General features: G+C 39.6%; 1 protein-coding gene across 1 annotated transcript; it reads right to left on the bottom strand.

Annotated features, from left to right (window-relative positions):
• Positions 1–12606: 12606 nt before the first annotated feature.
• On the bottom strand, positions 12607–33315 carry LOC126749262 (uncharacterized). Its single transcript, XM_050458958.1, has 3 exons — positions 33119–33315; positions 22986–23136; positions 12607–12930 (listed from the first exon to the last, which is right to left on the bottom strand). The coding sequence occupies exons 1-3, from the start codon at positions 33313–33315 to the stop codon at positions 12607–12609; spliced, it is 672 nt and encodes a 223-aa protein (XP_050314915.1).
• Positions 33316–64259: the final 30944 nt, after the last annotated feature.

The raw sequence follows: 64259 nt of genomic DNA, 5'->3' as shown, positions 1-64259 counted from the left end.
GTCTTCTAGAGAACTGTCTTAGAAGTTCCGCTTCATAGTCTTCTTGCTCTTTTAGTGAGTGACTACGTTCTGACCTGTTCAGGCGTATTTGCCGGTTTTCCTGGTCGGAAGGAAAGAAAGACCAGGCCTGGTGCTCCCTGCCTCGAGAGCTGAACAGTCGCTTGATGGCGGTCGGGCGGGGCCTGCTCGCTCACCCACGTCACCGACCGGTACTGAGGTATCCCTCCTCTGCACCGTAAACTTTTCTTTGCTTTTGTCGTCGCTCATTATAGTTTATTTTGATTTTTTTTTTCTGGAAACATCCCTAGCCCTCGAAAACCTAATAGCGTCGGGACCGGAAATATCAAGAGTTGACCAAGACTGGTCGAGACAGAAAGAAGAAAGAGCCTTACCCCAAGTTTAGAGAAAGGATGGTGAGGGTAAAGAAAGAACAGTGAGTATAGAAGGGTAAGTAGTTTGAGCTGTCCTTAGCAGGCAGACATCCAACGCAAGACGCTCGCAAAAATCGATTGTGATAGGATGGCTGTCTGAGCTCCCTCCACCAACGACAAGGTCCAGCAGCTCCCCGAGGGGGAAACCAACCCAACCCAACCCAACCCTTTTTTTTGTTTTTTTTTTTTATAGAGGTTTGGGAAAATCTGCAAGCAGACCCCCGGGACATTGGTGTTCCGGCGCCCCGGGGAGTGTGGGGATGAAGTACCAATCTTGGTTCTGCTTCCACCCACTAAAAACCCTTTCCATTGTAGTTGATCACCTCGTATGACCTTGGAACTATTCATCGCTAAATATACCTCAGGGAAATACTTTGTCACTTTTTCTTTTATTTTTTTTCTCCTTATATAATGGTTCTCTCCTCAGTCTCCCTAATTTCCACCATCTTCTTCATCATTTTGCTTATTGCTTGCCAGTTCTCCTTATTTTTTAACATGGTGTCAATTAGGTTTTCTTCGTTCAGATGTTCTCCAACTTCTAGTTCAGCTATTCTGCGGAATGTCTAGAAACGCTCGAAACTAAATAGCATATGGGCGGCTGTGTCGTTATCCGAATCTCCATACATACACGTTGTACTTTGGCGTCTTTTGTATTTATACAGGTAGGATGCAAAACATCCGTATCCAGACAAAAATTGTGTAATAGGATACGTAACCTCCCCAAAATCTCGCTTAAGCCATTTACTAATGTTCCTTATCAATTTCCTAGTCCAAATTGCTGCTTCTTGTCCTCCATTCCATTTTTCTTGTCATAAATCTAAAGTCTTTTCCCTCTTCTCTTCTCCTATCCTTTTCTTTTCTAATTCGGTAATTTCCACCCTCTCTGTTTCTATTAATGTTTTCTTTCGGTCCCATATTCGAGTTCGCTCGTTTATTAGCTCGGTAATAGGTATAAGGCCTGCTAGGAGTATTGCCGCATCGGCTGAGACCGTGTGATAAGCACTCACGCATCTAAGGGCAATTCTCCGTTAACAGGAGGTAAGTTTTTTCCTGTTCCTTTCTATGTCTATTCCCGTGCTCCAGATTGGTGCTGCATACAGGATTATCGATTGGAAAGACGCAGCGAAGACCTTCCTTTTAGCGCCGGATGGCCCTCCTATGTTTGGCAATATGCTGCTAAGTGCTTTAAAAACCTTGTCTGTCTTTTTTAGGACTTCGTTGATATGTGGTGAGTATCGCAGGGTATAATCTAATGTGACACCTAGGTACTTCAGCGTTTTCCCTGGTGTGATGACGCTTGAGCCAAATTGAAAAGATATCTGTCTTCGGTTTTTATAACTCCAGCCAAAAACTAAACAGTTTGTTTTTTCTGGTGCTACTTCCAACTTATTTTTGTCCATCCATGCCTTAATGGCATACAGAGCAAGATTGCCCTTTTGGTTGGTATGGTTTCCTCAATGGAACGGGCTTTAATGGTTACGGCGATATCGTCAGCATAACATATGATTTCGATTCCAGCAGGCAATTCTATGGACATTACGTCATCATACAGAATATTCCATAATACAGGTCCTAGTACGGAGCCCTGTGGAACTCCGGCCTCAACAGTGAATGCTATGTCCTTATTCACGTTAACCCTTCTGTTTGTGAAGTAGGAGACTATCACATTTATTAAATATGGTTGAATTCGTCTATTCTTTAATTTCTCGATTATGAGACTCCAATCCGCGGTATTGATCGCGTTTTTTACGTCAATGCAGATCAAGGAAACTATTTCTTCTTTTTTCTGCAGCACTGTATCCACAACTTTTTTAATTGCATCTACCGTTAATCTTTGCTTGCGAAAACCAAATTGGTTCTAGTTTAATCCCCCAGTTCTTTCCAGTTCCCTGCATAGTCTAGCTGTGAATATTTGTTCCAGGACTTTTCCCATCACGTCGAGTAATTACAGGTCTGTACTTTTTGCTAGTATCGCCCGGTTCGCTAGGTTTTTCCAGTAGTATTAGTTTTGAGATCTTCCATTGCCAAGGGAAATAGCATGTTTTTAGACATTCCGAAAACAAGTTTTTAAAAAATTCCGGCTCGCTCCGAAACATAAGTTTAGCCTTTAGTCCCGGGGCCTTCCCTGTTTTTATTTTTTCGATCGCTAATGTAAGCTCTTCTATACTGACTGATGTTCCTTCATCACTGTAGTCAAGTTTTCGAAGTTTACCTCTTGAGGTAGTGACAAAGAGTTCGTGAGAAATTTTTAGGTTGGCCTTCTTTTTCAGCCATAATCTTGGACCCGTGAACCTAAGCTGTGCCCTAATAATTTGATATGCCTGACCAAAAATGTCCTGTTCCAAAGCAGCGCAGAGCTCTCTCCATTTTTCTTTTTTAGCTTTTTTGATTTTTCGAGTCAGGGTCTTTCTGGATTCCTTATATATTTCTGTTAGTTCCTCCCTTCTGGATTGATTTTTTGTTTCTCTTTGTAATATTCTTCTTTGTTTTTTTAGGTTTATTATCTCTTCTAGGATGTCGTCGTTCCACCAGTAGGGCATCTGAAACTCCGAGTCAGCTCTGAAACTACGCCGGGATGTTTATTAAGTACTAATTAATTGACTGATTACATCATCTACATTTCCAGTTATTTCACTGTTGGCCAGGTGAGAGAGTTTTCTCTTACAATAGTCTGCGTCAAGTTTCTCTACCATTTTGCATTTGTTCTTTCTGCCTGATTTGTTTAGGGTTTATCTGAATAAATAAGCTGCGATGGTCACTTAAGCTTTCTTCTTCCTCGAGTACCTGCCAGCGATAGCCGTTTTTGATAACGTCTTCCGAAACGAAGGTAAGAATTGTATAAGAGACTCCGTTTAAGCGTGTTGGGCATTTACCATTATTTATGCAAGTTAAGTTTAGTGAGTTAGCTATTTCATGTAGTATTTCACCTTTGCGGTCGGTAACGTTTCCTCCCCACAGATTGTTTTTTACATTAAAGTCTCCACATATCGCCAACGTCCTTCTTGTGTTAAAGAGATTCTGCTGCACTTGGACGAATAGATCGTTCAGGTTGTCTTCAAACTCTTGTACGGCATAGCTGGGTGGTATGTAGACTGAGTAAAGTCCAATATTTGGCATTTCGATATATACAAAGTTTGTGGTTTTGACATAAGAATAAACAGGCACTGATTGAACTCCCTGCTTGTTCTTTTTTATGGCGCAATTCCTTTCGGTTCCCTTGGAGGCGAATGTGTTGTTTCCAATTTGAACTAGTTTTCTATTGGGTTCCTGTAGGCATGAAACGTCGCATCCTAGTTTTAGAGCTATAGCGTGGACTACGTTTTCGGAGGAAAGTTTTCGGTTTACGTTGGTCTGAAGAATTTTAAAATTTATGGTAGGCATTTTTGTAATTGTTAGTTGCTTTATCAATCTATTGGGTTAGAGAAGAGATGCTTCTACTGTGCTTTCTCTTAGAAGCTCTTTTCATTCTTTCCAGATGTAACGCTTTTTTGAAGCTGTCTCATTTTGATGTGCCCGCTTGGTGTCCCTCCTCGTTACAAGAGGGACAGAACTCCTTTTCTTCTCGACATTCTGCCTTTTTATGCCCTGATCCCCCACAGCGGAAGCATTTATTATCCATATTTTTCTCGGTTTCTTTACAGCTCCTGGCTTCATGTCCATACTTCCAACATCTGTAACACCTATCGACTTCTATTCTCCCCTGAATTCTACAGTCAGTAAGTCCAATTCTAACATGAGATCTTGCTTCAATATACACGGATTCAGATTCTATTATGTTCAGGGTGGCGGATTGCCCACCATACAGATTTTTATTTACTGAGAGTTTTATGTGGTCCCAGTTTCTTATCAATCTTTCTTTTGTCAACACATCCTTTACTTCTTCGGCTGTAGAGACCATGTCCAAATAGCGAATGAAGAAAGTTTTTGTTTTTTCTCCTTTGCCCGTAGCTCGAACCCTCATATCCCCCAGAGCTTTTGCTACTTCCTCTTTAGTATTCTCTAATTCGATATTGTCTCTCAGTTTGAGGAGTAGATTTCCGTTAGCAGTTTGGCGTACTTGTTTGATAGATGCCTCTATGTTCTTATTTGAACTGCTTCTTAATATTTGTAGCATTTCGGAATATGATTTTCCTTGGTTTGGTTCTATTATTAAAGCTTCTCCTCTTTGACGTCTATAGTTGGGAGTTTTTTGTAGGGTGCCTTTATTACACCATATCCTAACATTTTGAACTTCACCCTTTAGGGCCATTCTGCCAATTTTCTAAAAAGTTGTGGATCAAACTCTATAGTTGGTATTATGGTTATATCCGAAACATTGAGCTTTGCCACAATATTACCTATTTTTTGCAGCATTTTATACGTATCCTTTTCTTCCTGTGTTTCTGTAGTATACAGCGCCGTTACTGTTTTCGACATTTTCTTTTCCTGAACCTCTGTGCCTCCTGTTTCGTATCTTACTACTTCTTCCAGGGTTAGATATGATCCTCCTTCGCATTCTATAGGTTCTTCCTCCATCAGTTCTGGAAATCTGTTTGAAATTTCTTCCGCTAGTCCTACTGTATTTCTTATCGATGGGCGTCTTTTATTAAAAGCAAAGAGATGATCTGGCCTGCGACCAATTGTTGCTCTTTCTTCTAGTTCTGTCATTTTGTATGCCTCAGGTGACCACAGACTTTTTATAGTTTGCTCGCAATTTTCGTAGTTTTCTAGGCTCAAACCTTCTAGAGATGAGACGGTCTCCTTTATGGTTTTGAATACTGTTCCGTTTCTTTGTTCTTCTAACTGTTTTTTGAGTTTGGTATTTTTTGTCTCTAGTTTCTCCATCTTTTGTTTTAACTCTGCGATTTCAGTGTCATTTGTGCGCCTTTGACTTTCCAGATTTTCAATGTAGTTCCTATATTCTTTGTCCTTCGTGCTATTTTCCTTTTCTATCCTTATTACATCGATTTTAACTTTTTCAATCATGTGTTTAATCTCTGATGCTATGGCTTTGACGGTCTTATTACATATACACGGTACATTTTGATTTGCCACTCCAAATTGAACCAGGTCTCCTGCCTTCTTTGCTATTTAATCTACCTTGCCCAGCAAGGTGATAGGTTTAATACTTGGGATAGTTCGCTGTAGGTCACATTCTCTTTTAGATTCAGTTGTTTGCATATCGAAAGATTCCTCGCTTAGTTTCCTTTTTTTGTAATTTTCTCAAAGAAGCTTCCAATATCTGCAGCGTTCTACGTTCTGCGTTCTATCTAACGAAAAGGATTCCTTGCGCGAAGTAGGGGGAGATCTACCAATAGAGTCTCTCCTTTTAAATGCCTCATTTCTTTCTCTTTCAGAATCATTAGCTCTTGCAGTTTTGGTTTTCAGATTTTGACACTTCGACTTACTATTTTCTGAGATTAACGGTTGATTGCCCCCACCAGAATCCGTGGGGCAGCTCGCTCTCGAGAGGTGGGATTCTCCGGCTTGGGCGGTACCCACCTGGGGTAGTTTTCCTTCAGTTGAATCACCCATTTTTCTCTGTGCAGTTTATCCCTGCTGTCAAGTAATTTTTTTTTATTATTATTTTTTTTATTTTCAGGTAGGATTGTGGAAGAAATAAGGAGCCTCCTAGCCCTCGTTTCCTAATAGCGTCGGAGGGGAGAAGTGGTTGCTGCCAGGCAACGAAACCGTGGGAGAAAGGATGACGTTTAAAGGGTAAGTAGGGAAAGAATTTAAAAAAACATTTTTTAGTGACGCCTCGATAAGGCACCTGAGCCGTCCTTTGCAGACAGACGTCCAACCTTGCGCGTTTTGGTGTTCAGCACAATAGATACACTCGTCATCCTCTGTCTTTTTAATTTTCCTTGTGTATGATCTAAAGGATCCGTGCCCTGTCAATGCTTGCGTTAAGTAGTAATCTAAGGTTTTGTGTTTACAATTTATCCACGATTTTATATTAGGTATCAACTTTCTGGTCCATCCCACTTTAACAGTTTCATTTGTCCAAACTTCTTGCCATCTGGCTATTGTTATTTCTGCCGCTTCAGTTCTAGAGACTCCATCAGGCATTCTACATCCCTCCCTTACAAGTTCTGGCAGTGGCGGAACTCCGCAAATCACCTGCAGAGCCTGGCTCGATACTGTTCGATATGCACTAGCTACTCTGATCAATGCTTTCCTTTGTACCCCCTCCAGTATATTCTTATATTTCTTGCAAGAGAGCAAATATCCCCACAATGGGAATCCGTACAACAGAACTGACTGGCTCACCGACATCAATAATTTTCTTTTTTGGAAACTAGGTCCACCTATATTAGACATCATTCTTGCCAACGCCGCTGTAGCCGCCTCTGCCTTCTTTGCCGCGTCGATGATATGCTTGCCCAAAAACATATCTTGCGCTATAATTATTCCTAGGTATTTAAGTTGTCGAGTTGGAGTTATTATTGTATTTCCCAGTTTAAACTCTATCCCACCCTACGGTGCATCCAGTTACTTATCTTCGTCAGTGCGTCGTTTACGATCCTGTTCATATCTTCCAAGTTCCTGGCTGCTACAATCACCGCGAGGTCATCCGCATACCCCACAATATTAACGTTTCTACAGAAATTCAAACGTAATACGGGATCATAAAGAATATTTCATTTAATAGCCAACCCAACCCAACCCTTTGTTTTTTTTTTCCCGCTCTGGGGCTAGCCGACCCACTAAAAACCCTTTTCCTCTTTAATTGGTCTTCGGCCTCTATTCTCGGAACTATTCCAGGGTGGAATCTGACTTCGAGGTAGAGGCCCTTCGCTGGTTATTCAAAAGGCTCTTCTTCAACCCGGATTCGTCTTTCCTCTTTTTCCTTTATCTTCACCATTGAAGCCATCATTTTCCCTATCGCATCCCAGCTATTTCTCGACATTAGCATAGTATTCACTAGGTTGTGTTTTGTCACTCTAATCCTCTGTGAAAACTCTGTGGAATCTGCAGCATACTAATAACATGTGTTCTGGGGTGTCATTATCTGTATCTTTATAGATACACTCCCGTGTTTCCCTCTTTTTTAAATCTTTGCAGATAGGCACCGAAGCATCCGTGCCTGGACAGGAATTGGGTAATAGGGTAGCTTAACTCTCCGTGTTTACGGTTTATCCAGGCATCTAAGTTTCATATAAGGGTTTTTGTCCAGATCGCTTCTTCGTTTGTGTTGTTCCATTTTTGTTGCCATTTATCTATTGTCAGTTTACGTTCATTTTCTTTTATATTTTTATGTTTGTCTCCATCAGCATCCGATTTTTTTGTTTTTCTATCTTTTCTCTTTATTCAATTAATAGGTCGATAGGTATCAAACCACTTATGACTGTAGCTGCGATAGCGGATATTGTGTGGTATCCGCAGGTAATTCTGATGGCTATTTTACGTTGGCAGGCAGCGAGTTTGTTTCTATTTTTTTTATGTCAGAGCAGTTGCTCATGTTGGTGCCGCATATAATAGGACTGATTGTACAGTTAGTGCCAGCACTTTTCTCTTCGAGGTTACAGAACCCCCTATGTTTGGAAGGATAGCTTGCATTGTTTTGATGACATTATTTGTTTTTTGTATTGTGTAGTCAACATGAGAAGATAAGTTTAGGTTATAGTCTATTATTACCCCCAAGTATTTTGTGGTTTTTGTTGGATTTATTACGTGCTGTCCGAATTGGTATTTTATGTTTCTTCTGGTTTTGTAGCTCCAGCCAAATACCACGGCGGTGGTTTTGTCTGGAGCTACTTCTAGCTTGTTAGTTGCCATCCACTGCTGGATGTTATGCAGGGCCATATTTCCCCACTGTATATTTTCTTCAACGGTTTCTCCCATAACGACAACCACCAAGTCATCGGCATAACAAATGGGTTTGACGTTTCTAGAGGTGCATACATCCATTATGTCATCGTACAATATGTTCCACAGGGTTCGGTCAAGAACCCAACGCTGTGGAACTCCTTCTTTCACGTAGCGTTTAGTGTTTTTGTCCAGTATGACCATTCTGTTGTCTAGATACGATTTAATTGTCTCGATCAAGTAATTTGGTATTTTTCTGCTTTTGAGTTTTTTAATAATGATCTCCCAGTTTGCATTATTAAACGCATTTTTTACATCGACGCATATTAAACTGATAATTTTGTTTTTGTTTAGTTTTATCGTACTAATTAAACTTTTTATAGCGTCCCAGGTTGAACGGCCCATTACAAAACCGTATTGATTTTTGTTGAGACCACCGGAGTTGTCAATTTCATTTCTTAGCCTGACGTTTATTATGCTTTCAAAGGTTACTTGAAACTGGCTATTTATTTTAAATTAGAGTAAGTTACATCCTTTATCTCTCTATACATAACTGCTTATTCTATTCTTAAATATAGGTCTTACATACTAGCGGTTTAAAGTTATACAATAGTAAAAAATATATAAAAAATATACTTAAAACTAAAACTATAACTACTGACGTCCGCTTCAGTGGGGTCCTAGGGTGGCTAACCTGTTGGGGGGGGTGGGCTGAACCTGGGCGGGCAGGGGGTGGATTGGGGTTAATCCTGGCGGAGAGTGTCGCCGGGGAGGCGGTATTGTAACAATGGATAATGGACAATTTGCTATTGGGGTGGAGGAGGGAGTAGAGGGCGGAGAGCTGGCCTTTGGCTTTGCCAGCTTGGGCCTTGGCGTGCTTTTCCCAGGTTAGCTTGGGGTCGAAAATTATACCTAGATAACGGGCCTGGGCGGACCATCTGAGATTAGTGGCTCCCCATTGGAGCTCTCTTCCTTTTGGAAAAGAACACCAGCTGGGTCTTCCTGGGGTTGACCTCCAGTCTTCAGTGATCCATCCAGGAGTGGATTAGGTTAAGGTGTTTTTGGAGCCTTATCTTTATGTGTACTTTATTTGGGGACGTGGTGATGATCACGGTGTCATCGGCGTACTGCAGGGTGGTGTTTCGAGTGGATGGGGGAAGATCACGCATGAAAATGTTAAACAAGAGGGGAGACAAGGGGGAACCTTGGGGTACTCCCGCTTGGATCGGGCGGAGGGTGGAGGCAAAACCGTCAGCGCAGACACGAAATGATCGGTTGGTCAAAAAAGAGTGGACAAGTCTTACAAGACTATCGGGAAAACGGGCATCGACTAGTTTATGTAATAAACCATCGTGCCACATTTTGTCGAAGGCTTTGCTTATGTCCAAAAATACTGCCCCGGTGTGCAATCCACGGTTAGCTCCGGAGAGAATATGGAAAGCAAGCCGGGTTGTTTGATGGGATGTTGAGTGTTTGGTTCTAAAGCCAAACTGACCGTCGGGGATAATTTGGTGTCTGTTGCAAAACGTGGTGAGCTGGTTGAGGATAGCTCTTTCGGCGATTTTACCCATTGCTGAGAGCAGACTGATGGGTCTGTAACTCGCGGGGTTTGTCGCTGATTCTCCCTTTTTTGGGAGAAGAATGACATCAGCGGCTTTCCATTGGGTTGGGAAGTATGCGAATCGAAACACACCGTTTATTATATTGGTGAGATCGACGATTTGGGTTTCAACAAGATGTTTGAGGGCCGGATTGCTAATGCGATCCGCGCCGGGGGCCTTTTTGTTTTTAGTGGCTTTGATTATGCCACTGATTTCGACCTGAGTTATTCTGGGTGCAGGGGCTGCAATTGGGGCTTGAAGGGCGGTTTGGACAGCATTGGTGATGCTGAGGGCCATTGCGGGGTTTTTTGGGGGATTGGGGGAAAATTGCCCTTCAAGTGAGTCTGCGAAGACCTCAACCTTTTGTTGCGGGTCAGAAACTTTGGAGTTGTTGTGGTTAATGAAGGGGAAGGGTCTCCTGCCCCCTTTAACCAAATTTTTAGCGAGGCGGAAAAGCTCCCCAGGATATTCAATGTTTTGTTCGATATCATCGAGTTTTTGCTCCCACCTCTCGGAGTTAAATTCTTCGAGAAGTGTTCGCACTCGTTGATTCGCTCTATACGACTGACGTTTAATGAAAGGATCGCCTGTTCTAATGGCTTGTCTTCTTAAACTGTTACGAATTCTAATTTCCTCTCTTATATCGTCAGGTATATGAGTTTTATTGAAAGTCCTTGGAAGCTCTCTCTTAGCCGAAGACAAGGCTTCAGAGATGTTTTGCGTCAACCTGGTTAGGGCGCTTTCGAGGGACGGGGGATCATTTATGGGGGGGACCGGGGGGCAAGTTTGGAGGTGATTTTTATATGCAGCCCAGTTGGTGACGAATCTGGGGCTGTAAGTGGCGGGGGAGTTTGGATGTTTACCTATTTCCATGTAAATGGGGAGGTGGTCAGAAGAAAGCTCATGCAATACACTGACTTGTGTAGGCCTCTGGACATTTTTGAAGAAAAACATGTCAAGGATGTCATGAGTACCACAGGATGCGAGGTGAGTGGGTTCTTGGGGGGGGCATACATTAAATGGAATGGCTTCTGCCATTTCCTGTACGAGGAGACCCCTTTGGTTGTGGCGTCTACATCCCCATTCCAGGTGTTTGGCGTTTAGGTCGCCACCTACCAGGATTGGGGTGTCAGGGGGGAAGAGGTTTGTCAACTGGACCCTAGTGATTTCTTTGTTGGGGCTTGAGTAGACGGATCCTATCAGAATAGGACCGCTGCTCATTTGGACGGTGACGAAAGTGGATTCCAGAGTGGGATCGGGGTTTGGCGAGTGAAAATGGAGGACTGGTTTTTTGATGGCTATTAAAGTACCACCACCTCTCTCGTTTAGCCTGTCAGACCTTATGACATTATAATTGGCTAAAGAGAAGCGGTGTTGGGGCTTCAAGAAGGTCTCTTGAATCAGAAGCACATCGATTGCGTGATCTTCAAGGAATCTTTGAATTTCAGTCTTTCTTCTGCCAATACTGTTAATATTGACAGAGGCGATTTTCAAGAGGGAGGGTTTCGATTTGGGGACGTTACACATTAGCGGTTTGTGCAGGGGAAGCGAATGACTGCATCAGCTGCATAAATTGCTGTTGCATAGTAGACATGAATGCAGCCAGTACTTCTGGGGGGATGGGGGAGTTGGGTGCAGCTTAGGGTGCGGGGGCGGGGGCGTTATTTTGCTGCCCCATTTGAAATTGGAGGCAGGGGGTGCTGCTGTTGCAGCACGGGCTTTTGCGATTTGCTTGGGGTTTCTTGGACAACCATGATAAGAAGCTGTTTGGACACCGCCACAGTTGGCGCATGCTGGGGGAGTTGAAAGAGGTTTTTCGCATTTCTGCAAAAGATGATCTTTCCCGCATTTAACGCACTTAGGATGTGCGCTACAGCGGGATTGACCGTGCCCATAAAGTTGGCACCTGTGGTATTGGGCGCTCCTTGTCTTAGCCCGTTGGGCTTCGACACGGATCCTCATGTCGAAAAGTGACTGGAGTTGAAAGATCTCTTTCTCCTCCCTAGGCAAAACGCCCAGTGCGATGGGTACTGGTTGCCTGTTTGCGTTGTACCAACGCGAAACGGAATGAGGGTGGAATCCCTGTGCTCTTAGTTCGTCAGCGATCTGTGACGAGGGCCAGTGCTCGAGTACACCACGCAGAACGACATAAATCCTTTTCTCTTCCGGGAGGGCAAAGGAATGATATTGTTCCTTATGGTTTTCGAGGAACGATTGGATCTTACGGTAATCCTCAATTGATTGAGGATGAATTTTTATGCCGTCACGCTGGTTGACGGCTTGGCCATAATTGACATTTAATTGCTTTAAATGCCCAGTGATCAGATCATAGCGTGATTTGTCACGCAAGACTATGGGGGGATTCTTTCCCTTTTTGGGGCTGGGGGGGGGGGCGGGTTGTGGAGGGGGTTGGCTTCTGAAGCCAGGTTTAGGTGTGCCAGAAGATTTGGCTGGGGCTTGGGGTTTTGGAGCTGAAGGGGCCCTGGTGGCCTGAGTGGGTTGGGGGGAGGAGGGAGCAGAGTTCCTCCTACGACGATAAAATCGTCATCATCCTTGGGGGGAGCGGGAGCCATCGCTGGCTCAGTTTCCATTGCGGAAACTGTAGCGGGAATTGGCTTGGGGGCAGGGGCTGCAGTAGCCGGGGTGGGTGTTGGGGGTGCCTCAGGGCAGTGATTGGGGCAACAATGGGGGCAACAATGGGGGTAACAATAGGGGATGCAATGTTAAATGGAACATGCGACTTACCCTTGGCTTCCCAGGAAGCGAGCTGGAGCCGCAGTTACTTAATTTCCTCCGTGAGTCGAAGAATTGTTTCCTGAAGGCGGGCTTCCCCTTCTTTCAGCCAGGGCTTGCTGTTGAGCTTCCCTTTCGGCGGCTTTGGCTAGCTGCTGCGCTTCCCTCTCGGCAGCTTGGGCGGCTTGGCGTTCCAGGCATTCTTGAAAATGCGCCGTCATTCTCTCCTGAGACGCTAGGTTGGCCTGGAGGAGAGCGGCCCTGTCATAATCTCGATCTCTCGAGTCATGTCGGGGCCTCTCCCTCGGGCTTAACGGGGATCTGCTGCGGTCGCTCTCGTCGCCGCTTGAGGACATGATGCTGCCTTGGATGCACTAAAAGCACATTCACTTTCACACCACTCACTTCACTCTCACTACACAATCGCTTGTTATGCACAAGCTGGCACTTCGGAATCGCTCGATAATAATCGTAACGCGTCGCGTCGAAAAACCTTAGCGCACACCAGAGGTCTAACCCTGGCGAGTGTCACGTCGGTACTACTTTCAAAGGTTTTTCCAAGTGTGTCAAGTAAGCAAATTGGCGTGTATTTCCCTTTCACGTAGATTGGCTTTCCCGGTTTTTCGATTAGGATCAATTTGGAGATTTTCCACTTATCAGGAAATTTGTTTTGGTTTAGGCATTTGGTGTATAGGTCTAGGAAGAATCTGAAGTGTTTTAGTAGTAGCAATTTGGTGTGCTCAGGCTTTATTGTGTCAGGGCCCGGCGCTTTTTTATGTTTTATGCGAGTAATAGCGTGTTTTAGTTCTTCCTCCGTGATAGCTGGGGCGGGGAAGGTTTCCGTTTTGTTGCTTTTTGTCTCTGTGATATAACTTTCCGATTCTGTGATAAATAGTAAATATTTCTATTTTTTTGTTTAGGTTTAGTGTAATTTTAGGTCCGTTTGTTTTCATCTGGCTTCTTACTATCTGGTAAGCTTGGCCATAGATATCTTGCTATAGAGAATCAATAAGCTCTTTCCATTTATTTTTTTTGAGCGTTGTATTTCCTTATTTAGTTTATGTTTGGTTTCTTTATTTGTTTTTTTAGGGCGTTTTTTTGCTCATCATTCCTAGTTTCCCTTAGGAGAAGTCTTCTTTTTACTCTAACGTCTTTGATCTGCATGTCGATATTATCATTCCACCAGTATGGCAGTTTATAGTTGTAGTCCGTTCGCACGTTCGTACAGGATGAGGCTACAGTTTCTTGCACAGATATCAGTTTATTCTTCAATACTCTTGCCCTCAGTTTTTCTTAGAACATCTTCAAAGTTTCTCATTAAGATTTCTGGTTGTAATTGTGGATGTACCGTGGCTTGTTGGCGGATCTATTTTCATGAAGATTTTCAAGAAGATAAATTGGTGATCGCTTAGTGTTTCTCGGTCGTGTAATACCTCCCAGTGTATTTGTCTCTGTTGTGAAAGTTCCTCTGAGGCAAAGGCGAGATCTATGTATGACTGGCCATTCCCCCTTATCAACGTTGGATATTTGGCATCATTTAAAATTACTAACCCCATTGCTGTCATCCTGTCAAGGAGTATTCTTTCTCTATTGTCCAGTACATTTCCTCACCATGTGGGGTTTTTGGAGTTAAAATCTCCGAGTACAATAACCGGCGAGTGCAGGACAGATTTTATGGTATATGTTGCTAAATAGGTCGTCTAGGGCTGATTCAAACTCATTTAGGCTGCAATTTGGGGATATATAAAAATAAAGCTTTACATTTAAAAGTGCCTGGTTGGTGACCATCCCGATTGAAGGTGGGGCAGAAGGTTGTAGGCTGAAGGTTGTAGATGTGCTACATCTGTAGCACATCTCTACCATGACTTTTTTCTGAATTCGGCACTCCGTCAGGCCGATACGAATCGTAGACATTTGTATTAATTTTTGTGCTTTTGCTTGATCTAGTTCCATTATTGCGGTTTGTCCACCATATGGATTGCTTGATAATTTGATGTTAATTTCGTTTGGGTGTTGACCTGGGTCGATATTATCGATTTTGTCCCTGATCTCCTCTGTATTGGTGATTTCGTCGATGTCCCTAATGTATATAGTTTTTTTTTGGGTGTTTCCCGTTATTCGTGTTTTTTCTTCATTAAATGTACTTTTTATTTTTTCATGTATTTGTTTAGTATAGGAGTCATCTTTCAGTTTTAGGAGTAGGTTACCATTTGCGGTTTTTCTGAGTTGCTTTACCCCCTGCGTTAGTGTTGGGCTGATATTTTCTTTCAGGGTTCTTAGCATATCTGAGATGATGATTTTCCTTCAGTTACTTCAATTATGATAGCTTCGCCTCTATGTTCTTGCTTGTTAACGTTTGTCTTCAGCATGCCAACATTGTGTACTAACTTCAATTTCATCAGCGAGTTATTAAATACACATTTGCACAGTTTTCTAAATATGTGTGGGTCCAAGTATTTTGGTGCCACCACAGTGATTTCGTCGGCTTGAACTTCCTCAAGCATCGTTCTGAGCTCACTTAAGATACCATATAGATTTTCCTTTAGACTTATATCTGTTGGTTTAAAAGTAATAGTTACTGTAGTGTATGATCCCCATTCGCAGGTGATTGGTGTTTCGTCCAGCAACTCAGTGTAGATGTTTAAGGCTTCTTCTTCCAAGTTATTTTTCTTTTCGGGTTTTTTGTCTTTTTGTTCGTAATTTGAAAATATAATTAGATGGTTGGGTCTGCGGCCCAGGCTTAAGCGTTCTTCTTCAGAAGTAGATGTATAGGTTTCGATGTTCCATTCCCGCCCCAGTAATTGTTCTACTTCTAGATAGCTATTAAGCTGCTCATTTTTAATCGAGAAGATTTTATTTTTTGTGATTGCATTGCATGTGAAGCATTTATTATTTGTATTTGTGTCGCGTTGGTAGAGGAGCTCTTTTATTGTTTCCTCGTTTTGTTTCAGTTTTTCTTCGTAGCTTTTTTTATTATTTATGATTGTCTTATTTAGGTTTTTAATGGTTTCTTCTGTTTCTACCACACTTCTTTTGTAGTCCATAATGGCACAGCCCACCAGAGAATTTAGTTCGCTTGTTATGCTTTTAACTACCTTGTGGACGTTTTGTGTTTCTCGCCCAAAGTTTGTTAGCTCCACTTTCTTATCCTTTAGCTTTTTTAGAATTTTGCTTGGCGCAATGTCCGAGAGAAGTTTGAATTCAGGTGAGTCGTTTGGTATCCTGCGTCTCTTTTTGGTTTCTCGGGCTGGCGAGAAATAGTCTTCCAGAGGACCTTGTATAAGGACATCGTCGATTTCATTCTGAGGTAGTGGTTCCTCAAACGTGAGGTCGTTTATAACGAACGTTTGTTGTGTTTGTGAATCTTCGTTCATGACCTCAGATTTTCTGCTAGGAGATCGTGCTATTGAGTATCTCCTCGCGAAGGGATTAAATTCTTCGTTCTTCGGGGTCAATGGTAAGGTGCCCTCCCCAGAATCCGAGGGGCAGACCAACCCTATTAGGTTGGTGCGGGATTCTGCGCTTCCAGCGCTACCTGCCTAGGGTACAAATCTCTGTTTCTTATCCATTTTCTCCATTAGAGGTGCATTTTATGGCTACTGCCAGCCTCCGTGTGAATAACGTAGGTCGTCGTGTGCAAGATTTATTAATTTTTTTTTTCAGGTAGGATTGTAGAAGAAATAAGGAGCCTCCTAGCCCTCGTTTCCTAATAGCGTCGGAGGGGAGAAGTGGTTGCTGCCAGGCAACGAAAACCGTGGGAGAAGGATAACGTTTAAAGGGTAAGTAGGGAAAGAAATTAGGAAAATATTTTTTGGAGACGCCTCGATAAGGCGCCTGAGCCGTCCTTTGCAGACAGAAGTCCAACCTTGCGCATTTTGGTGCTCAAGACTGTGCGGCTGTCTGAGCCCCCTCCACCAGCGTCAAGGTCCTGCGGCTCCTCGAGGGGGAACCCAACCCAACTTAACCCTTTTTTTTTTTTATAGAGGTTAGGGAAATCTGCTAGTGTTAATACGCGTATTAACCAGACACCCCAGGCATTGTTGTTCGGACGCCTGGGATAGTGTGGGGTTAGCCTCCCTGTCCTGGGAAAACCGACCCACTAAAACCCTGTTCATCTTTTTTTTTTTTTTTTCTCCATCCTCCCGCATCGGCATCATCATTCGTATGCCTCTCTTTCACTCCTCCATCTTTCGCACTTAAAAAAAGTGTGTTCCGAAGTATCTTTTTCTCCACATTAAAAGCATTCGTGATCTGGGCTTTTATTAATATTTATTAATATTGTAAAGGTAGTCTCTAAGGCTTCTTAGTGGCTTGTTAACAGTTGTGTGATAAAATAATTCACGTCTCCGTGCTTCCTATTAATCCAAATTTCTATGTTCGGTATCAATCTGGCCGTCCGCCTACCTTTCTCTCCATGTTCCCACCTGTCTTGCCAGCCCTCCATCGACCTGCGCCTCGCTGCCTTTGCTTCTTCTTCTGCGCGCATAAAAGTGTCAATCCTTTCCTGGACAATTAGGTCAATTGGGATTAATTCGGCAACAACCAGTAGTGCCTCCGTCGAAACAGTGCGATAGGCGCTAGCTATCCTTATTGCTGCTTGCCTCTGTACTTTTTCAAAAATTTTCCTGTACCTTTTAATTTTTAAGGAACTTCCCCATACTGGCGCCGCCTATGTAAGAATGGACTGTGTTACCGAGCATAAGAGTCTTCTTTTTCCAGGTTTTGCTCCTCCTACGTTTGGAAGCAGCCTCTTCAGGGATGTCATCGTCTTCGCGGCTTTGCTAACAGTTTTCTTTATGTGTTCTTTAAAGGTAAGTTTATTATCTATCCAAACTCCCAGATATTTCAGTTCATTTTTTGTTTCGATGTTTTGATCAAAAACCGTGAAAGATGTTTGTGGGACTCTTTTTTTTTAGTTAGAATAGTAATTTCTGTTTTTTCTGTTGCTAGAGTTAGTTGTTTTCTTTGTAGCCAGTCTTGTATATAATTTGAAGCTATGTCCAATTTTATTTGTATTTCTTCATTGTCACTGCCCACTATCGTCACTGCTATGTCGTCTGCGTATCCGGTGAGCGATACTCCCTCTGGCATAGGTAATTCGAGAAGACCGTCGTACAGGATGTTCCACAGTGTGGGGCCTAGTATGGATCCCTGTGGGACGCCGCAGCTTACTTTTTTTTCTTCCCTCTTGTCCTCGGCTTCTAAAACTATTTTTCTGTCTGTCAAGTAATTTTGTATTAAATTTATAAGATAGGGTGTGGTATTTCTTCTTTTGAGTTATTTTATTATTTCCTTCCACGAGGCAGAATTAAAGGCGTTTTTAACGTCTAGTGTCATTTATATTCCTATTTTCCTGTACCTATGACTTTTTTTTGAAATTTCGGAAATTACGGGTTCTAGGGCAGCTTTTATTGCATGTACCGTCGATCGGCCTGCCCTAAAACCATATTGCTTATTGGATAGAGTGAGCCTTAGATTTAGATCTTCGTTCAGTCTTGCCAGTCTTACGTGCTCAAAAAGTTTCCCAATAGTTTGTAGGAGGCATATCGGACGGTATTTAACGACATTTTCCCCTTCGGTTTTTGGCTTCTCCAGCAGCACGAGTTTCGCCATTTTCCAGGGAACCGGGAAATTGGACGTCCCAATCAGGTAATTAAACAGTGTCTGGTAAAATTCGGGTTTGTCGCTAGCTATTTCCTTGATGATCTCCACGGGAATGCCACTATACCTGGTGCCCTTTTCTTCTTTAGTTTTTCTGCTGGCTTCTTTATTTCTGATGTTGTGGCTTCAGAGGGGCTCTCTGATATACTTTCCGTTACCCAGTTATTCACTTCTGACTCCGGGAAAAGTTTGTCTGCCTCAGACTTAGTGACTTCCATGGTTAGGCTTCGATTTGGTGTTATTTTTAATCGTCTTGTCGCTATTTTATAACCTTCACCTCAACAGTCCTGATCTATGTCTTCGCATATTTTTCTCCAACATGTTCTTTTGGATAATTCAATTGCTCTTTTAAGAACCTTTTTGTCGTTTTTGTACTGTTCTTCGTCTTTTTTACGTCTTGTTTCGTCCCTTTTGTTGTTTCTTGTTACCTTTCGTCTAGACACATTACACTTTTTTCTTAATTCAGCTATTTTAGCGGTCCACCAGTAAACCGATTACTTACCTTTTATTATCTTTTTTGGCGGCATGGATGCGTTGCAGATTTGCTTTGTGACCTCTTCCAATTTTGCTACTGTCTCGGGGGGACCCGGGCCCAAGCTTTCCATTAGTGCTTTTTTGTATTCTTCTCGATTGAAGCCTTTTACGTTCCACCCAAAGATTTGAGATTGGGCTTCTTTTTTCTCTACTGTTAGTTTTATCTCGTAGATAATGTATCGGCGGTCACTCATAGTTTCCGTTTCTGACACCCTCCAGCCTTCTATTCGTCTTCCGATTTCACCTTTTGCTATTGTCAAATCGATTATTGTCCCAGTGGTCCCTCTCTAAAAAGTGGGTGTGCCTCCGGAGTTTAAAACATAGAGGTCTCGTGTAGCCATCCACTCTGTGAGTATGATCCCTCTCTCATTTGAAGTGGTCATTTCCCATTCCGGAGCATAGGCATTAAAGTCACCTGTGATTATCGCGTCTTTTCGATCTTTCGATCTTTCTATCGTTCTTATCGATTGCTTCCAAGAATGCCGTGAAGTCTTCAATTGTTTTATTGGGAGATAATTGGCAACTATACATAAAAAAATCCCTAAACTCAATCCAGACAAAATCGTTGCCTCTTCCAGTATTTAGATAAGGTAAGTATTTTTTTGGCGGTATGATTGCCGCTCCTATGTTGTTGTCCGTTATCCATCCTAATTTTTTACATTTGTCGATGTTTGGTTCCGCTATCGTTACTATGTCAATATTTTCTTTTTTGATTGTGGCTAGGAGGAGGTCGTGTGCCGCATGGCAGCAATTCAGATTTATTTGGAGGGACTTTATGCTAGTTGCTTTCTCTATTTCGAACGGTTTGGCTGTACCGTTCCCTATTTCTGGCGGCGTTTAGTGATTTTCGGAAGACGTGACATCCACCTATCCCTGCTCTGTGTCCCTTCTTTTCGCATAGTGGACAGTATTCTTCTTGTTCGCACTCGTTTGCTATATGGCCTTGTCCCCCGCAGTTGAGACACAGCCCTGATCTGTCGGGTCCTGTGCAGTTCTGCTTGATATGGTCGTATGACCAGCATCTGCTGCATTTACTCATTTTAATTCTCCTTTCTAGAGGGCACCTGACTAGACCGATCTTGATTGCTCCTTGGGATAGTAAGAATTCGGCTTCTTTTTTGTTTAGTGTTATCGTTGCTACCTGTGTGTTGTCCGATGCTGGTCGGAGTTCGCTGAGCTTATAATTCTGGTCTAAGTCTTTCAGGTTTTTATCTAGTGAGCTTTTTACTTCTTCCCAATCCATGAGCGCATCGATACACCTTATATGTATTGATTCGTTCTCGACGCCCCCTTCCACTTTCCGTACAAGATCTTTCGGTTTGCGTCGCTTTGATTTAAGGCTGTTTGCAACGAATTGTACGTATCGTCGTTTTTGTCCATAGTGATTAGTAGGTTACCATTTAGTGTGCTGCGTATCCCTTGTATGCCACTTGTTCCATGATTGTCTTTTAGAACTTCTTTTACATTTTTAAGGCATTCTTCGTATGTTGTGCCCTTTTTTTCTACGATTAGGGCATACGTGTTTCTTGTTTCTCTCGCTTTTTTTCCTTGTCCTTCTTTAGTGAATATTATTATTTTGATATCTGTGTTCAAGAACATCGATTCGATCATTTTTCTAAATGTTTCTGTGTTCATTTTTCAAGTTGGTGTAGTATGAGTGTTTCGTCCTTTATTGCTTCTTTCAGTTTTTCTAGCTTATCGTATAGGTCTTTCTCTTCTTCACTGTATGTTATTTTAACTGTTTGTCTTTTTGTTGTTCTATCTTCCCTTGCTGTTTTTATTTTTGACTCTTGCTCTAAGACTCCAAAGTCTGTGTATATCTCTCTCCATCTTTATGTCGCTTTATCCTTCTATGACTACTTTCGTGCCCTTTTCCGTACTTACTTCTGGGTTTCCTGTGTACAAGTGCGTTCTGGCGTACGCCTGTCTATCCCATTTCTGCTCCTTAAGATATACAAAATCTTCATACGAGTCACATTTTGTCACTTTTTCTATGACTCCTTCTCCTATGGTCTGGACACCCATTTCACTTTTTTCTTTAGTTTCTGTGAGTAAGCTTCCTTGTGGTGTCTGTTTTTTTTTGTTCGTATTTGTGTTCTTCCAACCAGCAGTGGCTGGATTTTTGGCAGCGTGAAATGCATCCTGTATTGGAGTTTTCATGTCGGCTTTTTCTGTCTCTGTTCCTGTTCTTGCGCTTGGAGGCGGCGATCTGCTGATAGAGTCCCTTCTTTGAAATGGGTTTGATCCGCGGATTTCAAAAGCGGTAGGGTCGTAGTCTGTTGTAGTTCTCTTTCTGTCCTTGGTTTCTTTATTTGTTTCGTAATTCATAGAGTCTTAGTTTTTTTTTTTTAATTTTCTTCCATCTGAACCCACGAGTTGGGTCGAAATATCATTCCCACGAAGCAATGCGTTCTTACCTCGCTGGGGCGTCTTGTCTTCCAATGGGGTAGCGCCTGGTGCCCCACAGGGGTTACCGGCTTGCGACGCAGTTGGCCCTGTGCCATTCACCCATCGGCACCGGCTGTCCTCAGCCTTGAGTTAGTGTTCTTGGTCATTCACACAGTCTATTTTTTTTTTTATATATTTTTTTTTACAGGAAGGAATTAGGAGAGAAAAAGGAACCCCTAGTCCTCGAAAACCTAATAGCGTCGGGGGGAAAAGATATTCCTCCCAGAGAGACGAGGTGTGGGGGTGGAGCAATAAATTTATGAGAGAAAAGGGATTATGAAATGAACATACCATAGGCTGTTGATTCCTTTCTTCTATATACTTGAGCTGTCCGTCACTCCCGCTACCGGCCGGTATTTTCGATAATCGGCAAGGTTTTACGGGATTGGTTACTTAATTTGAGTACTAGTGAAGTATACATTCAAAAGCTTCGAATGCATGAAAATGGTTCCCTTTTAAGTGCTTGTCCACTCCTCTCACGTCTGGTTTCTTGTTCATTTTTAGGAGGGGAATGAGGAATTTTGGTGTTAGCGAGCAGACATATTTTTAGATATAGGGGTCATTTAAAATTTACTTAGAGAAGTGAGATTAATATAAGTATTTAAACAATTACTGCAAGTAATGCTAATGCCATTACTGAACACGGGGGAAACAGGGAAGAATGAATTTAAAAGGTAAGTGGTTAGTTTTAGGAAAGAGTATTAGGAACCGTTCTTGTAAACGGCTGAGCCTTCGTTAAAAAACAATTATTAAACCTCGTTCCAAAATAGACCCGAAGTCCAATGATTGTCTGAGCCCCCTCCACCGCCACAAGGTCCAGATGCCGGATATGTCCCTCTCTTTTTTTTTCCTTTATTTTATTATTGTTGTTCCTCCCTGTATTTCTGGGATAGGATGTCCATCGCCATTTTATCTATTGCATAGTAGTTCTCTTTGTTCTTGGAGGCAATTTGTAAGAAATTATTAGCAGTTATATTTACCTCCACAAGTGCGGTCAGGGCATTTCTATTATTCTTCCATCTAGGGCACCAAAACATTGTGTGTTCTGCTGTGTCATTTGGGTGCTCACAGTAGTTGCATAATGGTTATTCTTTTTTTTTTATTTCATGAAGATAGCTCCCGAAACTTCCATGTCCAGTAATCATTTGTGTCAGGTAGTGACTTAGCTGCCCATCTCTTCTTTTTACCCATGTTTTCAAATCCGGAATTAGCTTGTAGGTCCAGCGTCCCCGCTCAGATGCTTGCCACTCTTCCTGCCATCTTTCCATTAATCTCTCCCTTTCTTCTTTCCTTGAAGTATTTGTGACTGCATCATTTAGAAATAGAAGGGTTCTTTCTTCTGCCAGTATGTGCAACTGTATCAGTCCTGATATGACCAACAGGGCTTTCGTTGAGGCCGTTCTGTACGCAGAGCATACCCTCAGAGCCATTATCCTTTGTGCGCTTTGTAGTTTTTTTTTATTGTTCGTTAAGCCATTGCAGAGCTCCACGCTGGTGCCCCATACATTATAGTATTTTCGCACGCATAGGCCATCACCTTCCTTTTTGAGGAGGAGGGACCTCCAATATTTGGTAGGATTGCAGAGCTTTTGTTGTGCGATGAACTTGATGTGGCTAACTTTTTTTTGCAGCTTAATAGAATTGCCTCGGTCTTTTCTGTTGCCACCGTAAGGTCATGCCTGTACATCCAACTTTCAATAAGATTTAGCGTAATATCCGCTGCCTTCATCAGGTCGTTTTCGTTTTCTTGTGTGCAGATCACCGCAAGGTCATCTGCGTAGCATACCAGCTCAGTTCCCTCGGGGACCGGAAGCTCCATGACACTGTCATACAGCACGTTCCATAGAGTCGGACCCAGAACCGATCCCTGTGGTACCCCTCCGAATACCTCCCTTTCATCCTCTCTAGACAGGGTTATCCGTCTGTTATTAAGATAGCTAATTAATATATTTATCAGGTATGGATTTATTTCCCAGTTATGCAGTTCTTTTATAATGAGTTCCCACAAAGCATATTTGGTGGATCGTTCGGTTCCTTCTTAGGTTTATCTATAAGTACCAGTTTCGATTTTCTCCACTCCTTAGGGAAGTTGCACTCTTGTAGAAAATGATTAAAGAACTGTCGGAAGTATTGTACGTTGTGCGAGATCAGTGTCTTGATTACTACTGGTGGTATATTATCGCATCCTGGTGCCTTGTTGATTTTGATACTTTGACATGCATTCATTATTTCGGAGTCTTTTAGTAGCTCGCATTTGTTTATGATGGTTGGTACTTTAGACGTTGTCTTGACTTGCCGGTCGCACATGAAGAGTGTATTAAATTGGTGGATTTTCTCCTCTGGCGTCATTTGTACTGAGGGTGGTTTTTTATTCAGTTGGGAGATTATAATTCTATAAAACGTCCATATAATCTTCAAAAATATTTTCTTGGAGTTCGTCGCATAGCTTTGCCCATGATTTTTTTTAGCATTTCTTATTTTAGATGTTAGATCCTTCTTTGCCTGCTTGTAGCACTCTTTGTATGTTTCTCGCAGCTCCATGTCTCTTGTCTCTCTCTGAAATCTTCTTCTCTTTCTCTTCACCTCTATAATGTTTGTTTGAATAGTCTCACTCCGCCAGTAGGGCATTTGAAACTCTTCATTGCATCGCAGCGTGGGGGTGGTTTCGTGATATGTAGCTCTGATTATTCTTGTCATTCTTTGTACGTCGTGCGGTGGTGGTTTCCCATTTATTTTTTTTTGAAGTTTTTGTCAATTTGATTTTGTTTATTTCTCCGTATTTATATGTTTTTTTTGTTGTTTTGATTTTCAGCGATATTAGTGAGAATGAACTTGTGTTCATTTCGGTTATGTTGGGATCTTCCATAACCTGCCATGTGGGCTTTTATTGATAGATATCAGCCTTGTATTCTAGAACGGATAGATTCTTTTTTAGCTTTACTATCAAAGTATCGAAGTTTTTGTTTAGATAGTAATTCGTATTATTACTGCTACATTTTCTTTTGTTTGGCCCTGTAAAACAGATAATGTCGCATTTATTTGTTATTGCTACAGCATCCACCATATCATGTAGAGGGATACTGCGATTGGCATTAATTTGAAGAATTCGCATTTTATATTGTTATTACAGATGGGGTAGTCGCTGCTATCCCAGATTGCATTCCAGGTGCTTTTGCTGCTGCAGTTTCGTCACAGGTCATTAGATTGCCTGGCGATTTTTTTCTTACGCTTGTTTGCCTATTTAGTCTTCTTGCTACGCTTAGGGCATTTCGAAATTCGTTACATCGACTTGTGCCTGTTTTATGGTCTGCTTCATCGCAGAGTAGACATTTCGTTCTATTATGACAGTCCCGCGATGTGTGTCCGTTTTCGCCACAATTATAACAGAGATCTCTTCTGTCTGGCCCTTGGCAGTCTTCCGATTTATGTGAAAGCTCCGGCACCTGCGACAACTTTGAACATCTACCCTTTCGGATACCCTACACACAGACATCCCTATTTTTAATTTGGAAGTGGACATTATTTTTTGACTGATTTCCCTTGTTACTTGTATTGTGGCATTCAGCATATCGGCATTTGCGTTTGGTCGAATATTCCCTATTTTAAGCTCCTCCTTATTTAGACATCTTCCTACATGATTCTGAATAGCTGCTATAATGTCTATCTTCGTAATCGTTACTTCCATGTCTCTAATGAATAAAGTATGCATTCGCTCATTATTTCCAAGAATATGCATCTTGCTCGACTCCTTGTTCAGGCTCAATTTTAGTCTATTTTGTATTTGTCGTGCTGCGTTTGCATCGCTGTTTAGCGCTAGTATGACTTTTCCATCTCGGGGTGAATGACCTCGTAGGGTCTTCTATGATAATTGCACAGTTATTTTTTTTTATTCACTGGATTCATCTTGGCATTTTCAGATTTTGTAGTGTAGATGGTGGCGCGTTGGTCTGTACCATGGAAGATGCTTTCAATGATCTTACGGAGGTCTAGTATGGGCATCCATAATAAGTGATGGAATGCCACGTTTTGGAATCCTTCAATTTCTTGCTTTACCCTTTTAATGAGTTCGAATATTACCTTCGAGTCTTCGTTTGTAGGGGAGAGTTTGAACACTTTTTGTCCAGGGCTAGTTGCATTTCTTTGCGACCCTAATCTGCTGGTCACTTCCAGAACATCATAGCAGTTATCTAAAGTTCTGGGAACCGTTGGCGGTACAGACCTTGTATTGATCTTTCCATGTCTTTATCCTCTGGTTCGGTAATGACGACTTTTACTGTATCCGCAGTCGTGTTTAAAGGGTTTCCTATCATTACATAAGTATTTTTATAAATGTTACTAGCCCATTTCACATCTGCCAGTTTCTGGAAGTCCTCAAAGCATTCGACTTTCTCTAGCTGTCCTAGGAGTTCCTCCTCACCCGTCTGAGTCTCTACGTCCGAAGTGGTTTTTTGTTCTTTTCTAGGGATTTCCATGATTCTTTTTTCCAGTGCTTGGATAGTTTTTTCTTGCTCTTTTCTTATCTCTGCATTTTTTATTTCTTCATTAGTCCGATTGTAGGCGTCTCTTTTGTATTCTGTAATCACGCTTATCAAGATACTGCGGATCTGCTTGCTCAGTGTTTTAATGGTTTTATGGGCATTTTGGGTGTTATCGCAGAAGGTTTCTAGCTCATTCACCTTAGTCTTTAGGGCATCTAATGCCCTGCTGCATACTATTTTTTCCATATTTTCATCCTCTGGTGTTCCTTTTCTTTTTCTCTTGCTTCTTTGGATTTCAAATCCTATCATGTCATCTATTTCACTTGAGTTCGGTTGTGGTGTTACTGGTTGTGTATTCGAGTAACTGGTTGTACTTCCACGTTCAATAGAACATCCACTGGGTGGGGTTCTTACTATATTGCTTCGCCTAGCAAAAGGGTCTACCATAATTTCGTTGTCTGGTGTTAGCAGGTCACCGTTATCGGCCCCGTTCATCCAAGTAATATCTTTTTCATTGTCTGTTTTTTCTTTATTTTTAGGAAGGTTTGGTTTGGACATTTCTGTTCCCACGATTTGGGATGTATCTTGCGGTCCGGCATGGCAGTGCGCCCTTACCATGCTAAGGCTATAAGACCCCCAAAGGTCGCCAGTTATTTGGGGCATCGCTCGCGACACATCATTTGTCCCTGTGCCATGCAGATCCTCAGCGCGATGGTGTTACACCTTGGGAGTTTTTTTTTTTTTTTTTTTTTTTTTTTTTTTTATAGTGTGGAGGGATCCCTAGCCCTCGAAAAAACCTAATAGCGTCGGGATCGGAAATATCAAGAGTTGACCAAGAACGGCCGAGACAGAAAGCAAAAAGAGCCTCACCCCAAATTCAGAGGAAGGATGGTGAGGGTGAAGAAAGAATAGTAAGTATAAAGGTAAGTAGTTTGAGCTGTCCTTAGCAGGCAGACATCCAGCCTTGCTCGCTAAAATCGTTCGAGATTGGATGGCTGCCTGAGCCCCCTCCACCAACGACAAGGTCCAGCAGCTCCCCGAGGGGGGAACCCAACTCAACCCAACCCAACCCAACCCTTTTTTTTGTGGTGGAAAGTGAATGCTCATTTACGCACATCTGGGACACACATCTGGGAAGGTAACCCAGATAGCGTGGGACTCACGGCCTCCTCCCTCTTCTTCTTGCTGGGAAACTGTCCTACCCACTAAACACACAACCACCCATGTCTCTCTTACTGCGCTTCTCCCCGGATCTGTTACCTCTTGGTATATAGCACAGGGAGGGCGTGGTCTAGCCTGTTAAAGTTCTTTCCTCTTTTTCCTTTAGTTCTACAATTTCTTTTATCATCTTTCCTATTAAATTCCAATTTTCAGCACCTTGCAGCATATTTTCGACAAGATTTTCAGGACATAAATTTATATCTAGTTCAATTTCGACATTTACTCTAATCCTATCAAATCTTTCACAGTGACACAACATGTGTTCTACAGTGTCCTCGACAGCATCCCCATACATACAGGCAGGAGTTTCTTTTTTTTTATACTTGTACAGATATGTACCAAAGCAACGTGTCCGGTAAGTATCTGTGTTATGTACTACTTGACTTCTCCATGTCTTCTATTTACCCATTTCTTTATGTTTGTTATAATTTTTTTTGTCCATTTGCCCTTTCCTTCTTCCAAATTTTCCCGCCATCGTCTTTGCCATTTTTGTAATGTTTTTTCTCTTTCTTCTTCATCAATCATCCTATTTCTTTCATGTTCTCTTAAGTTTTCTGTATTTTTTTTTCTTTCATAGATTCTGTTTCGTTCTTCTATTAGGAGATCGATTGAAATTAGCCCTGCCAGCAGAACTGCCGCCTCTGTGGATACCGTGTGGTAGGCGCTGAGGCATCTCAGCGCTCCGATTCTTTGACACGTTGCTAGCCTAGATGCATTTCTTTTTATTTGGATACTTTCGCTCCAGATTGGAGCTGCGTAGAGCGCAATTGATTGAAAGGTAAGAGATAGAATTTTTCTTTTTGAGTATGCAAGTTCTCTAACATTTGGCAACGATGCACTTAAGGATTTAAAAACTTTATTTGTCTTTTCTACAAGCATGGAGATATGGGGCGAGAAAGTGAGGGAATAATCTAATACAACACGAAGGTACTTAACAGACTTTTGTGCTCCCAGTCTTGAGTTTCCAAATTTGTAGACAATGTTTCTTCTTATTTTGGAGCTCCATCCGAAGACAACACTCGTCGTTTTTTCAGGCGCTGCCTCAAGTCTATTTTGTTCCATCCAGGTTTCAATTCTGTAATAGTACTATATTTCCGTTAATGACATTTTCTTCTACAGTTGGCGCCTTCACTATTACTGCCAGATCGTCTGCATAGCACACAATCTCGACTCCGGGTGGCTTTTCTATTTCCATGACGTCAGAGATGTACAAGATGTTCCACAGGGTTGGGCCTAGGACCGAACCCTGTGGAACTCCTCCCTCCACGCTGCAGCTCGTTCTGCGATCGACGTTTACCAGCCTGTTTAAAAAGTACGAACTAATGATTGCCACCAGATAGTTTGAAATTCGACGTTTTTTTAGACTCTTTATAATAATAGACCAATCAGCCGAATTAAAAGCGTTTTTTACGTTTACGCATATTAAGCCCACAGTGTCTCTTTTGTTTTCCCGAATCTTGTCAACTATATGTCTTATGGCATCTACCGTCGATCTGCCACTATGGAATCCATATTGATGGCGATTTAAACCCCCAGTAATTTCTAATTCTAATTGCATCCTTGCAGTGATTATCCTTTCTAGTACCTTTTCCAGGACGTCTAGGAGAGATATCGGTATGTAGGTGGTCTTGTCATCCCCAGTTTTTTTTTGGTTTATCAATAAGTACAAGTTTTGAGTTTTTCCACCTACAACGGAAATACCCGGTCTTTAAACAATTTGTGAAGATTCTTCGGAAATATATCGGGTTGCTGTTAAGTATATTTTTTGTGTCGCTGGGTGAGATGCCGTCAGGGCTAGGGACTTTCATTTGTTTTTATGCTCTTTATAGCTTGTTGCAGCTCGTCATCCGTGACATCCTGAATGTCCTGATTTCCTATATTTATTTTTGGCAGGATAGATTTTGGTGTTGTTTTAAATAGGCTTTTGAAAAGGTTTAGTTTTTCTTCCTTGGTTAAGTTAAGTTTTGGTCCGTTATATTTTAACTGCGCTTTTATGATTTGATATCCTTGCCCAAAGATATCATTGTTCAAGGAATCGCAAACCTGTCGCCATTTTTCTTTTTTTGCTTTTTTTATGTTTTTTGTCATCTTTTTCCTTGCTTCAATGTATTCGGATGCTAGTTCTTCTCTTTTTGTTTGATTTTGTGTTTGTCTTTGCATTATTCTTCTTTTCTTCTTAACCTCTATTATTTCTTTCTCTATGCTCTCGGTCCACCAGTACGGCAGTTTGTAGTTTTCGTCTACTTTAATTTTTCGACAGGATTTGTTATAAGCATTTAGAATTCCTTTTATAGCGTTATCCGTATCCTCTGGTGCTATGGTGTTTGTGATATAAAAAAATCTCCTTTTTAATTTTGTCTAAATCAAGCGTGGTTATAAATTTTGGTTTATTTTTCTTTTTTGTATCTTTTAGGTTAAGTTCCATGGTGATAAATTGATGGTCACTAAGGCTTATCTCTTCCATCAATACCTCCCACTTATATCCATTTTTAATGTCTTCTGTAACAAAAGTGACATCAATATATGACGACCTATTGTGTCTGATCAGTGTAGGATTTTGCCCATCATTTATGCATGTCAAGTTCAGTGCCGTAGTAATGCCATGAAGATGCTCTCCCCTACGGTCTGTAACATCACCACCCCACACGGAACTTTTAGCATTGCAGTCGCTGCAGACTGCCAGCGTTTTTTGCCCTGTCCTAAGATTGCTCTTGACATGCGTAAACAATTCCTCTAAAATGTCTTCGTATTCTTGATAGTGGCAGTTTGGTGAGATATATACGGAGTAAATGCCTATAAAATCTGATTCTACGTATACGAAATTTTTTGCCTTGTAATGTATGTATATGTTTGTTATTTTTTGTGTAAAGTTTGTTTTATATATCACTGTAGTTTTAGCTTCTTTATCGGAGGGGTAAACTTTTGAGGTTCCTCTCTCGAACATATTTTTGCTAGGTTCCTGAATACATATAAAGTTACTACCATGTTTCATTGCAATAGCTTGGGCTAAATCAGTAGTGTTTTTTCTTTGTGCGTTTATTTGTAAAATTTTTATGTTATTTGTGTGACTGCCCATGTAGATTTAAAGGATGATTTCTGTACCTTCTGCATGTAAACGTTCGAAGAAAATCTGGTGCTGCTCATTTTTCTTTTTTGTCTTTCGAGAGCTAGTGCTTTCTTAAAATTCTTACACCTGCTTGTGCCGGTCTGGTGCTCTTCCTCGTCGCAGGAGGGGCAGTACTCTTTTATCTCGGTGCATTCGGCTTTCCTATGACCGACACTCCCGCATTAAAAACACCTATTGTTCATGTTGGTTTCTTTCCCAGTGCAGGATTTTGCTTCGTGGCCATATTCCCAACATTTGAAACACCTGTCTATTTTGAATCGTTTCTGAATTTTACAGTCGGTTAGACCTATTTTAATATTGGCCCGCTTCGCTAGTTCTCCTGACTCAGATTTGGGGAGAGGCACAACTGCTGTTTGTCCTCCGAATTGGTTTTCGTTTAGAGTTATTTTTAGGTTTTCGCATTTATTTATGATTTTAGCATTCATGAGAGCTTCTTGTACTTCTTCCCTAGTGGTTTCTCCTTTCGAAGCATTTCTTATTTTGGTATCGCCTAGTATTTCTTTTACCTCTTTTTGTATTTCCATGATGGACTCAGTAGGCTTAATTTTTAATAGAAGGTTTCCTTTCGCCGTTTTTCGGACTTGTTTTATTTGGGAAATTGAATTATTTGTTTCGTTTTCTCTCAATTTTTTTAACATTTCTGCATACGTGTTTCATTCTTGAGTGTCGACAATAAGAACGTTGTCTTGGGGCATCGGTTTTTTTGGTATCATTCTTTGTAACGATCCATTTCTACACAGTATATTAACGTTTGCGGGGTGATCCCTGTATATGCATTCTACCATCTTTCTTAGAAGCGTGGGGTTTGTGTTGCCTTGTTATCTCCCTAGCCTCCAGGTCGGTAGTGAGTGTTTGGGCCTTTTTGATTAACATGTAAATATCCTTTTCCCGTAGATCCCCTATTGGGCACAATACAGTAATTGATTTTTTCTGTTTTTGTATTTTTTCTTCTCTATTTTTTCTTGTGTATGTGTATTCCTCCTCGATTATCTGGTAGCTTCCCTCTTCACACTGAATCATTTCTTCTTCATATATTTCCGGGTGTCTATTTAAGATTTCTCCCTCGAGGCCCGTCTCTATCCTTTCGGTATTAAAACCTGCCTCGCAGAAGAAAATTACGTGATCTGGTGTACAACCAATTTGCGATGCCTCCTGCACTTTAGTTTTTCTAAAAATCTCTGGTGCCCATTTCTTTCTTATTATCTCCTGAATGGATTCGTAGTTTTTTGTTTCTATTTTTTCCAGCGATGTTATTTTTTCTTCTATTTTTGTTAATGTTTCCATTTTTGAAAGTTTTTTCCGCATTTCTAGGTTCTCGTTTTTTATTGCTTTTAGTTCGTGGATCAGTTAATTTTTTTCTTTTTCTGTTTCGTACATAGGTAATTGAAGATTTAATATTTCTTGGTTTAGAGTGGTGTCTTGGGTCTTAACTTCTTCTGCGTTTCTTCGGAAATCGGATTCAACCTTGCTGGCTACTAATTTTAGTGTTCCGGCCAAGGCCTTGACAGTTTTATGGACGGTTTGATTTTGGCGCCCAAACATAATTAGTTCCTCTATTTTTTCTGTTAACTCGAGGATGTTCTGTTCTATTTTTTTTCTACTTCCCTTTGTTTGCTTCGTTCGCGCTTTGGTTCTGGAAAAAGTTCTTCAAAGGATACATCATTTCGTTTTCTTTTATCCATTAATTGTGTAAAAAAGTTTCCTAAGTTCCCACCCGATTTTTCATTTGCATTTGTGGACGAGGTTGAACCCCTCCTCTGTACATAGGGGGAAACATAGTTTCGTTCTATGGATTTTCGCCGCTCCTCCGGGTCAATCCGAACTTAACCGGGTATGTTGGTTCTCTTCTTTGTCTTGAAGGCAACTGTCTGTCAAGTTTTCCGGGTCCGTATGGGTTGTAATTTCTTCTGAAGTCAGGCAGGCGCCTGAAAAACAGTAGTTGGCTGACGGTCGGTTTGAACCTGTTTTCTCACTCTTGCTGACCGGCACTGGGGTATCCCTCCCCTGCACGGTAAACGTTTCTTCTTTTGTTTTGTCTTCCATGTTGGGTATGTATATAGGTTCCATTTCCATTGCCCGGTCATCACCAATATAATCCATTTTTTTTTTTAAGGGAGGGATGGGAAAAAGAAGGTCTTCCTAGCCCTCGTTGCCTAATAGCGTCGGAGGGGTAAAGTTTGCGGTTGCTCCCAGGGAACAGACCGAAGGAATAAGGAAAGCATTAAACAGGTAAGTAGGGTGAGACTTTAGGTAAGTATGTTGGGTAGCGCTTTAACAAACACGTCTGAGCTGTCCTTAGCAGGTAGACACCCAGTCTTACCCTTTAACCGTTTAAGACTGGATGGCTGCCTGGCCCCCCTCCACCAACGACTAGTTCCAGCAGCTCCTCGAGGGAGAACCCAACCCAATCCATCCCAACCCTTCAGATGTGTAGACTTCACATCAGGGATCACCGAGCCGTTGTCTTTTACTCTTCATTGTTTCCTTGCTCTATCTCCAGTTCCCATTTAGTTTTCTGCCTCATAATCTCTGTCAAATATGTTTCCACAGCCGCCCACTTTTCTCTGGACTCTAACATGGTACGTATAAAGTTATTGGGGTTTAAATTACCCACCTCCGTCTGCACCTGCGGTCTTTCTCTCTCCCACATTGGACATGCGAAGATGGTGTGTTCAGCATTGTCGATTTCTTCACAGTAAAAGCAGGTATCTGTGATTCGCTTTTTGATTCTTTTCAGGAAAGCTCCAAAAGTGCCATGGTTTGTGAGACATTGGGTGAGGAAGAAGTTCGGTTCCCCGAATTTCCTACCCGTCCACCTTTTAATGTCCTTGATCAGCCTAGCAGTCCAGCGTCCCTTTGTGCTCTCGTTCCACTCAGTCTGCCATTTTTCTAGGGTTGCCTCCCTTTCTTCTGTTCTGTCTGCTGGCTTCGTGTTTCTTCGAAGGAAGATTCTTTTCCTTTCCTGTGCCAGCAAATGGAGTGGAATCAAATCTGCCACTACGAGGGCTGCATCGGTGGAGGTGGTGCCGTATGCACACCTTCAGTGCCATTGGTCGCTGGATTGACCTCACCATTTCGAGTTGTTTTTTGTACCCCAGAGCTTCCTCCCATACGGGCGCCCCATATAGTACCACCGACTGCACCCTCATAGCGAGAACTCTTCTCCTACTTGCTTGTGGTCCGCCGACGTTAGGGAGTATGGCGTTGAGGGCTTTAATAACTTTTTTTGCCTTATCGCACACATACTTAATATGTTTGGCAAAGGTCATCCTTCTGTCTAAGGTCATCATGATGTCTTTTGCCACCTATTGCTGAGTAAGATAGCCTCAGTTTTTTCTGGGGCCATCTCCAATTTATTTGCCTTCATCCATAGCCATATTGCATGCAGTGCTTCATTCGTCTTCCACATTAATTCTTGATGTTTTCTAGCTGACGAAATTACAGCAAGGTCGTCTGCGTAGCAAACCAATTCCACACCATCAGGAACCTCCAAGCGCATCACCTCGTCGTATAGAACATTCCAGAGGCACGGCCCCAATACCGACCCCTGTGGCACTCCTCCGCCGATCTTTTCTTCTTCGTCTTTTCCCAGGATTATAGCCCTATCACTAAGGTATGACTTTATTATATTTATCAGGTAAGTACTAATTCTTTTTTCTTTTAGGTTCTTTATTATAAGCTCCCATGAAGCTGTATTAAAAGCGTTTTTGACGTCTATTAATACGAGGACATGAAGTATTTCCCCGCGTCCCACTTTTGCCTTTTCCTTAATTTTGTTAATCGCGTGGATGGTTGATTTCCCCTTTATAAACCCGAACTGTGCTGCATTAAGAACCCTTTGTCATTTATTTCGGCAAGTAAGCATTCTTTTATTAGATTTTCCAGCACTTTGGCCACTGTGTTTATTAGACATATTGGTCTATATTTTATGGGGTCTGTTGGGATTTTTTTGTTTTTCGAGGAGTATCATTTTTGCTTTTTTCCACTCGTTTGGAAATGAACCTGTCAGTAGCAGTTCGTTAAATAAGTCAATGTAGTATTGTTGATTTTCTTTGACCAAGTATTTAATCAATTCTGGGGCCACGCGATCTGGGCCGGGGGATTTTTTAGGCTTAAGTTTAGCAGCTGCGGCCAAAACTTCCTCTTTGGTAAATCTTTGGATCTCTACCAGGTTTTGGCTGTAGCTGGTCTCCTCATTGTCATATTCAGTGTTATTTCGAATCGAGTTACTAATATTTTTATTATTGGTAGGCAATATAAACAAGCCTTTAAAATTTTTTTTCTTTTCTTCGGTTTTTTTCCGCAAACTTCAAATCCAGCAATATAAGAATGGAAAATGCTTTGTAATGATTGAAACTGAAAACTTCAACATCTATAGCATATATATGAACCCGAATCGAACATTCGAAGAATTCAAAGAAGATCTTACAGAGATGGAAAATGAGATACGGCGTAGTATATCTCATAAGAATACAATAATTACGGGGGATTTTAACGCCAAAAATACATACTGGGGCGGAGATGTAACAAACAACAGAGGAATATGGGTACTTGACTGGGCTATGGCTTTAGATCTATACATCTTGAACGATGGAAACTCGCCTACAGTAGTTAGATGGAATGGGTCTCCGTATGTAGATCTTACAATGGTGTGCGCTAGGACAATGAAAATGAACCCAAAATGGACAGTTCTAAATGATGAAACCCTAAGTAATCAGGTTTTTTATTCAGATCGAAATTCAAGAAGACAAAGCAAAAACTCCTATGACATATAAATACGGATGTACCAATCCAAAGAAATTTAATGAAGAATTGAAAAAACTATTAAATGAAAACAAAGAAACAAAAAACATAAAAAAATACGGATATATGATCTCAACAGCCTACAAGAACAGTACACCCAAAATCAGATGTTCACATGATTATAAGTCTCCTTATTGGTGGACGGAGGAAATACAGAACTAAATAATTACAACAAAAGCACAAAGAAGAACATACCAAAGAACAAAAAACAAGACACAACGAGAAGAGGCAAAAGTAATATATAAGGAAACTAAAAAACAATTTAAAAAAAGCGATAAACAAATCAAAAAAGAAATCCTGGAAAGAGCTATGTGACGAACTAAATAATGACGTGTATGGACAAGCAAATAAAATAGTAAAATCGCAACTAAAAAAACTGACTCCTAAAACAGTATTAAAAACCCATCCCAACCCAACCCTTTTTTTTTTTTTTTTAAGAGGTTTAGGAAATGCGTATCAATGCACACCCATGGTCATTGGTATTCTGGCAATCATGGGCAGTGTCGGACTCCGCCGCAGCGACCGACTAAAACCCTTTCCTCTTTTGTGCTCCTAGTCTCTCCCCGGATCTGTTACCAATGGTATCTAGCACAGGAAGGACATTGGTCTAATATCCTGCCTCTCGTTCTTTTATCTTTACCATTTCTTTCATCATTTTTCCAATAGCATTCCAATGTTCCAGGTTTTTCAGCATAGTATCCATTAAGTTTTCAGTATTTACGTCGTTTCCGCTACCCTTTAATCAGAGTCGATTGTGGCCACTTCCTGGGCGTATATCCTTTCCTCCTCCTCTTTTTGTTTCATGACTGTCTTTATAAAGTCATGGATAACTTTCCATTTCTCTTTTCAAGATATTATTAAAGTTATCATGTATCCTACATCGATCTCAGTTCCAAGAGTGACCGTAAGTATTTGTCTCTGCCGTTCCCACCGTTCGCAAAAGAAAATTGTATGCTCTGGATCGTCCGTATTTTCACAATAGATGCAGTCTGCATTTGGAGTCTTTCTAATTTTGTGAGTGTAAGTTCGGAATGACCCGTGCCCCGATAGTACTTGCGTAATGTAGTATTCTAATACCCGGTGCTTACACTCAATCCAGGGTTGCAACTCTGGAATCAGCCTTCTGGTCCATCGACCTCTGCTGTCATCCATATCCCAGCTTCGGTGCCATCTATTTATTGTGTTGTCCCTGCTCGTTTTCCTAGCGTTTTTGTCCACTACTGCCGTTTGTTTAAGTTGCATACGTTCCTCAACCATCTCCTCGATCGGAGGGATGCCAGTGTTCACCTGTATGGACCTAGTGGAAATGGTTCTGTAGCCACTTGCTACCCTTAACAAAGCTTTCCTTTGTGTTCCTCCCAGCATGTTCCTGTATTTTTTCAGGCCTAAAATATGTCCCCAAGTCGTGCAGGCGTACAGAATTGTAGATTCTGTGACCAAGTAAAGCAGTCTTCGTTTCAGATAACTTGGCGCCCGTATATTCGGCATGATTTTGGCCAACTCGCAGGTTCTTAAGTTGGCTTTATTGCTGACCATTGTAACGTGTGGTCCGAAATTGAGGTTAGCGCCAATCCTGACACCCAGATAGTTTAAGAATGGCTTCGGAGACTTATTGAACGTTATCCCTGTTCCTTTTGCCATTCAAAATAACAACGTCTGTTTTTTCAGGAGCAAGCTGTAATTCATGCCGGTTCATCCAATCGATTACTTTCCTGATTGCCTCGTTACCTTCCTCTAGTAGTTCTGCTTTTGACCTCGCACTAATGAGTAGCGCCAGGTCATCCGCAAAAGCAACCGACTTTATACGTGGTCCCAGGTCAATACGAAGAACGGCGTCATAGAGGATATTCCACAAAATGGGGCTATAGTCCCCACACGGACCCCTGAGGTATGCCAGCTGTCAACTTCTTGCTATCTTTTCCGTTGAATTCCAGTTCTCGTGTGGACAGATAACTTTGCATAACATTTATGAGGTATGCTAATATGACTTGACCGTCCCTTTCTAAAACCAAACTGGTTCTCCGCTAAGTCAGCATCACCTTCCAGTTCAGCCTCCAATCGCGCTTTTATCAGGTGTTCGTAGAGTTTCGTAACTGAATTTACCAGACACAGGGGGCGGTATGAATTAGGTTGGTCTACTTCTTTTCCTGGTTTCGGCAAAAGAACCAACCTGGCCATCTTCCTGGGATTGGGAAAAACTAGAGCTGCAATCAGATTATTCAGCGGCTTTAACAGGATCTGAGGGGCCAGTTTCACTATCTCCACAAATACTTCTGAAGGTATCCCGTCTGGTCCAGGTGCTTTATTTTTTTTTAAATTTACTTGCCGCCTGCTCAATTTCCTCTAAACTAAAGGGAATGGGAGTCTGACCTGCCAGTTTTCTATGGGAATAGTCCTTATCCGGAAAAATTGCATTTGCTATTTCCGCCACTTTGTCTTTCATCAGCTTTGCAGGACTTGTTATTCCCTTAAAGCTTTTTGATGTCACCTGATAGGCTTGACCCCAAATATCGTCCTCTAGTTCGTCGCACAGGTCCTCCCACATCCTTCTCTTTTGCCTTCTGATTTCATCCTTGAGAGACTTTTTAGCCCCTTTATATATCTCTGAAAGGAGTTCCCGCTGTTCTTCGGGCGATCCAGTTCGATACGCTCTCTGTTGCTCTCCTGGCTCTTATGGATTCCTCCCTTAATGTCTCGATCCTGTCATTCCACCAGTATGGGACATCTCGTCTATTTGGGCCGAACGGTTGGGTCGAGGCATGAGTGTAGGCCTCTTTGAGGATGTTTCATAGGTTATCTTCATCCTCAGGTAAATCCCTAGCTGCCAGATCTTCTATTTTATCTCTGAGTTTTTGAGCATTTAAGTAGGGCTTTGGTTTAAACTCAACCTTCGGAGTTCGCTTGCTATTTAAGTTAAAAATTATATGTCTGTGTGGTGAAAGTGGCTCATTTTCTAGAACTCTCCAGTGTGAGAACTTTCTGGCTAATCTTTCGGTAGAGAACGTCAAGTCTATGTGAGAGTATGTCCCTCTTCTCGCGAATGTTGGTGAGCCGTCATTATGGATAGCTAGATTCAACCTAGCCACCGTCTCCAATAGGTACTGACCTCTTAAATCAGTTGTCGGTGATCCCCAATCAGCTGCTTTGGCGTTGAAATCGCCCACTATGATTGCCTCTTTGCCCACTCTAGCCACCGTGTTCACCACTTTGTCGATATATGCCTCGTATTGTACTTGTGAGATATTTGGTGAAACATAGCATCCAAAGAGTGTAAAATCATCGAACTGGATCCCAACAATCCCGCCCTCCTTTACAATGCTCCTTACCAGTATGTTTGTGTCTTTTATTCTAATTGCTACTCTGTTTTCAGGATCCTGGTTCCATCTTCCCCGTTTCAGGAGATTCAAGTTAGGCTCACTCGCTACAATGATGTCCGCCTCTTGAGCGACTTTTTCTGCCATGTCGTGAGCTCTAGCCGATCTGTCAGCGTTTATTTGGAGGATTCTGATCAGGTAAGTATTATATCAGGTAAGTAAGTAAATTATATATACAGGGTTACTGGTAATTCGATACATTCCTTTGGAGATGTGATAGGGGAGGGGGTAAGAAGTAAATTGAACCCTAATATGTATTATGCAAAAGTTGATGGTTTTCGACATATTTAATTTTTTCTGTTTTTCTTCAAAATGTAGTGGTTTAAAAGGCAGTTTCCAGAAAATCCGCTGTATATTTTTTTAACTAATTTTTTTATTTTTATCACAGTGGTTTGGTTTTCACCTTGAATATCACAGCTTATCTTTGGCATAACTTGTTTGTATCGTTCTTTTGCTCTATTTAAAGAGTTTCGGAAGAAAGGACACCCACCAGTTCCTGTCCTTGTCCCTTTTTTTGACATATCGGATGAGACGGGATCGTCTCATTTTTGCAATCCCTTGCCATATGCCCTTGCTCTCCACAGTTTAGGCATATTTTTGACCTGTCTGCACCAGTGCACGCTTGTCTAGTATGGTCATAGGACCAACACCTTTCACACCTGCTCATTTTTATCCTTCTTTCCAGAATACATCTGACCAGTCCAATTTTTATTGGCCCTCGCGCTAGGAGGGCTTCGGCGTCTTCCTTTCTTAGGGTCACTGTCACTGTTTGCGTATTGTCTGTTGAGGGTCTTCACTTCGTTTTTCACTTAGCTTAATAACCTTGTCTCATTTTCCCAGCTCTTGCTTGAGTGAGGTTTTGACTTCCTCTATATCTGTCAGTGCATCTATACCTCTTATATGGAGTGACTCATTTTCTGCCCCTCTATTCATTTTCCAAACCCTATTTCCTTCCTTACTAGTTTCTTGCAAAACATTTTGAATGGTTTGGAACGCATTTGGGTCCTTGTCCATGGTGATAAGCAGTTTCCTGAGTGCTGCGAATACCCTGTATGCATTTAGCTTGATCCTGGGTCCTTAATATGTCTTTTACACTCTTCAGGCATTCCTGGTACGATTTATCATTGTTTTCTACAATTAGTGCATATGTGTTTCGTTCTTTATATCTGTTATTTTCTTGTTTTTTTTCTTTGTGTAAATCACTATCTTTACCTCCATGTCACAGAAGACGTATTCAGTCATTTTCCTTAGAGTTACTATATTTATTTTTTCCAACTGATGCAGGATAAGAATGTCTTCCTTTATTTCACTTTTTGGTATTAGTAATTTTTCGTATAAGTCCTTTTCGCATTCTTTATAGGTCAGCTTAACTATTTTTCTTTTGACTGTCAAGTCAGCTCTAGCTGATCTTATTGTTGAGTGCTGCTGCAGCACACCAAACTCATCGCTGATATCCATCAACTCTGGATATTTATTTCTATACAGACGATGTATATCTCTTTCCATCCTACTATCGCTTTGTCCAACTATAACGACTTTTGGACCCTCCTCCTCGTTTTCCACATGGTTCCCGATTTTAAGTTGGGTTCTTTTGTACGCCTGTTCATCCCATTTGCTGCTCTTTAGTTTTTCATAGTGTTCATATGAATCACATTTTGTGACTATATGCACTATTCCTTCTTCGTCGGTTTGAGTGCTAATTTCCCGCTTTTCTTTATTTTCTTTTACTTGTGTGCTATTTTCCATTTTTGGTATGAATTAATTTTTTTCTAACCAATCATGTATTGGTTTTTGTCTAATTGTCTTTATTTGTCTTTTCATTTGCCCACAAATGTCTTTTATTTCGCGCTTTGTGTTTTGTTCAATGTTTTTTTTTAAATCTGAGCTCAGTTTCGCTATCATATCGATTGTTTCCATTAGCGTAACTGCTGCTGGACTCAACTTCTTATCCTCAGCTTCTATTACCTCAGTCATCACGATTTCTTCTTGTTTCCTCCTTCTCTTGAAGGGATCCACCACAGAGTCCCAGGTGGTAAAAAGTTTCGTTTTTCGCCACTTACTGATTTGGTTTTTCTTTTATCATTAGGATTTTTATCAGTTTCCATAATAGTTCCCACGAGTCGGGTCGAAATATAGTTCCCACGAGGCAGGGCGCCCATACCTCGCTGGGGCGTCTTGTTTTCTAGTGTGGTTGCGCTTGGTGCCCCACAGGGGTTACTGGCTTGCGACGCAGCTCTGTGCCCTGCGCCATGCACTCCTCAGCGCCAGCTGTCCTCAACCTTAAGTTGGCATATCTTAAATATATGTTTCCGATTTTTTTTTCCAGGTCAGGATAGGACACAAAGAGGAACCTCCTAGCTCTCGCAAACCTAATAGCATCGGAGGGGATCGGACACACCACATCCAATATCGGTCGTATTAATGCACAAGATTGGATGGCTGTCTGAGCCCCCTCCACCAATCGGCAAGGTCCAGCAGCTCCTCGAGGGGGAACCCAACCCAACCCAACCTTTTTTTTTTTTTTTTTTTTTTTATAGAGGTTTAGGAAATGCGTATCTATGCACTCCCATGGTCATCGGTAATTTGATGAGCATTTCTGTTTCGTGGTAGGCCGTTCTGGCGACCATGGGGAGTGTCGGACTCCGCCGGAGCGACCGACTAAAATTCTTTTCCTCTGTTGGTCTCCAGCTCGTCCCGGCACCATTTCGAAGGAAATATCATCTTCGGGACAGGAGCTCTTACTTTATTCCGTTAATGTCCGATGTCTCTTTCCAGGTGTTTCTCTTCTCTTTCTTTTTTCTCTACCATCGCAACCATTAGTTTTTCGATAGCGTTCCATCCGGCTCGATCTTTTAGCATAACGTTGAGGAGGTTTTCTTTCGTGAGTCTGCGCCCTACATCGATTTGTGCCATCTGCCTGATTGCTTTAAATCCCCTGCATTCGAACAGCATGTGTTCTGGAAAATATTCAGTTGCATCGCTGTAGATGCAGGCGGGAGAAATTTTCTTCTTAAAACGGTCCAGGTAGGTCCCAAAACATCCATGGCCCGACAAAAATTGCGTTATAGCATAGTTGACCTGTCCGTCTCTGCGGTCTACCCACGGGCGGACATCCGGGATGATTTCCTTCGTCCATTTAGCATTGTTGTTATCGGATCTCCATTTCTGTTGCCACCTGTCCATGGTCTTTTTTCTCTCTGAATCTCTGACTCTTTTTTTGTCATCTTCGCTTTGTTCGGGAGCTCGTTGTTCTTCGATATGGCATCGCTCTTCCACCAGAAGGTCTATTGGGATAAGACCACTGATGACAGTTGCAGCTGTTGCGGAGATGGTGTGGTAACCGCAGCAACATCTGACGGCTGCTTTTCTTTAGCAAGACTCCCATTTTTGGCGGTTTCTTTTTGCTCCAAGGGCGCCTGACCATATTGGTGCTGCGTAGAGCAGAAACGATTGGAGAGCCATTGCCATAACTTTCCTTTTAGAGCAGGATGGACCGCCGATATTTGGAAGGATGCATTGGTGGGATTTGCTAACTTTGTCGGACTTTTTGATGATGTAATCCACGTGGCTAGAGAAATTAGTACAGTAATCCAGCATTACTCCTAGGTATTTCAGCGATTTTTCTGGTTTTATAAGGTGTTCTTCAAAGCGGTATTCAATGCTCCTTCGGTTCTTATAACTCCATCGAAATACGACGGCGGTCGTTTCTTCGGGAGCTACTTCCAAACGGTTTGCACGCCTCCATTGATGGATCTTAAAAAGAGCAGTATTACCCTGCAGGACGTCTTCTTCAATAGACTTACTTTTTAATAGAATAGCCAGATCGTCGGCGTAGCACACTAGCTCTATCCCTTCGTCGTTGCATACTTCCATCACATTATCGTAGAGGACGTTCCAGAGTGTTGGACCAAGCGCTGATCCCTGGGGGACTCCTCCAGTAATCTCGCAGTTGGATTTGCTGTATACGAGGACGGATCGGTTTTCAAAGTAGGATTTAAGGACTTCTAGGAGATAGATGGGTATATTGCGCTTTATTAGCTTTTTGATGATTATAGCCCAGTTTGCGGTGTTAAATGCATTTTTAACGTCGACGCATATGACGCTGGTGATGTGGTCCGAGTTTGCTTGGACGGTACTGATGATTTTTTTTATTGCGTCAACTGTAGACCGCCGTTGGGTGAAGCCATATTGATATTGATTAAAACCACCTGCATTTTCAATCTCTGCCTTCAATCTAACGTTGATGATGTTTGCAAAGCACTTGTCAAGGATATCGAACAGGCCGATTGGCCTGTATCTTTTTTCTTCAACTCCGGGCTTTGATGGTTTTTCTATTAAAATGAGTTTCGATATTTTCCAGCTCTCAGGGAAGAGGTTTTGATTTAGACACTCTGTAAACAGGTTTATGAAGAAATTTATATTACTCAGTAATAGGGTCCTAACGTGTTCTGGGTTCATGGTGTCCGGACCTGGAGCTTTGTTAGGTTCGATGCGTGTAATGGCATATTTTAGTTCATCTTCCGTGACGGCTGGTATAATGTTGTGATGGGTCGTGGTGATTGTAGGAAGTTTATCTTGCGGGTCGGTAATGAACAGTTTCTTAAAGATGTTCATTTTTTCTGCTGCGTTTAAAGTTACTCTGGGTCCTGTGGCTTTTAATTGGTTTCTTATTATCTGATAGGCTTGTCCATAAATGTCTTCCTGTAGTGTTGCTATTAAGTCTTTCAATTTTTTCTTTTAAGCCTATCGAATTTCCTTATTTAGTTTGTGTTTTGCTGCTTTATATATAGTTTCTAGACCTCCCCTTTCTGTGTTGTTATTGGTTGTTCTGAGAAACTGTCTTCTTTTTTGCAGTTTGTAATTTTCGTCTACTTTTAACTGCTACAGGAAGAGTTTGATTTTTTTTGATTAGTTTGTTTTTTTTTCTACAGGTTTCTTGAAGCATGTTTATTTTATTAGAAACAGTCTGTCCATCTGCTTTTGTGAAAAAGTTTTCGATATTTTTATGGAAGATTTATGATTGCAGTTGTTTGACGTATTTTGGTTTATTGATGCGTGTGCCTTTAATGGAGATTTTAATGAAAATAAACTGGTGGTCATTTAGGGATTCGCAGTCCTCTAAAACTTGCCAGCTTGTTGGGCCCCAACCCAACACAACCTTTTTTTTTTTTTTTTTGAGGTGTAAAATACATTTACGTACACCTGGGAGGACTCAGGTAGTGTGGGACTCAAAGTTTTCGTTCTTCAAAACTCCACTACCCACTAAACATCACCCCTTGTGAGCTCTTTGCGCCCTACCCTGGCACCATTTCGGAGAAATCTAACTTCAGGGCAGGGGCTCTTGTTCCTACAAGTAATTTTGCGTCCTTTCGATATCCCTCTCATCTCTCTCTTTTCTTTCTACCATTGTTACCATCATCTTTTCTATCGTTTTCCAGCCGTGTCGATCTTTCAGCATAATGTTCCCAATGTTGTTCTTAGTTATTGGGCATCCTAGGTCGATTTCCATCTGTAGTCTTATTGCAGTAAATCTGACATAATCGAAGAGCATATGTTCGGGAGTATCGTTTTGACTGTCACCGTATATGCATTCTGGTCCGACCCTTTTCTTAAAGCGGTGTAGATAGCTCCCAAAACACCCGTGTCCCGATAAAAATTGTGTGACCGCATAGTTAACCTCCCCATGCTTTCGGTTGACCCATGAGGCGACATCCGGGATAATTTCTTTAGTCCATTTTGCTTTTTGGGTTTGAGAGTTCCATTTTTGTTGCCACTTTTGTATAGTAGTTTTTCGTTCATTTTCTAGAATTGTTTTTTTTATTTTCTGCATTATTTTCTGGTGTTCGTTGTTCCTCTATTCGGCATCTCTCCTCGATGAGAAGGTCAATTGGTATAAGGCCGCTTATTACTGTTGCAGCTGTTGTGGAGGTCGTGTGATAGCCGCAACAACATCTTATGGCGGCTTTTCTCTGGCATGACTCTAGTTTTTGTTTATTTCTTTTACTTTTAAGGGCTGCTGCCCATACTGGAACTGCATATAGGAGTACCGCTTGCAGTGCCATGGCCAATACTTTTCTTTTAGAGCACGCATGCCCGCCGATATTTGGAAGGAGACACTGAAGGGTTTTAATTACGTTGTCTGATTTTTTTATAATGTAGCCTACATGAGTGGAGAAGTTATAATCTAGCATAACCCCTAAATATTTTGTTGATTTTGCTGGTGTTATCACGTGTTCTCGAAACCGAAAGTGGATGTTCCGTCATTTTTTCGTTCGAGACTATCGGAATATTTTCGTTGGGGATTGTCTCTTTTGAAGGGAAATTTTCTCTTATTCTTTTATTTGATTTTCGATTGATTCGTTCCACCAGTCGGGTAATTTAGAGTCTTCGTTTACTCTTAGTGTGCTGCAGGAGGAGTTGTGGATATCTTGAAGCATTTGTAGTTTGGTGGAGATATCTTTTCCCTCCGCTTTTTTAAAGTAGTCGTCAAGTTTCTTTTTGAAAATTTCTGGCTAAAGTTGTTTTATAAACTTGTGTTTACTGACGTGTGAGTCTTTAGTAGGGATCTTGATAAGTATGAAATGGTGATCACTTAGGGATTCGCACTCGTGTAGAACCTGCCAACTTATGTGTCCCCAATTAATAATTTCTTCTGAGACAAAAGTTAGGTCGATAAAGGACTCTCTATTTCCTCTAACTAATGTTGGGTGCTTGCCATCATTGAGAGACGTTAGCCCCAGAGCGGTCGTCCCTTCGTGCAGCATCTTACCCCTACGGTCTAAAACTCGACCATCCCATACAGGGTTTTTAGAGTTAAAATCTCCCGTGACCACTACCGGCGTGTTTCGTACGTAGCTATTTTGATATATACTGCTAAGTAGTGAATTCAGGGCTAACTCGTAGAGATCTATGTGGTAGTTCGGTGGTATGTAAGCTAAGTAGATGCATACGAAACCCAGGACACACACATAGTGTTTGGTTTGCTCGAATTTATATATCGGGATTTTATTATTCGATGTTATGGCAGCGTTATTTTAATTTCGGCTAGACATATGTGTATTACTCTTGAAAGCAGATCCACTTCTACTATTGATTTCCTAAAGGCAGAGAAGTTTGCACCTATTTTCCATAGCTATACCTTTCGCTAGGTCTTCAGACGCGGTTTTTCTTTGGACATTAGCTTGGAGTATACATAGTTCTGTTCTGCTTTCTTTTCAATCTTTCTTGTTGTATTACCGTTCTAAAAGCCTTACATTTGTACGTTCCAGGCTGGTGTCCTTTCTGGTTGCAGGTTGGGCAGTAGGTCGAGTAGCTATTGCACTTGTCCTTCCTGTGTCCCTCCTGGCCACATTTGAAGCACCTATTTGACATGTCTTTTGTTATCTCTGAGCACTGTCTAGCACTGTGACCGTACTGCCAACATTTGAAGCAGTTTTCGATGGTTACTTTCTCCTAAATATGACATTCTGACAGGCCAATTATGATTGTGGACATTTTTATCAGTTTGTTAGCATTAGTTTCATTTGATTCTATAATGGCCGTTTGTCCTCTATTTAAATTTTTTGTACTTTTTATGTTTAGGTCAGTGGACGGTTCGGTAACACCAGCATCTATAATTTTATTTTTCAGTTCTTCTATGTCGGTAAGTTCGTCTATGTCTCGTATAAATACTGTTTTCTTTTGTTTACCCTCAGTCATTCTAATTTTTCCGTCAGAGAAGGTATTTTTTATTGTTTCGTGTAGTTGTTTTGCTGAAGAGTCTTCTTTTATTTTGACAAGTAAGTTACCATTTGTTGTTTTCCTTACATGTTTTATTGTATTAGACAGTTCATGATTTACATTTTCTTTTAGAATTTTGAGCATCTCGGAGTATGTTCTTCCCTGGGATTGCTCGATAATAATTGCCTCGCTTCTTAGTCGCTGTTTTTGGTTTTCCTCTTTATTAAATATCCCAACTGGACAGATCAAATGAATCTTGACTTGGAGGGAGTTGAACACACATTCGGATCTTCCTGAATATAATGGGGTTTACGAAATCTGGTATGACTATAGATATTTCTTCGGCTTTCAGATCCAGAAATATGTCTCTTAGTTCCTTTAATATTTCAAAAAGATTTTGCAAGCATTCGATCTTTAGGATAACATTTTTAGGAAGCGCTTCGTAGCGCCTGAGCCGTCCTTAGCAAACAGGCATCCAACCTCGCGCGTATCTGTTCGAAGTTGGATGGCTGTCTGAGCCCCCTCCACCTGCGACATGGTCCAGTGGCTCCTCAAGGGGAACCCAACCCAACCCACCCCAACCCAAACATTTTTTTTTTTTTTTTACTTTTAGACGTAGGAAAATGCCTTTACGCACTGAGTGTGAGACTCGACCGCCTTGGTTAGAGACGGTAATACCCACTAAAAACCTCGTCTGTTTGAAGAGCGCTATGCCCGGAATCACTTATGTGGCTTACGTCAGACATAACCCCTGTCATTTTGTCTCTATCTGTTTGTTATCCTAATATATCTCATTTGTTTCTATGCGTTATTTCTTTCATGATTTCTTTCTTCGATTTCTTTGTTCGTCATTATATCTGTTACCATTTTCTGTATTATATTCCAGCTTATTTGCTTTTTTAATATTTCACCCATTATATTTTCCAGTGTTAGGTCTGTTTCTATTTGAAGTGCGATAATTCTTCTTTTTTCTTCCCATCTAGGACAAAAGAACAATGTGTGCTCTGCAGAGTCTTCGCTATTACAATAAATGCATTTATCGTCTTCAGTCTTCCCTATTCTCTTTGTGAATTTTCTAAAAGAACCATGTCCTGTCAGTGCTTGGGTCATAAAATAGTCTGTTCTTCTATGGCCACATTTAACCCATATTTCTAAGTTTGGAATAAGCCTTCTTGTCCACTCTGCCTTTCCTGATAGTTGTCCCCATGCTTCTTGTCATTTCTGCATGATTTCTTCTCTTGCTTCTTGCCTTGTAGCACCTTGCTTTATCCTCTTGCTCTCTTCTATCAATAGAGATAGAGGAGGAACCGCGCAGATTACCTGTATTGCCTCACTTGAAACAGTTCTGTATGCGCACGCGACTCTGAGTAATGCTTTTCTTTGAGTCCCTTCTAGTAACTTTCTGTATATGTCAAAGCCTATTATTCCTCCTCAAACTGTGCATCCATACATCATTGTAGACTGCGTTACATTGTAAAGCATTATTATTTTTTGGTATTTAGGTCTCCCTATGTTCGGCATTATCCTACCTAACGACGCTGCGCTCATTTCTACTTTCTTTACCATATTTTTTACATGGTCTTGGAACCCCATATTTCCTATTTGTACGCCCAAATATGTTACATGTTTGAGTGGTTGGATTCTGTTGGCCCCTAATCTAAACTCAATGTCATCTCTTTTCCTTTTCCTACTTAGCACCACCACTTCTTTCTTTTCCTCTGCTAGATCTAGGCCTCTACTTCTCATCCATGCATTTACTTTTTCTAAAACTGCATTCGTAAGTGCAATAAGCTCTGCTTTTGCTTTTGCCACAATAACTAGTGCCAAGTCGCCCGCAAAACCTACCGACATTACGTTTGGTCCATGATAAAGTCGAAGAACACCATCATAAAAAAGATGCCACAGCGTTGGCCCCAGTACAGACCCCTGTGGGACCCCAGCAGACATTTTTCTCTTTTTCCTGCCATATTTAATAACTCTGTTATGTAGATACTCCTGAATGATATTTATTAGATAAGAAGAGAAAAGCCGTTTTTTTATTTCCCTCACTATTCCATTCCACGGAGCAGAATTAAAGGCATTCTTTATATTCAGCGTAACTAGGACCGATCATCTTTCTCCATTTACCCTATCTCAACCCCATCAAGTTCTTTTAGCACGGTCCAATACCAAATGTAAAGCCTGAACTGTAGATCTTTTTTTCCTGTATGCAAACTGGTTCTCTGAGAGTTGCCTGCCATCATCCATTTCTTCCTCTACCTGACTTCGATCAACTGCTCGTATAATTTAGCTATTGTATTTGTCAGACACAAAGGCCTGTAGGAGTTTTGCAGTTCCGGTGCCTTGCCTGGCTTCAACAGAAGCACCAGTCTTCCCACCTTCCAAGCTTCTGAAAATCTCTGCTCTACCAAAAGGCTATTTAACGGTTCCAACTAGAGTTCCGGTAAAATTTTCGTCAGATCTTTAACGACCTCCGCTGGAATGCCATCTGGACCTGGAGCTTTCCCAGTTCTAAGTTTCTCTGCGGCTCTTTAAAATTCCGCAATTGTGAAAAGTCGGGGAGTCTGATTCATTGCCCTTATATGGCTATATCTCTGTTTTGGAAAGAGCAGATCTATGACTTCTTCCTTTCTGGCATCCGTGATGTTAACTGGAGATGACATTCCTTTTACATTTTTAGTTACAATTTTGTATGCCTGACCGTACACATCCTCTTCTAATTTTTTACACAACTCCTTCCATAGCCTTCTCTTTTCTTGTCTTATGCTGTTTTTTAGTGCTTTCTTTGCTTCTTTATATGTATCTGCCAATATCTCTTTCTCTTCGCCTGTGATCATTCCTTGTGCTTTCAGCCGGTTTGCTCTACTAAGCGCCCTTCTTGCTACTATCGAGGTCTCCCTTAACTGCCTTATATTCTCGTTCCACCAATAAGGAATACTTTGCCTACTTGGTCCATAATGTTTTAAAGATGCCGAAATATATAACTCCTTTAATACGTCGGCTAGTTCTTTACAACCTTTCGGTAATTCTCTTCCTCTCATTGCCTCTGTCATATCCCTTATATTTTGCTTGCTTTTAAGAATCCTATTTTTTAGTTCCATGCTGGGTGAAATTGCTCTACAAAGTAATCTTAATATGTCTGTGTGGGGATAATGGCTCATTATCTAATATTTTCCATTCCCCTACTTTTCTTGCCAATTCTGGAGTAGTAAAAGTTACATCAATATGCGTTTCTGTGCTCCTTCTGACAAACGTTGGGGAACCATCGTTTTGAACTATGAGCCCTAGTGTGGCCCCCGCCTCCGTCAAGTAGTGTCCTCTTGGGTTTGTAGCTAGTGCTCCCCATTCAGTGGCTTTTGAACTAAAGTCGCCCATAACCAATACTTTCCCCCCTTTTTGGCGAACCATTTTTATAAGTCTATCTATGTATTGTTTATATGTTTCTAGTGATACATTTGGTGATATATAACAGGAAAAATCGTAAACTCTTCCAGTTGGATTGCAATAATTCCTTGCCCTCTTGTAATTCTATGTACCTTGATATTTCGGTTTAATATTCTTACTGCTACGTTATTAATTTGATCGGTAACTCAGCTACCACTTTTCATCAATTTCTTGTTCGGCTCACTCGCTACAATAATATCTATCTGCTCTTCTTCCGCGGTTTTTAAAGCCATGTCATGAGCTCTGATTGAACGATCTGCATTAATTTGTAATAGCTTCGTGTTTTAAATTAAAATAAAATCACCATAAGGACAAAAAAAACAAATATATAAATAAAATACCAAAAAAACAAGCCCCATCCATTATCACAGATATGTTTTCTTATCACAGTCGGTTACATCAGCGGAATATGACTCCCTCTTATCTTCACCTTGTCTTATTTGTCTTCCAGCATAGCTCTTTCCTCTTGCCACACTTAGAGCACGTCTAAATGCCCTGCATTGTCCAGTTCCCATGCTGTGTGTTGCCCCATTGCATAAGATACATTTTGTTGTATTCTTACAGTTTTCGGCTTCATGTCCATTTTCGGAGCAATTGTAACACATTTTCCTACGATCTAGTCTATCGCAATTCGTCGTACCGTGATCATATGACCAACATCTTGAACATTTTTTAACTTCGTAGTACTTCTGTATCTGGCATCTCGAAATTCCTATTTTTATTCTTTGCTGTTCTCTTAACTTATGACTCACGTCTTTTAGAACCTTGACTGTTATATTTTGCATACCTCCAGTGGCACTAGGTCTTAATTCTCCTATTTTCACATTGCCTTTAGAGTTTTCCATTCCAATAAGCTCATTTATGCCATGTTTCTGATAAAGAATATGTCATAGGCTTTCCTGTCTGTGATACTGTGTATTTTAGTTCCGTCATTATTTTGATTATTTTTTAGGATTTCCTCAATTCTTCTGACCGCACTATCATCCTTTTCCGTTTCAATAAGTACTCTCCCACCTTGGGTTTGCCTCACTGATTTGATTATTTGCTTTTCGTCTGTATTTTCCAAGTTCTGCTTGATATTTGCCACAATATCTTAATAATTTCTTCCCCTGTCCTCTACTATCACTGCGTATGACTTCCTTTTAGATATGTTTGTACTTCTGGTTTCTTCAGACTTAGCTGTTTTTGCATAGATCGTGATATGTTGTAGGTCTCCATGAAAAATTGCTTCCAGCATTTTCCTGAAATATTCTATGGTGATCCACTCTATATAATGGAATGCCACGAACTCTGCTGTTTGCGTCTGTTCTCTTACACATTGTAGTTGTTCAAAAAGCTTATTTGTGCTCTTTTCTTTATTTGTGATTTTAATTATCTTTTGATTTTGTGGGTTTTCCTTTTGCGATGCTATTCGACTCGAGATTTCCAGTATATCAAAGTCCCCGGTTATTTCACTAAGCAGGGACGGATGGGCTCTCTGAAACCAGCCCGAGAAATTTTCGGGCGAAGCGGCCCACTTAGCCCTGATGAATTATATTAAAAAAAATTGCTAGTGCCTATAAACACACATTTTTTTATTTAATTTAAAAAAATCTACGTAAATTCAGTAAACAACGAAATAAAAAATTATAACACAAATAATATATGTATGTCTTAATATTATCCTAAATTATAACTTTTCTTTCTTTAAATTCAGTCTTCAGTCAACTATTAAAAAGAAAGAACAAACAAGCTTAACAACCGAAAAGTTTTAAAAATAAGAAAATGAAAAAGGAACAACGAACTCTCAAACAAAACACAGAAAATGCAAAAAAACTCAGTATATTAAACTTTTTTTATACAAGGTACTGGACTCTGCCACCTCATTTATAATATCTTCATTATCTATTTGATTAAGTAGAGATCTTTCTATATTCATAAGCATGAAAGATTCAAGCAAATTATCACTTAATCTATTTCTTAGTCTATTCTTAATGTATTTGAGAATGGAAAATGATCTCTCACATGACACCTGGGTTATTGGCAAACTGAAAATGTATTGATACACCGTTGCTAAGACTGAATACGCCTCCTGATACAAGTTATATTTTAAAATAGCAACGGAACAGCAATACACGCAACGCCTGCAAAAGCAAACTGTAATTGTATCTTTCCAATCTCCTTGCAAATCATCTCTATCATCCTCCCCTTCACTGTCATCGCTATCGCTACGATTGGAAATGTCGATTTTAGCAAACGTTTCTTGAAGAGATAACTTGTAAAGGTCCCAGTTAGCAGCAAAACTTATTAACTCTTCCTTAATTCTGTCAGGCGTCGCCTTGTTATTAAATTTTGCAACTAAATTAGCTATCAAATGCATACTTTTTTCAGGTAGCGAGCTGTTTGCCTTTATTTCTTTAAAATATGCTGGATTAAAAATAGCTAGTTCAGCACAGAGATCTATATTCTGGGCATACCTGTTCGACATTGACTCACATACCATATCCATAATCACATTGTATGTTTTAACCTGAAAACTTTTATGCTCGTCTTGAGTAGCTTCGTCAGATGTATTTTCGTGAAAAAACTTTTTAACTCGTCTTTTTCTTGTCTTCGGAAAATCGTTTTCTAATTCAATGGCCAATTGACGGTCATCTAGTTCGTCATTAACTGAAGACATGAAATCACTAACAGATTTTGTGATCCATTCCATATCCCTCTGAATGGCTTTTAAATGTTGTATTGATGTCTTAATCATGGCCTTGGCTTTAATTAGGTCTAAACCTTTCGTTTGAAGGTATCGCGACAGTGGTTCTGTAATCGAGAATATTTTTAAGAATATATGGGTCATCATAATCGTTTCAAACTTTGTCAAATTAATTTTAAAGTTTTCTACCGTAGATCGGATATCTGGATTAAAATCTGTATCTTTTGAAATGATGTCTAGTGATTCTAGTAGATCTACATATAGCGGGTAAGATTTTTTTTAGCGTTTTTACTGGAACATCCAAGCTGAAATATTTTAGCTAATGCTTGTTCTTTCGACCACCATCGGGTTTCTCCTATAGTTTGTAGTAAGTTTTGGATCTTGTGACGTTTTTTTCCAAATATCCATTCTCTTGTATGACTCTTCTATGATTCTGAAAGAAAACTGCAACCGAGTTCAGAAATGCAAAAAAGGTTGCCGCCTTAATATGTCCTTTTAAAACATCTCCCAGAACTTAATTCAGTATATGACTATAACACCACACATAGACATGCTCGGATTTGTTGCTTCATCTTACTAGTAAATCCGCTATATTTCCCTTGCATGTTAGCAGCACCATCTGTTGAATCAGCAATACATTTGTTTATGCTTAGTCCGTTTTTTTGTGCAACTTCTCTTATTAAATCTTTAAACCCTTGTCCAGATGTATCATGACAATTTATTACTGCCAGAAGCCTCTCGTGAACCATTCCTTTGTAGACATACCTAAAAGATTAAGTCTTTTGAAATTTAGATTATATGATTTTAAAAGAAATTTGGCTAATAAATGTTGGAAGCATAGACTAATTAATAATGTATTATAAATTTTAAAAATAATTTTTTTTAATAAATAATGAATAAATGAATACTACTCACCTGATCACAACAGAACACTGGTAAGGACCAGGACTCGGTTAAGGAACCGAGATATCTTGTGTGGTATCTATTTCTAGAGAAAACATTCCAGACTCTTTTATTTCTTCACAAATAATTTTTTAAATTTTATTTGTTATTAAAGTTATAACTAAATTTATGGATGTTTTTGAAATAAATGTTAAAAAATTCCGTTTAACACCAGCATTTTTAAGTTTCTTACTTTCTTCAATAATTTTGTCTAGATATTGTTTTAGTATTATATCGTATTTGGCAAGAAGTAGGATAATTTCTAAAAATTTGCCATGATCCTTATCAGCATCATCTAGCGTATATGCAGCCTGATCAGCGTTTCCTCTGTAAAAAATACGACATTTTTGATTTTTTTTCCATTTGGGCTAGACGCGACAAAAATTAAGTTTATTACCGGCGCTATGAAATATTTATACATATACTATAAGAAAAAAAAAACTATATTAATAATAAAATCGAGAATAAAATGAAATAAAATCTAAAAAGCAGAAATAGATAAGTGGGTACTTACCTATAGGATAAACCCCTGTTTCCAATTAATTTAATAACATCTAACACTCTGTGAAGAATTTGTCTATTACGGGAAATTTCAGAATTTCTCTTTTCTATTACTTCGGGCCTTAATATATACTTGTCTATTATTTTATTGGCTGCAAATCTTATATACGATTGTATATTCCTTGTATGGAGGTTTGACGATTCATGTTCGTTTAACCTCTGGTGTACATGTTTCCAGTCTCTCATACCTTCAATAAAACTGTTTGACTCATTGGTGCCACAAAATGCCAGGCAAATAGAGCAAAATAGCGCAGATTTGCCTGTGCTGTATGTTAGCCACTGCCTTTGGGTGTCATTATCTCTATCAAATACTTTTTGAATGTTAAAAGGTATCTCTTTCTGGCTTTTAGGCCTCTGCGGATAATACTCAAAAAATTGGATTAATTTATCAAAAACTAGACGTTTAAAAAAAAAATTCTCCCCTGTAACCATTGATTCGTCTTTTGAATTAAAATTCTCAGTGGAATCACCTTTTGGTGTACTTTCCTGACTAGCACTGGGAGAATCAGCATTAATTATAGTATCACGTTCAAGTTCGTTTAAGTTTACCGGTTTTAAAAACGAATCTAAATTTTGGCGTTTACTTGCCTGCTCCATCAATCGCTTTTTCTTCCTATCCCTTTGTTTTTCCGCCCCTCCTTTCCTTTTTCCTTTATCCATCCTGTTATCCCGGTTTATGAATTTTTTGGCAAGGCACGATTACGATAATAATATAGTACGTATAATATATAACAACCACTCACAAAAACTACAAAAAAACACCTAATTCAGTTCAGTCCGAAATTCGAAGAACTATTTCCTACGGCGGCGGCGCGGCGCGTGCAAACGTTAGCAAGACGGAATGACATCTAAGTTCGGAATTGGTGGATATAATGATTATTATTGTTTTAACTTGTCGCGACACGATGTGACGCGACGCGACAGGATTTCCATAAAGCGGGCGGGAGTGATATGGTCAGTGCGGTACTTATTTTTTTCGGTTTATTTTTTTTAATTAATTTTTTTTTATTTCTTATTTTTTTACAAAAAATAATTTTAATATTTTTTTCTTTTTGCCGATCGGCCCACCGGGAAATTTCCCGGTCTCCCGCCTGTCCCATCCGTTCCTGTCACTAAGGTCGGGATACCGATGCCGGAATGTGGCTTGTATTGATTTTTCCATTTGAAGATCTTCTGGTTCCACTATTACCACTTTGGGGACAATATTTTTTGTAGCCAGTGGGCTTCCCACCTTGATCACTGTGTTGGTATATAATTCAGGACTCCATTTTAAAGGAGATATTTTCTCGAAATCCTTAAAAGCTTCTATTCTGGTTAATTCTGTTAGAGTGTTTTCCTTATAATCTTCGGTGTTTGTTGATGCTTCTTTCTTGGTCTTGTTCCTGACTTCTTCTACCATATTTTGGTATTCCTTTAGTTTTTCTGATTGCTTCTCGTATTCAATTTTTCTCTCTTGTACCTCCTGTTTATACTCTGGTATAGTCTCAGACACTACTGTGGTCAGTTGCTTTACTAAGCTTTTAACTTTTTTGTGAACATTTTGTGTCTGGTCACAAAATTTCAAAAGTTTATCCATTTTCTTTTTCAACGTATTCATAGTTTGAGTCGGCTCTGTATCTTCTATGCGTTTTCCTTCTGGCGTCACTATCTTATTATATTTTCTTTTCTTATCCAGATTAACTGTCGGTGTTTCATCTTTTATCATAAAAATTTCAGAGTCCTCTCTTGCCAAGCTTCTCTCCTGCAATACATTCCAGGATAAACATCTCCGTGGTGGTGATCTTTGTAGACTGCTTCTTCTGCGAAAGCTCTGCAGTAGCTCTCTTTCAAAACTGCTCAACGATTGATTGTCCCCCCCAGAATCCATGGGACTGCCTCCCTTTTCAGGAGAGTGGGATTCTCCGGACTGTCCGGTACCCACCTGGGGTAATTTATCCATTGTTTTATCATTCATTTTGCATTTTTTTGGACTTTACCGAAGCCCAACGGTTTTTCCTTCTCCATAGCCATTTTTTTTTTGCAGGTGGGAAAGTAGTATACTGTTAGCGACTCAATATAATTTAAATCTCCCGCGAAACCGTCGCATCTCGTAGTTTCCGCTCCCGACAAGATAATCAGAGCCATCTAGGATTAAATCCGAATATAATTGGGAGACAACAACATCCAGCGCTATCTAGTTATGGACGACAGTCCTTTTTCCAGTAAAGAGAATAAGAGAAATCTGAAATAGCATCAATTTATACGGTCAATAGCAACATCTTCTATTGAATAGCAATACCACGAAGAACGTTCTAGCTGGAAAGGAAAGGCAGTGATAGCAAGTATGAGACAAGGACGGAAATAGAGTCGAGAATCAGTATTTCGGGAGCAGGAATATTTCAATATATAAGCGGGATCGTGAGTCAGAGCAAGGCAATTCAATTCGACGAGACAATGTATGCAATTCAATTCAGTTCGGAGCTTAATACGAGCGAATATTTCATGCACCATAGTGTCTTATAGTTTAGTTGCGTCGACACGAGATTTAATTTACGTTTACTAAGCAACAATTTGATACTGGAAATATTACTTTGTTAAATGGATATCAGGAAATTCTTTGAAAGAGTAGAGTCAAAACAAAACAAAACCTAATATGACTATTTGATTTATTTATTCAAACCACAAAGTTAACGAATTTTGAATATCGCAATATTACTTTAACTGATAGGAAGTCAGAGGTAAATGATATTTGAATGTAATGTTATTATATTTATTTTGATCTTTATTTTCCGTATTTTCATGCTATGCCTAAACACCGTAATAGTAATTTTCTGTATCCATTTTTTACGGACAACTCGCGAAAAAAGATAAAAATGTCGGAAAAATAGCAGTGGAAGCGATGGAAATGACAACTATGATAAAACTACTCATGTAATGCCAAGATCATTACATGCTAACATTGGACAAGCGTCACACTCTCCAGAAGCTGTTAATATATCTGTTTCCAACTATTCTTCTCCATCGACGTCCCAACAAACTTGTGACATCAACGTCGATCCTGAAATTAAAGTGGACAATGGCTATCATGGAAATGATGGGTCATTATGTTGGGTTGGTTACCCAGCTATCGACGGAAAAGAAAAGGTAGTTGTTACAAAATCCTTAAATCCCGCCCAGAAATTACGATTTTGAAAATGATTTGAAAAGAAAGCAATTTGCAAGCCATTTGAAAAGAAAATTTAATCATGCTTGGTTGGATCAATCTTCGAATAGATTAGCCATGGTGCATGCATCATGGAGGAATTTTGGGATCATTTATGGTCAGGCTATATATAAAGTTCAAAAATATGCATGGAGACTGCCGAAAGCATGCAACGACCAACCTGTACCCAACAGCGACAAATGCTGCAAAAAATTTTCTTCAAAAAAACATGGCTTAAGCAGTCTTAGCTGATGAATCAGCAGACGTAGCTGGGAAAGAACAGCTGTCAATAGACGTGCAATTCTACGACGAAAGCAAAAGGAAAATCAGAGAAGAATTTGTAGCGTTCATTGAACTAAAAGCACGAAATTGCCGAAGCAATTGACAATTTCTTGATTAGTTCTAACCTCCCAACCGAAGATTGCGAAGGGTTTGGATTCGATGGCTGTTTTACAATGGCTGGGAAAGAGGATGACGTACAAGCCAGTTTAAGAAAAAAATATCCTCGTGCTTTATATTTTTCAGTAACAAACTTAACCTTGTTGTGAATAATGTGAACGCAGTGCCAGATATTAGAAATACTGTCGCCACTGTAAAGGATGTTATAACGTTTTTCAGAGAATCGACTACACGTCGAAATTACGCTCCAAACCTATCACGCATGTGTGAGACGAGATGGTCCGAAAAATACAAATCAATCAGAAAGTTTTCTCAAATTTTCCAGAGCTTAAGAAATCTCTAGAAACTTTATCCGTAGAGGAAATATATGTCACCAGAAAATCTGCATATCAGTTGCATTCAGCCAAAACCAGTGTTTATTATTGCTCTACAAACAATAGCCAAAAATTCAGCAGTTTTAAAACCAGTAGTTAGCGCACTGCAAGCCAGATCGATCGACATGATCTCGGTGGGAGAACACATCTAAAATATCAAAGATATTCTCAGAAATGACCACGAGTTTCCTGATAGAGTAATGAGCAATGAAATGCTTAAAAAGCGCGAGCTGTCGCAATTGATATGAACATAGAAATGTCGGTTCCACGTGTTGCTCACAAGCAAACACATAGAAGTAATCCGCCATCAGACAATGATAACGAATATTAGCGGCGTGAGTGCTTAATCAATACTATTGTTGATTATTTTAAGTGGGTTACAAAACTTAATATTTTAAATAAATAAATTAATTTATTTAATTTCAATTTTTACAGCTAAGCCAACCACCAACACTCATATTTACAGGTTTTTGCGTCTTGATTTTTTTAACTGCAGAATAACAGATAAATTCTCAATGTATTAACAGAAACAATTCTGACTACTATCAACAACTGAATACTTTTCCTTCCTCAATGAAGATCGATGATAGTTTTAAACATGTTTCAAGACAGAACATGATCTTTCAGCACTACACTTTGAAATAGAGAGTTGAAACAAACAATTTAATGCAATGCAAAAAATACTTTTTTTACACTTAATTTGCCTTGAATTTTGCTGCCCTAGGCCATAAACTATATCTTCTTTACGGTAAGTCCACCACTGTGTACAGATCTAACAATATTTTTTAAACTTACCACTTTCAATAAAAGTTTCTATAATGCGAGATGGACAGGTTCCATGCATTTTTATGCTCCCTCCAGTTTTTGTAATATTTTTTAAATACTTTCCAGTAAAACCTACAATAAACAAATCTTCTTAATACAAATACAAATAGGTTTTTAAAAGCATCATTGTAATAATTTTGTCCATGATGTCAATTTTGTTAATAATTAATAATATTAATAATTATACCACATATATAATAATAATTAATATAAGTTGGACGATTTAGTTCGCCATATATATTTTTAAATCTTACCTTTCGAGTAACTTCTGTTGCAATTATCATATCAAATCTTAGAATTTGTCAGAGTTGTTTTACAAAATACATATGCACAGGGGCAAGGAAGGTATTTTGTTTCCAAACATATTCATCTATTCTCTGTTGTCAAGTTTACACGCATTTTCAAAAGAGGAAATTTTCAGATATAATTAACACAAGATATGAAAACCACAACACTGTCAAAGTCCCAATTAAATAATTGCACGAAATACGCTACTAATAAGTACGAATCGTAGTTAACGATTACATAAGCAGCTCCAGACGCGAAGGAAGGCTCTTACACATAATTTCCTCCACATATAATAATATTAATTTAGTTTATTGATGTTAGATTTTGGGTTAAAAATAAAAAGTAGAAATAGATATATGTTATTCTAAGCTCAAAAATAAGGTCTTCAAAGCAAAAAAAGTTATTAACATTCTTATTCCTAAAACAGCTTAAAAAAAAATTGAAATGGTAACACGGCATTTGTGAAGTTCTATTTTTTCATTAGTGTTTGGCTGAAAAAAGACGTATTGGAGTGTTTTTGTGGACCATTGCGATAGTAAAAACTTGTGCTGTTTGTCCCGCACCATGGGAAAAAGGCGATTTAAGCCGATCTTTTCACAAGTTCACTCATATAATATATAGTTTACTCATATACTATGTCAAAACATCAAATCAGGAGCAACCGTAGCCATAAACGTACAATAATAAAAACTTATTAAGAAATCTATAATAATTATAAAATATTTAATTTCTAATTGAATCTAAGTGATTTTAGTAGTTATCGATAATTTCTGATACGCGCCGTTATTTTGCATAACTACCAACGGTTTTAGTATTTACTATTTACGCATAATTCCCAATATGTGTAGCTATTATGCATATTAGCGGATTTTGGATATTAGAGGTAACATATACAGGGTGTTTCAAAAGTCATGGTCCAAACTGAAAGGAGGGATAGGGGAGGCTATTTGGAATCACAATAACCCCCTATGTTATTATCCGATTTTTGATGGTTTAGAAGTTATAGCCGTTTTTCAATTTACTTCTGGCTTAAAAAGTTATTTTTTTCTATGTCTGGGGCTTTACTTTTTAAATATATTTTTTTGTTTTGATTTTAACAAATTTCAAGTCTTTTTAATAAAAGTGAAGTGTAATTTTTTTTTTGTTTCGCTGCAGAAAATCTTGTTTAATTTGTTTTTGAATTCTTCAAAAATGAATTTTAACAATTTAATGAAGCACTACACATTGCACAAAGACCTACAGGAATTTAAACCAATGTTTAAAAACTTGCTACTATTTCTAGTCTTTCAATAAAAACATTTACCTTATAGTGTTTATAATTTGATCAATGTATGTTAAGAGAATTTTTAGAAAAATGAAACGTAAAAGAAATAAAATCATACCACATTTTTTGCTTGCATACCACAAATTTGGTACTATTTAAGTGCGCTTGACCTTCAAATTGGAATTTAGAATGCTATCAAGAGCCACAAACAAAAATGGTTTTCTCACATGGACCATTTTAAATAGCCAAACCGACTATTGTTGGTATTTTCTGTATAGTTTTCTGTTTGTCTTTAGCTAACGTGTTAATCGCTTTTTTTCTGTTTTCTGACCTATTATAGCATTAAAGTAATAATTAATCTGCATCGAGATGCCGGATGCGAATTGGCATTCTATACCATTATTCAGATCGGCACTATATTGAATCGTGGTAGACTATGGCCATATGCATTATCTAATTTCATAGGCCATCCTATACTACAATTTAGAGCTTCGCTATTACTTTAGCGCACTGAAATACTGAAATGCAGTACGCATGGATGTCAATTGCTGCGCCTCACGTAGCCGATTTATACCGCGACTCAGATTCGGTGATGCATGTGGGATAAAAGTTGGGTTATATTATTTGTTATTGTTTTGTTTTTTACGTGATCAAACAAGGTTTATCGGGAGTTTATCTTTCGTTTTTTTTAAATTTAGAATGGATTATAAAAATATATTAGTGGAAATGTGTAGTGAGGACGATTCTATAATCGAATATCTTGAACTCACAAATGATGGTTTTAAAGCTAAAATTCGATTTAAAAAACCAGATGTTGAAGACAATAGTATTTGTTGTGGCAAATGGTTAGCTATATTTAGTAATAAAACAAGTACTAACTGGATTGTGCGTTATACATACCCATCAGTAAAGAGATACGTATATCGAAAAATGTTTAAATGCCAGCACAGCGGTTTTAATAAAGCTAAAACCAGAAAAAGGGAAGACACTAGAGTTAGAGACAAGAAATGTAATGCCACCGTTGATTTTTTAATAAAAATTATCAACAAAAACACTCTAAAAAACGATCGGTATGTGACACGAGGCTATAATGGATGTGTTACGGTAAGTGTTATGTTAATTTACTTTACCTATGTACATTCACACTAAATTACCCTTAGTATTAGCCAATGCACAATAAAATCCCACGGAACGGAAAGTAAAAGATTTATATGAAAAGTGGAGGTAAGTTATTTTTTGTATATCTACATCGCCTTGCCTTGAAAATATCTTTAAATTTTACCGATTTTACGTAGAACTTTCTCCTTGTTTTAGAAATTTAAATTTTGGAGGCCGAGATGAATCTTTAGTGGTGAGGGTCCTAAAAGAAAAGGCTGAATTTTACCATAAAAAAAGGACAGAACATAATAGCGGTTAAGGAGAATCCTTTGATTGTAATTATACTCACACCAATCATGATGCGTACTTACAAGGAAGATTTTTCTAAAGAAATTGTGTTTGTGGACTCTATATAGTGCGCTTCCAAAATTGGAGCCTTGTCATGAGCTTGTGTATTACATACAGCTCAGACGGAAGCAAATTATACATTAGCCTTTAACTTGCTTAAAGAAACATTGGGTAATGAAGGTTTTGGTAATTCTGGCTGTCCTAGTATATTCATGACCGATGAAGTTCAGCAGAAAGAAATGCGCTGACATCTGTGTTTTCATCGGAAAATGTAAAGCCAAAACTCCTTCTTTGTATCTTTCATGTTTGCCAAGCTTTTTGGCGTTGGTTGTGGGATAGCCACAATGAAATACTCAAAGAAAATAGGAAGACTGTAATGATTTTATTTCGTGCCATAATGTATGCATCAACTTTAGAAGAAGCAGAAGAATCTTTAAACGATCTGATGAAAAAAGATATTGTTTTAAAGTACCCACATTTCAAAAATCACATTAGTGCTCTTTGGCAATGAAGAGAAGAGTGGTGTTTATGTTTTCGGGCATCATTAATCACTAGGGGAAATAATACAAATAACTTTGTAGAAGCGTCAATTCGTATATTTAAAGATATCGTTTTGCAAAGATGCAAGACATTTAACATATATGTGCATTAATTGACTTTGTTATTAACGTCTTTGAATCTTATCATAGGAGACGTTTGCTGTTATTTGCTAGTAGTCGATCATCGAAAAATTAAATTCTGTATAGTAAATTTTGCGATAAAACTGAAAAGCTCTACTGTGAAAAAAATAATGAAAATATACATTATGTAAGAAGCAGTAATGATAACATACTTATCTACACTGTAGATACCACTTTGGAAACGTGTGATTGTACATTCGGAATAGGCGGCAAATTTTGTAAGCATTTTTGTGCTGTGCAACAAAAATTTGGACTTTTTCTTTTAAATGCTCCTTTACTTACTGCAACTGACAAAAAAATGTTAGCAAAGCTAGCTCTTAGACACAGTGTTTCAAACGGTTTTTTTTTGAAAATATGGATTTAGGTGATCATTCTGAAAGCCATTTAAGTAATGTACCATGTCACAGTGCAACGCAGCAGAGCATTGCAGCAACTGAAAAAATATATGAATCTAATGTTCTTGACAAAGAATCAAATGATTCAAAAGCTGGCAAAAACACTCTTCAGCTCTTAATAATTTAAAAGATAATTTCGACAGGCTGCTAAAAATGGTATCTGAAAATGAGTCTGTGGAGTTAACAAACTGCATTATCAAAGGAAATGCTGAGTTAAATAAAATTACCACACCGACAAAACTGGCGACATTTTTCTGCAATATAAGAAAGGGACGTTCTTTAAAATATATAGGCGTGCAACCTACTTCCATTAGTAAAAGAAGAATAAGACAGGGATTCGTAACAAGGAACTAAAAAAGACCATTAAAAGGAAACATAAATTAGAAAAAAATATTTTTAAGAATCAACCAAATGCAAAATGTCACGAAAGAAAATAAAATGTACATTAATTTTTTTTGTCATTACATTTATAAATTTTCTTTAGAAAACTGAGTTACAGCAGTATATGTTAATATTTCTATTAAAATGCCTTACATTTTACAATAAATTTACATTTTACAAAAAATTAACAATAGCTGTTAATTTTTTTGCTGTGTTGTTATTCTTTTTTAAGGCAGAAAACACTATTGATATCTAAAAATATCATTTTAAGGTAAATACATAGATAACATAGTTTAGGTTTTCTTGTAAGTACGAAAATGTATATTTTATTAAAAGTTTCAGAATTGAAAATTTTAAATTGTTTTATTTACATTTGATCGAATAATTTTTTTTTCAGATTTCTCCGAAGAATAATGAATGAAAAAAAGTTACATTTTAGTTACCTAATAGTTTCATAAATTAATATTTATGTTATTTTACTTAATGTCATTTGTAAAATGAATAAACATATTTACAAATAAATTTAATTAACATTTTTTAACAGAAGAAGAATAATTTTAATTCATGTTTTATGTAATAATTTTAAAATAAATAATACTGTTTTCTTACTTTATTCAAGATGGCAATATTATGGGTAATAAAACATGACCCCTAAAACTATTTAGGAAAACAGAGCGTATTCTGTATCGTCATAGGAAAGAAATAAATATCTTTTTATGCCATATAAATTTGTATTGCATAGAAAGAAATTTCCTTCCTAGGAGAATACAGAACACGCGCTCTGTTCTTGTTTTTCTGAGACGTAGTATAAATTGAACTACAAAACTGCTTTTAAAATGAAACCTATTATATACTGCATTTCAGAATACTAAATATTACCTACGCTCTGAATCGAAGTATACAATGGGCTTTAAAATTGTGGTATATCACGTAGACATAGTCTACCACGATTCAAAGTAAGGCCGATCTGAATAATAGTATAGAATGCCAATACGCATGCCGGATCGGTATACCCCACGGGAATATGCTGAAATGCATTACATTTATGGATTGTGCGGTGGGAACGCTCGCCTTGCTGCAAGAGAGTGCACGATCCGGATAACGATCACGATTCGTGAACGCTTTCCCGATCACAGAGTGTTCATACGAGTACATAACTCATATTTGCGGGGAGAAACACCTGGTGATGTACAACAAATAAGCAGACCGCGGTTGGATGATAAAGAGGTGTGTGCTTTGATAGAGGCGGACCCTTCTACAAGTATTTGTAGAATTTATCGAGCTACTGGATTAGCTATAGCTACGATACATCGCATGTTGCGGAGGAACAATCAGCATCCATACCACGTGCAACATGTTCAAGCCCTCTTACCCCGTAACTACGCGCCTAGAGTAGCATTTTGCAGAGAAATGCTTCGACGCTGTATCTGTGGAAGACCCGGACTTTTTTGACTGCATTTTGTGGTCCGATG

This window comes from Anthonomus grandis, chromosome 23 (assembly GCF_022605725.1).
Source record: "Anthonomus grandis grandis chromosome 23, icAntGran1.3, whole genome shotgun sequence".
Lineage (NCBI taxonomy): Eukaryota > Metazoa > Arthropoda > Insecta > Coleoptera > Curculionidae > Anthonomus > Anthonomus grandis.
Note: the sequence above shows the minus strand (reverse complement) of the source record. Positions and strands in the feature narration are given on the sequence as shown.

Bases quoted from the DNA above. Each gene is read 5' to 3' on its own strand.
- LOC126749262 (XM_050458958.1), bottom strand. From the start codon at position 33,315: ATGATGACCTTAGACAGAAGGATGACCTTTGCCAAACATATTAAGTAT. The intron at 23,137-33,118 runs GTACAAAAAACA...TATATTAATTAG, and splicing joins GTATGGGAGGAAGCTCTGGG to CTATCTTAATAACAGACGGA. The intron at 12,931-22,985 runs GTATGCTACGCA...ATGTGCTTTTAG, and splicing joins TCCCCGAGGGAACTGAGCTG to TGCATCCAAGGCAGCATCAT.